The sequence below is a fragment of the Zeus faber genome, assembly GCF_960531495.2.
Source record: "Zeus faber genome assembly, chromosome: 9".
Classification (NCBI taxonomy): domain Eukaryota; kingdom Metazoa; phylum Chordata; class Actinopteri; order Zeiformes; family Zeidae; genus Zeus; species Zeus faber.
This window is the reverse complement of record NC_137197.1, coordinates 17,669,023-17,729,383: the sequence shown is the minus strand read 5'-3', so window position 1 is coordinate 17,729,383 and position 60,361 is coordinate 17,669,023. Positions and strand designations below refer to the sequence as shown.

Sequence of the window (60,361 nt, the reverse complement as noted above, 5' to 3'; positions counted from 1 at the left end):
CCTGCTCGGCGGTCCTGAGCCTCTGATCTTGAATCACTTTGACAACACGGCTCGTTGGTTCGACCGCTTGATTGCTGCAGGTGATTGCTGCATTAAGGTTGTTTTTGACTTTGTTGCATCTGTTTTCATGCCTTTGTGTCAACTCTGTGTTCCTGTGCTTCTTCTTAGAGAAGAGGCTCCATCGACAGGGCTTGCTGACCTCTCACCCCTCGGAGCAGACCTACTTTAGGAAGGATGTGTACCTAGGCCCAGTGCAGGACGACCACATCCCCTTCCTGCATAAAGGTGATATATTACAATGCAAAGGGCCAGTGCTTTGATTACTCCATTACATTGTGTATGTGCATACCAACACAACCTAAATATGTTGGCGTGTAACTGTTGATTAGTCTAGATAGGGTACTTAGTGTGTCAAAAACCTAGTTTGTATTTTCAATTCAAATATTACAGTTAACAACCTATGATCACTGCTCCATATTGTAAGAAAAGTTCCCACATACGCAGTAGAACAACAGATTTTAACATGATTTTTGCGTAGCATGGTTAGCAAAGCTTTTGTCATCCATGTATTTTCAAGTGTTTTTCCAGTCAATATTCTGACATCAGCTTTCATGTTAGCCTCATTATCAATTAATGTATTTATTTTTATTTTGGATTTATTTTATTTGTCTTCTACATCTGGCTCTTATGTACTGAAAATATATATTGCCATTTTTTTTTTTTTTTTTTTTTATTTCGTTCATCCAATACCTCACACACATTGTCTGACAATCCAAAAATAAATATACTTATTTGATAAAAATACATTATTTCCTTTCTAATAACCGCACACAGGTGTTCCCATCCTGCACGTCATTGCTACGCCCTTCCCGCAGTTCTGGCACACGTTGGACGACACAGAGGAGAACATGCATCGTCCCACGGTGGAGAACCTGACCAGGATCCTCGCCGTCTTCTTGGCTGAATACTTGGGGTTCTGAACAGGATGTGCGGTTCGCGAGCACAAACACTCAAGAGTCTTACTGGGCCAAGACCAGAAAACCTCACATTAGGACTTTACGTTCAATTGCTTTCAGTTTCATAATGAAATGAAATGAAATGGTGTTTTTTACACTCAAGTGGGAGGTTGGACAAAATTATAATATAATTATTATATCAAGCCATTACCCGCATGTAATGTATTTGAGTGCATTGGACACTCAGATTCTGATTCTAATGAACTGGGTTGATCTGGATCAGTGAACCGGATGATCTCTACCAAAGACTTGTACTACGGACCCTTCAACCTCCATCAGCACGTCTGCATTGTGAACCCCGCCATCGCCCCCCCCCTTTTTTTTTTTTTTAATTCTGTGCATTGTCATGCAAACAAATAGTCTTACTTTAAAGAGGTACTGCGCATTAGAACATGTTTTTATATCAATCCTGGTCATCGTTTCTATACAAATGCGATCAAATCGGAATAACACCGCTGCTAAGTTTCGCTCAGTAGCGTTGTCTACTGGTGGAAATCATCACAATGCGTGCAGGGAGACGCTGCAGGTTAGTGGTTTGAGTGGCTCTCTACTCCAAAAAGAAAAATAAGTGGTGGTCCAATCAGCCATCGTGCTGTTGCCGTGACTAAAATCACACCCAATTTCACATTTTTTGGAACGGACACACTTCTCGGCATTGTTTTAAATTGTACAGCGAGACAGCTCGATTCGTAGCGTCTCTTGCCTATAGGATGACTGTGAAAACAGGAGCTATGAATTCCGATGAGATGTTAGGAATTTAGTTTCATAAACCAAGCGGTTTAAACACATGGAAAAATCTCAGCCTTCTCCTTTCTTGACCCTGTCCATGATAATTCAGTGCACAAAAGGCCTGTGAATGACAGGAATTTAGTTTCATAAACCAAGCGGTTTAAACACATGGAAAAATCTCAGCCTTCTCCTTTCTTGACCCTGTCCATGATAATTCAGTGCACAAAAGGCCTGTGAATGACATCACCATTACTTGACTTAAAAGCAATACTTAAAGTACTGTAAATACTTTAAAGTATTGTAATTATTCAAATGTATATTACCGTGTGTATGAGCTATGACTGTTCTTTGGCATCACAAGAAAACATTACATTTGCATTAAAAACCAGACGAGTGCCAATCGTTTGGTTTGGTTTCTCTACACAAGTATCTTAATACAGTTCGTAATGTTAAGTCACAAGGTCCATTACAGCATTGTCAAAACAGATTTTGTTTTTAAATGTTTTATCTGTTGTCATTGGACGAGCCAAACGTGAACTTGGGATGAACCTCGTGTCATGTGGCTATAGTATGTTGTGTGTTACAACCAATACAGCGGAAATATCTGATTTTAGAGTCTGCACTTGTTACATTACATCTGTTGCACCCATCATGCTTCCCACTTGTCTGCCTTTTACACTCTTACCGCTATCTGTCAAAACAACGTCTGGTTAAAAAACTATATTAATAAATTGCAGAAGTTCAACAAAAAGATTGTTTATTTTCAGGTTGTTATCATGTACAAAATGTGAAAAAATTCAGGAATATGCTAACGTGGCTCCCAGTCATGTGGCTGAGAGCCGGTGCTGGAGGGGGGGAAGCAGTGAGGGGAATAGTCTGTGTCAAAAAAAACAGACGAGCTTCTCCTGCGGTTTATTTGGAGCCACGTCCCTGGAAACTGCATGAAGGAAGTAAGCGAGAACAAGTTATAATCACAGAGCTGTTGCCTAACATTCAACATTAAAATATTTCAGCATCTTGACCTCATATTTGGGTTGAAGACATTCCATTCTCAGTGAATTTGCTGCGTTTGTTCACTGCTTTTGTTGTCTGATGGCATTGCTTGTATGAAAAACCCTTATGTTAAAATAAAAGGTCCTTGCAGTTGTTGCCGATATTTTAGTGTATTAAAAAAAATAAAATTATTTGAAATGTATTGAAGTATAAGAAGAAAATGGATTTCTTCATGAAAATTACAAACACCTCAAAAGCTGAGTCACTCACCCGTGGATTGAGACAATAAGTGGTATTAAAGATAGTTCCTGATTTCCATCTCTTGATGTATGGTTGTCGAGGTGCACACACTATATTTGGCAAAATTAGATATCTTGCTCCATCGCGCATAAAATGGGTCCCCCAAATCATCGGTCGTAGCCGTCCTGTTCCAAACATGGCGTGTTTGGAACAAGTCACAACACGAGTCAATCCTCGTGACTTTAAATGTTCAAATCACTTCATATGTCGTGTGGTGTAACATCACTGGAACAGAACCATGGTCGGTGTCATGAACCACGCCTGTGTTGACTTGACTATGACACCTGTTTGAAGGGTCGATTTGCCACCAGATCCAAAATAAACCTTTATGATTCCACTTGGTTGTAGACTACTACCCAAATGAAGGAACACCAGCTCATGACACGGATTACCAAAATCTGTGCACGCGTACCTCTCAGCTGCCGACCCACCGGTAAGCTGCTCGGTCTCTTTGCTTTCGGTTCTTGAAGCAGTTGCTCACCTGCGTTGCCGTCAGACCGGTGGCAGCCGTGAGCTCCCGTTGAGGCGTTGAGGGATAAGGTTTATACTTATACCACTCACGGAGGATATTCCGTGATTTGTCCTGTCAGGGATTGTAAAAACCAAGTCATTCCAATTTTTATGGCATTACGAATGTAAAGTCCGCTGAGTTCAGACGGATCCAAATGTGATGGGCTGCGATCTAGCCCTAACCCTGAAGCAGTAGCTCATCTCGTCTCCGTCCCAGATGGTTTGTGGCAGGGGGAACTTCGTCCTCACGCGGTACTTCCCCATGGCCCCCAGTGCTCTCCTTCGCTGCCTCTCGGCTTCCGCATAGCAAGCCCTGAGCCAGAGCCGCTGCAGAAGCGGGTGGTTATGCTGGGAGAAGGGGAAGCCCTCCAGCAGCCTGTAGAGGTCGGAGAACCTCCCCCGGCAGAAGGCCACCGCCGCCCGGGCCTTCAGCACGCTCTCCCGCCCCCGGAGGCAGCTGGAGGAGGAAGAAGGCGGCGGAGTGCGGAGGAAGGCGTGGAGCCGCTCCATGGATCTGCTCCGCAGAAGAACCTCGCACACGCACGCCATCTGCTTGGCCGAGAAGGCCGGAGCCCGTGGGCCCGTGGGGGTACTGAGATGTAAGTTGCCTCCGACGTCCGTGTCTGGGGATCTGCGCGTGACCTCTGCTGCTGTCATTTAAAGCCAACGTTCAAAAGACCGGAGTGGAGCCGGGTCGACGAACCACACTCAGCCAATTTGCATCAGTGCTTATCGTTTTTCACCGCGTCTCTATCCTCTGTTCAGGAGGTGATCTAGAGGACGACGGTTGAGAAAACATTACCCCGTCATCCAGGGAGAGAGACTCAGCTGTGCAATGCAAAAAAAACAAAAACACATTTAGATGTTTTCTTATAAACAAATTGGGAGAAAAAAAACAGGCTAGCAATTGGCTTGAGTGCTTGACTTTGATTCACCATCCGATGAAGTGGTGCACAACTATAGAGGAAGAGAGAGAGAGAGAGAGATAGACTATGGCACTTCATTTTAGGTTGGCTCTTTTAAGGACTCAACCAACATAAAATACAATTCAGAAAAAAAATACACTGTAAATACAGTATAATTCACATCAAGATCTCTTCATTGATTTAGATAGTCATTTGAGAGACAGAGGTACCTCAATGTCGATGCGCTTGCATGAGTGTTCAATCGATTAATTGAGAAAAATCTTTGCAGATCAATAAAAATCTTTGCAGATCAATAAACCATAATGTGTTCTTATGAAAGTATCACATTTCCACGGCATATCAACAGCATCCACGTTAAAATCAAATATCTAATCAAACAGCTGGACATTGTAAGCAGTAAGCTGTCCTAAAATCACCATGTCACATCATTCAGCGTCACATTTTGGGCACCGAATGCTAGATCGCGTGAACGGAGACACATACATACAACAAAATAACTGTTTTGTAAATGTAGTTTATTACAATATCATGAACAAGAATATAAAAAATAGAATGCTTTTCGAGTACAAAAATGAGAATAAGAACGTTGAATGACGGACAGAAAAAAAAAATAATAATCCCTTTCATAACTATCACAAAAAAATCAATCAATCAATGCACATTATCTTTGGTTATTTCCAGAGGCGTACTGTATGTGTGTCAAGTGGAGGGAATACAGGCATTATATTCTAAGATAAAGAACAAACGTTTGGGCTATAGGTGTGCGTGAACACGTAGACACTGTAACAGCAACAGTAAAAACATCCACAATGGTTAAATATTACGCCACACATTGACGATAAATGGGCTCTTGATACATTTCCTCAAACAAACAAACTACTTACAAACATATTTCCCTTTCCTCCCAACTAAAGTATGGTAGTAACTGGTATCACCCAGATAAAACATAATTAGACTGAACCATTTTGCAAAGATACTCCATGGCCGCAAGGACAAAACTAGACGTTTGCCAAAAAAATTAATGTGCCGGGGAGGGACCCGTTTGCCAATTTAGTAAAACTGGTTTGTCATCTCCTGCGAAACGTTTTGATTTAAACGCTTGAAAGTCCGGTATAGTTAAAACCAAAGTTTTTCTTTTTCTTTTTAAACACTCGGGAGTAAAAAAAATATATATATTTATCTCCGATGTTAACTTTTCCATGTGGGCTTGATGTTTAATATTCAGTTAAAATAGAGACTAAATGATACATGCTTTAAATAGATTACGTGTACAAAAAGAGGAACTGACGGAAAACACACAAAAAAAAACCAATACATGAAAAAGGCCGTTATTGGAGCTAGTTGCGCTACACCCAAGTGTATGCGTACCATAAAAGGCCATGGACTGTTACACGTGTGTTATGACGCTGGAATACAGACGACCGTTTGCATTCTAGGTTTGAATGGATGGAGCTACTGTATGCGATTCCAAAATCCTCTCCTGTCGACTTCATCCCCCGCCCCACACCGCCCCCCGCCCCCCATTCCGACGTCTCCGTCCAGGAACCACAACGGAAATTTCACAACGGAATCCGAGCTCAACCATTTTCATAACGACACAGCAGAGCAGTGTAAACATCAAACGAATGAAATGTGCAAAATATACAAAAAAAAAAAAAGAAATTAGGGAACAACGGCGACGAACCAGAAGTGTCATTTCATTAGACGTCAGGTGGAAACAGATATTTGGGTTATTACGACAATCAAGGAAAAGTTCATTGGATTTGTCAGGTGTTGTGGAAAGAACATCTTTTTTTTTTCTAAATAAGGCACTTTAAGTAAAAAAAAAAAAAAAAAAAAAAAGAATATAGATGAACTTAACAGTAAATATTCCTTAGGTGGATCACAGCAAATCTTAGTGTAATGCATTTCATTCAGGAGCTCAGTGTAGAAAAGCTTCTCATCTCCCAAGTGTCATGGCTTTCAAACACAGCCACTGTAGTGTGTCCTGTACATTTGTTGCATAGCACAAAAACAAACAACAAAAAAAAACCCTTATTCAATATCCTATCTTTTTTGCACTGGACACAGCCCTTTCTGATGCAAAGTAACGTTCAGCTCGGACTCTGCGGTACGGGGCTTGTGCTTCGGAAAACGCCCGGCAAATAGAAATAATACAACACAGCCCTAGGAAACTTGTACGAAACGCATTCGCATTCAGAAAACCTTTCTTCTTTGTTGCCGCTGATTGCTTTTCCTCGTGAAGAACAATTTGCATCGCTTCTATAACTTAAAGTTATTTGGTTCGTTTTGAAAAGACCGTTCAGTTAAAGAGAGAACTTGCACATCGATATGACCCTAAGCCTCCCCTCCATTTTCCTCAAATTTGTGCCTTCCCCCCAGATAGTCTGGTGAAAATTATGTGGTGGGCCCACTCCTCTGCTTACTCCACTAAAGAAAAACCCTCGGCATCCGATGCCCAGTATATTAAATCTAATTGGTTGGACTTGGTCTGCACTCTGCAGAACATAAAACTGAATAGCAGACTTGGGAGAATAGGCCAAAAACGCCACACCCGGCATAACGTTTTGTTTTTTTCCTGACTGGATCCTGCCACGCGGTCGAAAAGACACCGTTTAGGAGGAACCCAGCGAGAGGCGCGTACGGAGCAGAGCGTGCGTTTTGCGGAGAGACCCATGCATGGTACCATCAGCGTGAGACACGGCAGACGAAGGAGGCAGAACCCGTCGGAGAGTCTTTGCGCTAAAACATTCTTGAGGTCGAGCGGAACGGCGTCCCACTGGCGAAGCGGACACGGCGTTCAACCCCGCCAATCTATATCAAATAGAATTTGAGATGACTTAACTCCGTTATGATCTAAGTGCCAGAATAGACTGCGGTGGCATCGGTCCAAACAAAGAGCACCATTGTCAAATGTGTTTTGTGTCCATAACCCTCATGCACATTGACAAAAGAGACATTTATGTCTTATACGGTTACTATTGGAAGAAGCATCGGATAGTTTGGGGAAAGAAAATGGTAAAGTCAGTAACATATCTCTGATCGAATTCGATTTTTTAAAAAGCGTTGGAGTGCATGTCAGGGAACGGAAAAGGGAACTACAAACCTAGCTCGTCGTCCACGGGAACGGACTGGAGCTGGGTGAGAATCTTCGAGTCCCCGTCCATCTCCTCCGAGTGCCCGAGCGGTGACCTCGCCTCCGCGTCCCGATCGTCGTGGGAGGGGCTCCCCAGGAGCAGCGACTCCCCTCCGGGTAGGCCGAGCAGAGCCGCGTCTTCCGGCATGTCGCCCTTCCCGCGGACGTCGAACAGAGTCAGGCCGGCCGAGGCGGAGAGGGGCACGGGGCTCCACGCAGACTGCGACAGCTGCGAGGTGGACGTCACCCCGCTGCACATGGGGCCGAACGACAGCATGCTCTCCGGGATGAGGAGGTTGGGTTGACTGGGCGCGGCCAGATGCTCCAGGGTGTGGAGTGAGGGCGCGGCGGAGGTCTGGCTGGTAGCGGTGCTCATGTCCGGGGCGCAGTAGAGAGGGGGCGAGTTGATGAAGCTGAGGGAGGACGACGCAAAGGTGTTGAAGGTTGAACCGGACGTCGGGGTCAGCGGGGAGGCCGCGGCCGGGGCGGCCGGGGCGAAGAGGAGGCCCGCGTTGCTGGCCGAAATGGGTGAGACCTCCGGGACCGGCTTGAGAGGCAGACTGGTGAGCTGGATGCCCGCTGGGATTGTCAGAATCAGTTTGCCTTGCTGGATACTCAGGTACGGACTTCCACCAAGTAGCAGGTTACCTGGAGGACAAAGAATTTGAGAAGAGAAAACCATTCAGGCTCTATAGTAGCTCTATAACCACACGCTGGCATTCAGGTAAAATTTGTTCAAGTTTTCTATAAAGATTGAGTAACGGCAACATTTCTGCATGACCATTGTACTTTTATGAACAGCCTTTTAAGTAAAGGTACCTGGGGGGGCGGAGGGCAGTTGAATGACCCCGGAGTTGAGGAGCTGGACGTTGGGGGCTACGCTGGTTGGGGGAACCACGCTCTGAATGGGCCCCATTTGATTGATTCTGAAGGGGGCCTGTGTGACCCCCCCTGCTGTCCCGGGGGCCGAAGTGAGGATCTGCAAAGGCAGCCCACCAGTGGGGATGGAGATGGAGGGAGCAGCGGGCACCACTTGAGGGAAAGAGAGAGTCGAAGAAGCGGAGATGGAGGAGACCGGGATGAGCTGGGGCATGGAGGGCGGTACTAGCTGTGCCGGAGCAGTGTCTTTGGATTGGAGGACCGGAGTCACCTGTGTCGGGGAGGAAATAGAAATAACTTTCGGACTCGGTGAGGCCTGAATTTGGGTCGGGGGGGCGTTGGCAGTTGTCTGGGCCTGAAGGTGAAGTGAGAGTCCCTGGGTGAGCTGGCCATTGGTGACCTGCGAGACAGAGACTATGCTCGGGGCGCCCTCACTCAGAGCCGTGGAGCCGTTCTGCTGCTGCGGGGTAACGGGTTGGGCCAGTTTGAGGCCTATGTTCATAGACTGGGGACTCTGAAACTGGGGAAGGGTGGCTTGTGGTAGAAGGAAAGGGAGAGGGGACACAGGTACCAACTGGGGGCATTGGGACACCTGGGCACCAGCAGTGTGCTGGACTACCTGGGATACCGGTATACCCTGGATTGAGGGTACAACCTGGGGCAGAGAGAAGACCTGCTGTGTGGAGGGACTGGAGGAGGACACCACCTGACAGATGGAGCTGGAAGAGATTAACTGGTGGCTAGTGCTGGCAAATGCCAAATACTCCCCTTGTTCGCTGGAGAGAGGAGCCACGCCACTGGAGATAACAACACCTGTAGGGGACATGGCAGATGGAAGGGTGAGGGGCTCCTGGGGCTGGCCATTCTGTCCAAAGACTAGCGAAGGGAGCGAGGTCGGGGAAGACAGAGCCGATGGAGAGGGTGATAAAGACGAGGAAGAGGGAGATACTGTCTGACCACCGCCCTCTGATTTGATTTCCATGCCCTCGGGGACATTGATGAAATCCAGAGCGGTGCTCGTTCCACTGACACTGTCTGTCTTTGTTTCCATTTTCTGAGGAGCAGAGATGGCTGACGGAGGATTGGTGATAGTCGTGGTGTCCGTGCTCAAAACTATTTGTGGGAAACTGTTTGGCTTAGCCTCTATGGCTGAAACCTCTTGCTGTGTCAAAGATATTCCTTGTGGTAGCTGCTGTTGCATGCCAATACTAGGCTTGGTTATCACCTGGGATCCTAAACGGAGCCCAGGCGACATCGGAGAACCAGCACCAACTGGACTCAGGGTGACTGTCTGGCAGTCACCGAGGGACAGCCCGTTGATAATGACACCAGCACCAGCACCCGGGATCAGGGAGCTCCCATTGAGTAACAATGGTTGGGAGGTAGTGAGGAATCCACTTGAACCATTCAGGATAAGTTGGCCTCCTGTGCTGCAAGGGACGCCAGAGAAGGAGATGATCTGAGCCGTGGAGCTGACAGGTTCCTTGGGCTTGTTGGAGATGTCCTCCATGTTTCTGGGCTTGTCAGGGGTGTCATCCATGTTGCTGTTCTCATCCTCTGTGCTGTGGTTGCCATCCGACTCACTAAAATAGATGACAAGAGAAAAAACAGTCGTAAAGTAGGTTTACATGGGTGTATCCAAGTGTGCTTGAATGTTTGTATAGGCGATTATCTATAATTATGTTAACTATAATTAAACACTATACCTAACAGTTATTTACAAAATAATTTAAGGTATTATACAAATGTTTTAAACTTTTGTAGGTTGAGCTTAGTTCTGAATTTCTTTTATGATTTTTTTTAGAAGTGTGGTGTATTGGGCATAATAAAGATGCTCATAATAAAGATGATTATGCTCATGATGCTCTTTGATTTTTGAAAAAGATCGCTCTCTATTGACACAGCAATGGGTTGTAAATGGGAAGCTTATTTAATGCTGACCAAAGCGTAAGATTTTGGGGGTTTCAAATAGGCTGTATTTAACATAGACATGGAATGAAGAAATACAGTCTTTCCTTTATTATGGGTCTAGACTTTAAATTAAACAAAAAAGTGACTCCCAATCTCATTTATTAAATATTTGACCAAGATGTATCCATTTAGGATACTGAAAAACAGTTTATTTATAAATAAAAGCAAATTTAGAAAATTTGCAACATATAATAAACTTTAAAAAATCAACAAAAAATAGAAAACATTTACAATATACAATAATCAAAAATGCTATAAACCTCAAAAATATGACAATTGTGCAAGTTTGTACACAATGCGTGCATTATGCATATGTTGTCCATGAAGGGAAATGAGCCGGCATTGTTTTAACAGTTATAACGACCAACGTTAATCCATAATAATTCGATTTAAGCATAGACGTTGGGGGCGCGCACGGGCCTTTGGTGAAACTTGAGACCGAGCGGCGGCGCGTCCGCGTCTCACATTTCATAACAAAGCAACACGCTCTGCTCCGTCACTGTCAGGAGTTCAATTTAACTTTCACACGCTCACCCCCTACAAATACTCTGCTTTCCTTCATTTGGACCATCGCTACTTCCACCATGAGCGTTACCCCCCGACTGACTTTGAAACTTTGCAACTCCCAATCATTTCCCCGAAGCACTGGCCCGTAAAAATCAGATATATCGTAATAAGACTGTATTAACTCAAACTCACTCGTGTCCATGTTGTTAATCCTGCACTGCAATGACTATCCACCGTGTACAGAAATATCCAACTGTATACATGTGTACACCCAGTCGATACCTGCACCCTTACTGCCACGTAGCCCCCCATAGCTTCGTAAAGTGTCTTTATCTGGTGCAGTATATTCCGTGTATGCGTGCATGTATTTTAGATGTAAATAACGTGAAGCATTACTTTCTATCTACTCGTCTCTCTGAACTACACAGGCACCAACCCATACCAAGACGAATCCCTTGTAGGTGAAAATGTACTTGACCAAATCAGGAGAAATTCCGATTTTGATTCTCATCAATGAAGGAAGGGTGTCTTGGGTAAAAAAAAGTCAGGAGATTTTGATCGCAAAATAAAGTGTGTTTTTACACCGGCGCTGTTCGGGTTTGCTGCGTTTCGATCCGCTACGATCCATGCATCGAACGGTGTCAGAATACAACAAACGGGTTGATCCATGATAATAAAAAACCTCCCCGTGCAGACGGGAGCCGCACCTCTTGCTGTGGGTCCCCGACGGCGTCCTGTCCCTCTGCCTGCGGTTCTTGAACCAGTTGCTGACCTGGGTGAGGGACAGTCCGGTGGCCCGGGCCAGGTTCTTCTTCTCGTCCGGGGTCGGGTACCTGTTGCTCTTGTAGCACTCCTTCAGCGCGTTGCGGGACTTCTCCTTGAAGCAGTACACGGTCTCCTCGCCGTCCCAGATGGTCTTGGGCAGGGGGAACTTCTTCCGCAGCCGGTACTTGTCCACAGCGCCCAGGCTGCGGCCCCGGGACCTCTCCGCCTCCTTGTAGCGCGCCCGCAGGTACAGGTCCTGAAGGAACCCGTGGTTCGCCTGGTGGAAGTGGTGGCTCTCCAGGATGGCGTACAGCTCCTGGAAGTCCTCCCGGTGGAAGGCCACCAGGGCGCGGGCCTTCAGCAGGGTCTCGTTGCCACGTAGCGGCTCGGAGGACGGGGGCATGATGGACAGGAACCTCCGCAGGCGCTCCGCGTCCCCCGCCTGTAGCAGGGCTTCGCACAGACACGCCACTTGGTCCGCCGAGAAGCTCGGCGCGGAGTTTTGGAAACTTTTCAGCAATCGTTCAGAAACTTGGTCCGGATCCGCGTCCTCTTGCGGCTCCGCGGGCTCCGTTTCGGTCGCCTTCTCCTCCGGGCTGTTCTCGGATTGTTCTGCAGACTCCAGAGACAAGGAAGCCATTTTTTACTTTAACTTTTTTTTTTTTTTTTCCCAACTAGTTCCTCCTCCCTCCCCCTCTCTCTCTGGCTCCCTCTTCCATTCTCAGATCGTTGACGAAATGCGGCCTGTTTGGATCCACGGCCCACGCCACGCCCCTACCGCGTCTGCGTGTGTGTGTTTACACACGCGCACGCGCACACACACGCACACACACACACACACACACACGCACACACACACACGCACACCCAAACACACAAGCAAGATCATCTAAAATAAAAATAGAAAACATTTTTGTCAAAATATATATACAGACAATTGAAGCTCGCCTAAAATAAAAATGGAATATCTTAAACATTGCTGACTCTATTATACTGTATTCTATGACTCTATTTTTTTTTATCAGTATGGTTTAGTTTTGATATATATATATATATTATTTTTTTTTTTAATCGTAGATTATCTTCAGTTGTCTCTCTATCATACAGATAGAAGTAATGTGGAGGCCACGGTAACATAGGCCTTATGGCAGCAAACAGAATCATGTTTTTATTAGAAGCAGAAAAGCTAAGAAGACAGACAGATCGTGTTTTTTTTATGTTAATCAATTTCAAAATTTGTTTTTTTCAAAAAAAAATTATATAATCAAACAAATCTTCCAAATAAATGTCTCTGGTCAAATATTATTATTATTATTATTATTATCATTATTATTATTATTATTATTATTATTTAATAATAATAATAATAATAATAGCTGCAGGCAGTAATACGCAGGGTCCAGGGTAGTCAGCCCTACATTAATGTTCAATGGACGAGACTACAGAAGTTCATTCTTCCAGTTTGGTTACAGTGTAATTCTATGACTGGGAGCTGTTTGCAGCTGTTGGTGGCGCAACTACGCCGCAACTTACGGTTCTGGAATGTCTATACATTTGGCAGTGATGTTATTGGATTTTTATTTTGTACAACTCTGGTAAGTGTCAGTTACCCCAGAAGCATATATATTTATGACATTTAATATGATGCTTTCTTTAATCCCATTGTCTTCTGGTAATACTTTGACTTAATTTTTTTCAAACATAATAAAGGTTAATAGTAATAGAATAATACCTGTCACTTTGTAACTTCGTATGGTTAAGTGTTTGTATATTATATTCCTTTAGTTAAAGTCCAGTTGCGACTATAGCTGTGCATGGCGTTGACTTGGTGAGGATAATATTGTTTATCACAAACTTCTTCTACAATACTGAACCGATCTGGATCAAACTTCGGTGACGCCATGTTGGAACTGCCCCGAATACACATCTTATTCATTCTGTTTGTGAGTGTGGCAGAGCCATGACATCTATAGAGCACTGACATCAAAATTTTCATTAAAAATCGCCCCTTGCGGGCTGGACCCCTAATAATAATAATAACGATAATAATAATAATAATAATAATAATATATTATTATATTATTATCATATTATGGCTTGAACGCAGAATAAATGGAGCGCCACCATGTGGTTGCTTCTACGATTGTTTCTGTAGGAGGAATTCTGGGTCACAATTCACAAAGATATGACATTTAAATACATATAAATATATATACATACATATAAATATATATAACATTTTCAACTGCAACAAACAGAAGCATGAGCCAACCCCCCAAAACAATATGTGTTATTTAACAAAATACAATTGCATACAGGTTCCAAACGTAAATCATTTGATTTGAATTTGAAAATCAATTCACATATAAATGATGCTATATTTTTTTTGTTACAAAATGGGTAATAGATTAGTTAACCCAAAAGTAATACTGTTTATTTGCATTTAAAAAAAATTATGCAGATTGGAGGATTGTAGTTTTTCATTCATCTTTTTCCATTTGTATTTGTATTTATTTTGTATTGTATTCTGAATTGTCCAAAGTTCCTCCGCAAGGGGCAGTTTCGCCCGCGTCGTAATGATTGGTCAATAATAGTGCCAATCTGATCAAAATGGGCGCGTCGAGGCAAACCCTCGTTTTCTATTGGTCCACCGCGGGCTGTGGGCGGAACGAACGTTCCAGGCTTGGGCGTTGTAGGAAGTCGGTGTCGCTTGACGTCGGAACAAAACAGCCAGAGTTTAAAACAAAGCATTCATCCCGTTCTCCCTGTTAACATTGGTCAACACTGCCGTTGATATCAAGCGTCCCATCCCTATTTTCTACAGTTCTTTGTCGCTCCGAAGAACATATCTGTAAGTTACGCGCTAGTAAGTATGTTACCCAAATAGCGTAAGCTAACTGCGACGACTGCATCCAGCATGACTGATTAGCTTTATGTGACCGACTAACATTAGCTAGCCAGCATCACCCCTTCCCATGTGTACATCCACCAGGCAGCTGGCAAACTCTGTCAGTTAATTTATTTACAAACTGGTTCGACTTGCAAACGCGATATACTTGGAAGAAATTCCTCGGTTTGTCGATGTAATTGTCTCGGGGAGGTGGCTGTTGGTGAATTCATACAAAATGGAAATCAAGGGTCTATCTATTTGATCCGTCTATCTGAGAGAAATAGTTCATTTTTTACATATATACTGCAATGCACCATTACTGTTAAGTAAAAGGTAACATTTAAACAACATTCTGCCTGTTATTCCTAAACAGTGGAATGATATATCAATTCTATATCGTCCAGAACTACTATAAACATTTTCGCCTCTTCTTATACAAACTGTTATTCACAGAATAATGGACGGTGGAGTGACAGTCGTCACCAATCCCACGGTGAATGTGCGCCTGACCAGCACCATCAGCACCTTTGAACACAGTCGCAGATTCAACAGAGGTATCAGCATTGCGGAATTCAAGGTGAGTTCCAGTGATACAACCTCCGAAGGAATTCTTCATTTGTCTTTGACGGGTGGTTCGGTCAGAGACCTTGCCCGCATAATGTATACTGTGTGTATATTGTAATTCCGCGGTACAGGGGAAGCTGGAGATGGTCGTCGGAACCCAGGCCCCTTTCATGGATCTTGAGCTGTTTAGTGTGAGCGATAAGTTCCTGCAGAAACTAGATGACGACAACGCCTTGCTTGGTTCCTATCCTGTTGATGACGACTGCAGAATACATGTACGTGGATGTTCACTGGTAGACACTGGGGATGCACAGGTGCTGATTCTGGGTCCTAAACCTGTAAAGTCTTGACAGGAATTAAATGCAGAAAACTTTACAGTAAATAAAAACCTTGCAGATGAAAGAAAAAAACATTCAATGCAAACAACTTTATTATAACAAAATAGTTTTATCCATGGTTAATATTGCGTTAGCCATGAGTTTTGTAATAAATAGCTACTTATGAAAATGATGTGATGGAGGAATATAATCTTTTTTTGCAGGTTACTGACCGCAGTGGAGCTCAGCAAGGGGAGTTCAGTGACGTGTCCAAAGTGGAGAAGTTTGAAATCTCAGACAATGCTTATGATCAGAGAAAAGGTACAATCTTACTACTTTTGTGTAAGCTCCATCAAGTGGTTAGGTTTTGTCTTATATTTAATAGGGATGCAACAGTATGTGTCACGGATTTGGGGCCACGGTATGGTTGCAGTATCTTTATATTTAAGAAAAATAATTAAAAAAATGTAAAAAGTGTAAAAAAAAAAATTGTTTTATAGTAGTCTGCTACAAATAATTAGTGTAATGGTAGGGTCACAATACCAATGACGGGGCGCTGCAAAGCAACAGGCTACAATGCATTTCAAACGGAGTGTGGCTTCATCCGGGTGCAGGGGTGGAGTGACGACCGGTGATAAGCTCACAGCTTTCCGGCGAGAAGGAAAGTTGAGCAGGTTTCAACTTTATACAAATGAGTAGCGCCGGGCAATAGGAGTGTGTGTGTGTGTGTGTGTGTGTGTGTGTGTGTGTGTGTGTGTGTGTGTGTGTGTGTGTGTGTGTGTGTGTGTGTGTGTGTGTGTGTGTTTTTATATTTAAAAAATGTTTAACAAAAAAAATTGTACTATAGTAAGTTATTTTTGTGTAGAACAGGCATAAGCAGTATTTTTCCACACATAAATAATAATAGTAAAATAACTTATTGAAGTAAAACCTCACAGTCAGACCAGTGCTTGTGTGCCTTCGCTTTGTGAACCTGACGTGACAGTGGGTGCGCTCCTTTTCAGCCAGGGCACCTCCTTGCGAGGGAGGAGCATGGGCAATCTCTTACATTGAGGGGGAAATATTTTCCGGGGGCAGGAGACGGCATCTTAAATAAACAACACAACATAAAACTGTAAAATTTGACAAAAAAAAAGAACGGCTCATCACCCAGCAAGAATCCCTTCATTCATACAAAAGAGCCGTTCAAAAGAACCAGATCGTTTGTGAACGACCCGACACTACTTAGTGTGAGTGGAGAAGTTTGTAATAAAGAGCGATACAGCCATATCAGGGGCTTATTTTCCGACTGGACACCTTGATTGATTGCACTCTTAAAAAAAACAAAAAACATTTCTATTTATTTTTATCTTGTGCTTTTATTGAAAAGGCTGGCATAGCCCCACGCAGTTGGGAAAATAAAATAAAATAGACCTCTCACGCAAAAATAGAGAAATGCTGCACGGCCCCGTGTGGCTGACGTGGCTGTTGGAACTGCAACAATGGATTAAATAGGAAGCAGCACTTCAAGCACGCCGCACCACACCCATACGCTGCGCCAACGCGTCCAGTGGACTTCTACCGTTCACGTGTGTGTATTGAACCGTAGGGGGCGTACCGAACGGTTCGATAACATACCCTGTACCGTTGCATCCATAATATTTCAACAAATTACATTTGATTCACATAATTTATTCATGTGTCACATATATCTGCTTTTTTTCGCTTTGCTCATTGTTATGAAGGTACCATCATTCCTTTTGGACATGGTTCCTGTTACTATTCTGTTTGTTTTCGTATGCCATGGGATGTGAAAGTAGGCTGTAGACAATATTCTGAATATAGGTCATGAAGCCACCTACTGACCAACCATCCATCCCTCAGATTCCATGAGGTCCTTCTTGAAAAAGCAGCGAGTTGGTCGCTTCAATGATGAAGAAATGGCAAAGAAATCAGCTCAGCTGGCGGCTCGAGAAGCTGAGGAAAAGGAAGCCGCTGGAGCCATTGCAGTCGGCAACCGTTGCCAAGTGCGAGTCCCAGAGCAACCTCCAAGGATTGGCACCGTCATGTTTGTTGGTAAGTGCGTTTGAAACGAGCCCAGCCTTACTGTACTTGTCTGGAATTTTGATTTAAGTTGTGTTCAGGAATAACTCCCATTAGATCACCTATTTTTGTTGATCACACAAGGAGAATATCATATGATCACTGGTCTAATTCTAACAAAACACCATTTTAATAATCGAAAATCTAACTCTGATCAATAACCTCTACTGAACTACATTCGTAAAATACTAATTATTTGATATTTATACAGATTTGGTGACGGTGAAATTCCCGCCTCGTCACGACTGTGTCTATTGTTAAAATCCAACTAAAAAATAAGTTTTATTTTGAAATAATCTAATCTAACTATAAAGGATGGAGTCTATCTGTATGTATTATTTATGTATGTATGTATGTCCTTTGATTATCTCGACGACCGTTCATCCGATTAACTTCACACTTGGCGGGTGTATTGCTATTAACAAGCTTTTACAGCGAGCCAGCGGGGGGCGGTGCTTCAGGGCTCTGCAATTGAGTCACAAATAGTGTCGTGCCCGGGTGTATGACTTTAACCGGCGGTTTCGTCTTCCATTGTGGAACATAGGACTGAACAATGCCATTAAAATGTCTTAGAAATTCTTACATATGAATGGGCACGTATGAGTAATTGAAATGCCCTTTTTTTTTTATTTTTTTTTTATTTTTTTTCTGAATTTGGAATATTTAAATATTTTTCTTATCTCTACTTCAGTCGCACACTTGAGACGGGTGCTCCTATATTTCTTTCGATGACCCCTAAGGGTCGCAGGGCCAAGTTTGGGAATCCCTTGCAGTAAAGATCTAGATCTCTTCTCTCATCATGGTTCCAGGTACAACAGATTTCAAGCCGGGCTTTTGGGTGGGAGTGAAGTACGATGAGCCCCTTGGAAAACACGACGGGAGGTAGGCGTGCTGTGTTGGTGCTGTGCATACTTTTCATGATTTTACTCTTGACTCTTGATTTGACTCCGGTTTTCTTTCTCCCTCTTTTTGTGCAGCGTCAATGGGAAGCAATACTTTGAATGCGAGAACAAATATGGCGCATTTGTGAAGCCCTTGAATGTCACAGTGGGAGACTTTCCCGAAGAGGATTATGGTCTGGATGAGATGTAAACTAGGATGCAGTTGATAAGGGTGGAGGGGATTATGCCTTAACATTTCAACAATCCAGAGAAATACAGAGATTAAAAGCGGATTCTGTAACTGCAACTAATGCTATTATTTTGGTTTTATGTTGGTCCAGAAGGTTTAACTGGTACCCTAAAAGCTCTTTGAAAAGTTCATTATGCTTTGATTTTTATTGTCAATGCTATCAGTGCGGTGTTGATGGTAGGTTTTTAGCTCTCTTAGGGTCTATTTGAGTCTAAATACAAAAAGATGAAGAGGTTAACAAAGGTTTGATGAAGAAGAGTTGGGAAATATTTAGCTTTTGTTGCATGTTGCGTTCAGTTGGCATACTGAGGCTCTGGAGTACGTCCGTTTCATGTCCCTTCTCAAAGCTCAAGTGATGACGCTCTACTGAAATATTGTTTTTCGTAAGCGTTCATTTGACACTTGACTCATTTAATCAAACTCTTAAAGATGGATAGATATTGCAAATCTGTCATGCTTGCATCCACAGGAAATGCAGTCGTCTGATGTTTAAGAAGGCCTTGGGTGATAATTGAAGTCCTATTTCCACTATTAAAATTAACATGTTAGAACAGGTTAAATGAACATTTGGCTATGCAATTATTGTCTGAAGTTTGTGATCGGAAGTCAAATTGAATGACTTAATAATGAAACCAAAACAAAATGAAAATAAAGGTTGAGTTTCCATGTAATTTCAGGCCCTCTGTGGAGCCAAGAGGTTAATGTTTTGGAACCACTCCTTGCATTCCATGTACCCTCTTGTAATCTAATTCAGTTTAGCCTAATTTTGTTTTTTTAAATGTCTGAGGTCAGTGTCTGCATGGATCCAGGCATCACAGATATACAGTTGTCTCTATATAGGTCCAAATTAGGCAAGCTTACCTCTGAGCTTACTTCCCATGAAATGTAAAACTTTTTATTTTTTCAAAAGTTATAGTTCTTTTGAAATTTAAGATGTTTTTGTCCTTTGTTACTTTCCATGCAATTGAATTTTCGGACTGTATAAAGCTGATTGTATATAACTGTTTAGGAACACAGCAAGCTCCACTTGCATTGTTTTTTGTTAAAAAAAGCAAAGCTGTAATTGTGTTAGAACGATAGTCCAAGAACAACAAACAAATGTTAACATGCTTACAACTTAATACTGTGATTGTTTATGATCCAAATCATTGTTTTGAATGATCACCACCACCGGTTGGGCTAGCATTCATTTTGATAATCTAGCATTGTAAATTGGAAATTTGCATCGTATTGAGTCACAATCCATCACATCCTATATAAAGTATGGTGTAATGTAATTGTTTCAACTGTCTCTACCACCATGCCTGGATTTGACAAGGCTCTGTTAAAATTGTTAATGTTCTTATTGGTTGCTGTGCCTATTAGCTGTTCAAAATCACCAACTTGTAAGTAAGGACATTCTGTGCGTCTACATCCTGGTATTGGAAGTTAATAGTTGAGTTGTAACAAAAAGAGTGAAAATTAAGTTTTGGCAGATTATATTTTTGTGAATACACAATAAATGTCACTATCAGAAGATGGTCATTCTTGGGAGTGTCTTGAATGCTGTATTAAAACGCAAAATGTATGCAAAGAAGGAATAATGCTGATTTGGAGACCCATTCAACCTCCAAGCTGGGGGATATAGATTGAAGATTTGATTTTGTCTTACATACAGTCATACCAGTACGGTGTAGTGAAATAATAAAGGGCAAACTCCAAAGACAGCGAAATGAAGCAGGCAAATATATGTACTAGAAAGCAAAAAATATGTGCAGGGTAATATCCATTACCAAAATGTATGTACCATGGGTTTTTCATGGGATAAGAATAAATAAATAGAATAGAAATTATATTCCAATTGTAAATCAATTCTTATTTATTATGGTCACGGTTCATTTTGTCTTTATACTAATAAATACAAAATATATACAAAATAACATCACGTAAACAAACCGCATGTATTTTTCCGGTCGATTCTTGGTGTTTCGTCAATGGGTTTGCATAGAGGGCCCCGGGGTCACAGCGTGCAGGGAAATCGAACCGTGAGAAACCCACGTCATTATTCCATTCCATTATAGTCCGCCGTAGTCCGCTCTCGCGAGAACGACTGAGATTTCCCAACCGGCCGTGTGCGCGACTGAGACGGGGAAGATGGCGACGCAGGAGAGCGAAGCGGCTCGGGCGACAGTGAGCAACGGCGAGGTAAAGGTGAATGACATCGCGCGGGACGCCAACGCGTACGGCGTTCGATCGAAATGGAGGCGCGGGTGTTTCGCCCTCGGCCCCCGGCGCGCGGTCGTGCGGAGGTCTCGGGCGTTTCACGGCTTTCCACGCCGTGTTTCCGCGCTTACGTAGCCGCTGCGGTGCGGATGTCACACACACGCACGGCCTCGCCGGCGCAGTCCGGATTAAAAAAAAAAAACCCAACAAAAAAACAACAACCCAAAAAACACAAACGCAACACGGATGTTGTCAAACAGTTCGGTTAAATTTCAGTATCTACGTCGCTAAATTAGTGTGGTATTAATGTCTCTTCAACGTTTGGCCGCTGTCACGGTTGGACCCTAGCGTCGCATCCGAAAAAGTGCCAGTTCACGATGGCAGTGTCGATTTAAACAACCGCCTCATACCGAGAGACCCAACGTTATTATTATTATTATTATTATTATTTCCCAATCGTGGGTCGAGGTGTCACCGTTATCACGCAACGGCCCCGTCGCGATTATTTGAGCTGATCTCGACCTTTTTGGACAATCGTCACATTCGACAATCACGTGTTTTCCACCCGAATTCAGGGGGAGTTTGAATCCAGATCCAAACCGTTTTGTTCGATGCCTCAAACACGGTTCGATTTCGGTTCGTTTACGTCGGTGGCGTTCGGGGGAAATGGGCCGTCTCCCTGTATTTCTTTACGTGCCTCACAAGTGTTCGTACGTTGTTATTAAACTGTTATAAGCGTCAACCATGTGGCGTGAATGGGACAGAAGACAAACTGATGCGTAATCGACATTTGTATGAATTTGACCGTCAACTAAAATGTCAACATCGTGACAGCCCTAGTGGTGGCTCCTCTTTTATCACACTGAGATGAATGCCTCTAGGTTCATCTAGAGCAGGCTACTAGCCCATTTATAATTGTATATGTACTTATCTTCAGGGAATGCGTGTGTAATATAATAATAATAATAATAGCTATATTTGTATAGCACCTTTTGAAAACACAGTTTACAAAGTGCTTTAACAGATAAAATGAAAGCAGAGTGCTCAGATCATGAATTCTAAAGGCAAAACGACATTAAACAGGAACTCAATGTATTCATTCAATTGGAAAAAGACGATAAAGAGACAATAAGAAGCAGATTTTAAAAACAAATGTGGCCTCCGGCGCCGACGTTTGTTCAGTACATGATACAGCGTTTCAGCGGGCCACAGAACAGGCTCCAGGCACCGAATATTGGCTCGTCTGTGGAATATTTTTTCTCAATAGTTCACATACATGGGATATACCGGTAAATTCACTTTACCGCATTTCTCTCAAAAAAAGGCACATTTCTTAATCTGTAACACACACTCAGTCGTCATTTAATTCAGATGAACAACATTGTGTGTGCGCGCAGTCTCCTCCAAGACAGATAAGGGCTGTTTGTCGTCGCCTTGCCAGAGAGATGCAACACTGACAATGCCTTGCATGGAACATTTGGGCTAATGAGCAACCTGTCAAGGAAGTTAATTGTTAATCCTTGCTGAATGAATATGAAAAAGTGAATCATTGCTGTAGGTGTGACCAAATAGCTGGTCCATTGCCTGTTGTGCAGTGGTTATTGGTTTGATGGCTCCAAAAACAACTCTTTGTCTGTGACGACAGAATGGAATCCTGACTCTTCCTATTTTCTACCATTCGTAGCCTTGACTTTGTTCCCGTTTTCTACCAGGTCTTTTAAAGTGTAATCATGTGCTCTGCTTTATAGGTCATTACGGGACTGCTTTAACTGGTAGAACCTATTTTTGTTCGACCTGAATGTGTACAACTAGGTAATTGAAATATTTCACATCTGTTGGCAAATAAATGGAGGCTGAAATGTTCTCCACTGCAAAGCAAATGCATTGATGAAATAAGAGTTTCAGCTTTCTAAGGCTGGGCTACAAATATGAAAACTATTGCTTTTTACAATTGTGAGGCAGTGCTATTATATTAATGTATTTAGATTTTGAGCTTTGTCTGTTTAGATCTCAGCGTACCACTGGCCTCCCTTGTATTGTGGTATAGAGAGAGATGTTAGGTCCAGATAATACAAAAGTCTCATGACTTAGCGTGTGCTTGCCTATTGTGTCACTTGAATACAATGTGGCCCTACCACATGGGGTGGTGGTGGGGGGGCTTGTGTCATGGAATGGCTAAAGATTACAATCGCCTGTACCCCATTGAATTGGCATTCTTAAAATTGCAAATTGGTTTAATAGTACAACTAAACTGCATAGTGTCTCCTTTAGACATTTTCCTATTAAAATGCCCTCAGTGATTACACACTTTATTTATATAACACTTTCCAAAATATTTAAAGACACTATACACGGTGGACAAAATACAGAGAATACTCAGGGATAATAACAATGTAAAAAAAAAACAAAGGGCGATTGAAAGCCCTGTAGTCCAGCTCTGATGCTAGTTTCTGACCGTAGGCTGTGGAGATGAAAGAGGCCGGTGAGGTAGGTGGGGGCCAGGCTGTGGGGGGTTTCATAAGTATGAAGGAGAAGTTTTGAATCTGTTTATATTTCGGCAGACAGGGAGTCTGAAGGTTTTGGATAAAGGGGGTGATGTGGTCTCTGCTGCTCTCTAATGCTGAGAGAGCTGACAGCCTTGTTATGGATGCTCTGAAGTGAATTGAGGATTTTTGTGGATGAGCTTTAAGGGAGGGAGGGAGAGAGAGAGAGAGATCAAAACGTGTGGCAAGTTGCGAATGTGAGGGGTGGTGAATTTGGTGGAAAATATTTGGCCTGTTTGCAGTGCAGGCATAACTTTATTCCCAAGGTCAGGGGGGACAGAGTCACATCGGCGAGAGATTTGGTGGAGATGAAGAGTTCGTTTTCATCAGCATAGCAGCGGCACTGAAGGTGCCCAAGGTGTTCACCTTGGGTGAAAGGTACCACTGGCAGTTTGCGGTTGTTAATGTTCATCTAATGGTAAGACTGGAAACAAAACTCCGTGCATAATTGGGTTTTGGTTTGGGAAAGAAGTTCTGATCTGGATCGGGATTCTCATTTGTATTTGTCAGTTGAGACTGTCTCAGGGGGACGCTACTACATCCGGATTCCACACACACACATGAAAACAAACAGCACTTAACTGTTAACGGTTCTTTTGTGTTGTTCCTAGGGGATTCTGTTTCTGCAGCTCTGTACTAAATAATTTGGTATGAAATACAAATGTGTGTCATGATACCCCTAATTAAAAGCTGTGGGTAAAATATTAAAGGGGGGGGGGATACATTTGGTAGTGGATAGAATGCTCAAACAACCGACTCCTTGACGGCGACCTCATGTTCATGTTTTTTAATATCTCTGCACAGTCATTGCTTGAACATTTGTGTTTATTTTTGGACATGGCATGGCTTGAAATTGTGTTAAACAATGGGCAGGCAGAATGGGATCTATAGTACTTGTCCCACTCTATTGAACCATCTATGAAGCTTTTACGACCAAATAAGGCCCCTAATTACATTTCATGTTTCCAGTACTACAATATTATTAGTTTTGCTGGGGGAGGGGGTTGTGGTTTTCTTCTACTGGTTAGTTTATTTGTTTGACGGTCTCTGTTTTAATATTTGTGAGAACTGTGTCTCAAATAGTTCTCGATGAACTTCTGTAATATTTGTCAATTGATTTCCTCCAGGTCACAAAAAACATTGATTTGATTTTGTTGGTGTTCTGGATATTGATTCACACCGTGAATATTATGTGTGCCTCCACTTATCAATGTGAAATGCAGCGTAACCTAAAGTCCTGGGACATGCGGTTGTTTGGTCCACAGGATGCCCTTGTTCCCCAAACAGGTTTTTAGAGGGGCCTTTTCCAGTTAGTGTAATAACAAACATTATTTAACGTGTGTGTGTGTGTGTGTGTGTGTGTGTGTGTGTGTGTGTGTGTGTGCAGGTAAGTAGCAATGGAACTGCCACCGCAACAGATGGCCAGGCACTGCAGACGGCTGGGAACGAACCAGACCCTCAACCACCGCAACAGCAAGCACCTAATGCATGGCAGGTTATCAAAGGAGTCCTCTTCAGGTGTGTATCCTGCTTCACAGCAGCATGTTAGGCCTGCAATTTTGATCAAAGTCTGTCGCCCTCCCTTTTCCTTCCTGCCTCAACAATTGAACGCTCAAAAAGAAGAATGGCTGTCACACTACAATGCCTTTTTTCATGTTTGTTGTCTTTTCTAGACATCACTGCGTATTTGTCCAACTCTTTTCACTGAAAAGTGGTTCTTTCTGCTTTTCTGAAATTTGGAAACCATTTTGTACCGAAACATCAGTTCTTGTGACACATCTCTCGAAAACAGTTGACACTGTACATAAGTCCTGGAGCAACCTGGAGCTTGGATGAAAACTACATACGCTTTGTACACTTTTCAGCACTCGTTTGCTTGGATGAAAAGATCACTGTGCTAGGCCTATCCTAAGGCAATGCAGATAGGTTTAAGACCGGATATACTACTGTAGTTTGAACAGTGTGGGCTCATTTTATATTTCATCACAGTCTAGGTGTTAGAAACCTCGCATTCAAAATATTGTTTGTTGATGAAGGAAGGAAGGAAGGAAGGCAGGAACCTTGAAAGGACTCCTGTGTCCAGATTGGCTAGGCATGCTACAGGTCAGACATATCAGGGCAATCAGAACTGTGAAGCAGACATTTGACTAAAAGCTACAAATTAACCTCAAAATGGTGTAGTGTCATTTAAACATAGAGACATAAAGGTTAAACCATGGTGCCGTGGCCTACGTAGTCCGAGTCGTGTATGTTGAGGTTATTTTTATTCAGAGCAATTCATTCAATTATCCAGGTGCTCAGTTTAAGTGCTCCAAACTATGTAAGTAAAACATTCTAGACCAGGTCATACCACGAGTACACTGACGTATACACCGATCAGCCACAACATTAAAACCACTGACGTGTCGTGAACAACATTGCTCATCTTGTTACCATGGCACCTGTCAAAGGGTGGGGCCGACCTGCCAACCTGCATGCATTTTGTGTACCAACTACGCAATTCTTAGTCAAAATCTGCAGGTATGAAATGCCAGCTGAAACTACGCAAAAAAATAAAAAATAAAATTATATATATATATATATATATATTATTGTAATTTAATGAAGGCAATCAATACAAATTAGTACCGTACATTTATTGGGTATTTAAACTACAGCAGTCGGATTGGACCAGATGCTATGACCTGTGGCTCTGTGAGCCCTCCCTCTCCTCTCACTCAACATCCACTGATACGCAGCAGCATTGAGCGCTGTTTTATTATCTACCGAGGTGTAACGCTGCATTGATGAGGTCAAAATGGGAAATGGGAGAGTTATAATAAAGCACAAACATGTGACCGTGATGTTAACATATAAAACGCGAGATGCACCGATCGATCGGCCGGTGGCCGGAATTCGTCGGTTTTCACCGGTCGATCAGTGTCAAGTATATTTTCAGATTCTGTGCCGGTGAAATTTACACACTGATACAGTGCTCATGTACTGCATTAGTAAAAATGCTCCAATACTCAAACTCGATACCAACTTAATGTAACGTAGTTGATGCTCAAAAAAGAGAGCGAAAGAAAGAAAATGTCGGTTGTTTGGAGGTACCTCCAGGTAAACAAAGAAGATCAGATAAATTATTTATTTATTGCCTGATAATATTGTAACATTGTACAGACTGTTTCAACGCTGTCACAGCGGAGCGCTACTCGTGATGAAAAGTTTGACTCTTTTCTGAGACTCTGTTCTTGATGAGTCACTCAGTAAAACGAGCCGCTCCATTTGATTCAGTTGGTTTAATGCACGGTGAGCGAAGGATGACTTCCAGTGAATGAGAGTGAGAAGAGTCGGCCATTTATTTAATTTGTTAATTTTTTTTGTAATGATTGCATTTTATTTAAAAAGTACGAAATAAATATAATATAAATGTATATTTGCACTTAAAGTGAAAGAGACTTTCATTTGAAGTTTGAACTGGACATTTCAATGTCAGTTATAGGTTGTGTCCGAATAAAATTCAGTGAGAGTTACAGGTTGAATTATACTGAAACTTGGTGACGGTCCCATATTCTATTTTATTCGAACTCAGTGGCAGTTTCATGTTCTATTATTGTTCCATTGTGAATAATGAACAATAATAAACTGTCACAATCAGCAATGTCACTAGTGTGATAACTGAAAATTGCAGAGTTAGTCCATATGTGCAGCTGTCCAATCATGTGAGTGTGATCAGATCACATGATGTATTCGTCATTGACGAACAGTAGATCAGAAATCTGAATCAGCAGGTCTGAAAAAAAAAAGAAAAAAAGAAAAGGGAATCGGCCAAGAATTGCTATTGGTGCATCTCTAGTTGGTAAACATGTTCGGTAACTTTACGAGATGATGCGTTTCAAATGGTATATCCTAATGAGATTAGTTTGTATACTGTATGTAGTGAGCTGTAGTAGCTTGCATACGATGGGATTAGCCTCGTCACGAGACGGCTATGGTGTGAATAACTGATGGAGTCATTTAGCTGCAGTAACTCAAACGCCACGGAGACTCCCTGTTACACTGTTGTGGTACTCAAAATGTTTTCCCAAGGTTGGCAAGTCGGGTGGGATATATTCTACAGCAAGTGAACAGTCAGTTCTTGAAGTTGATGGGTTGGAAGCAGGAAAAATGGGCAAGCGTAAGGATCTAAGCCACTTTGACAAGGGCCAAATTGTGATGGCTAGACGACTGGGTCAGAGCATCTCCAAAACAGCAGGTCTTGTGGGGTGTTTCTCGTTTGCAGTGGTTAGTACCGACCAACAGTTGCCCAAGGAAGGATAACCGATAAACCGGTTCCAGGGTCATGGACGCCCAAGGCTCATTGATGCGTGTGGGGAGGGAAGTCTCATCCTTCTGGTTCAATCCCACAGAAGAACTACTGTAGCACAAATTGCTAAAAAGGTTAATACTGCTCTGATAGAAAGGTGCCAGAACACACAGTGCATCACAGCTTGCTGTGTATGAGGCTGCCACAGACCTGTCAAGAGTGCCCGTGTTGACCCCCGTCCACCGCCAAAAGTGCCTACAACGGGCAGGTGAGCGTCAGAACTGGACATGGAGCAAAGGAAGAAGGTGTCCTGGTCTGATGAATCATGTTTTCTTCTACGTCGTGTGGATGGTTGGGGTTAGAGCACGATCCCATCGAGCATCTGTGGGATGTGCTGTAACAACAAGCCCTATCAAAGGGGCCCCACCTTGCAACTTACACAACTTAAAGGATCTGTTGCTAATGTCTTGGTGCCAGAAACCACAGGACACCATCAGAGGTCTTGTGGAGTCCATGCGTCCACGGGTCAGAGCTAAGGGGGAGCTACACAGTATTAGTGGTTATTCAAGATTCAAGAGGTTTATTCGTCACATACTTTCATACATATATGCAGTGAAATGTGAATGCAGTGATTACACACTATGTCCTAGACTGAACACAGTAGCTACCTAAGAATTTCTACTTCACCAACTAACTGATTCCTAAAACGTAATGCAGTAAGTCGAATACTGTAGAATAAAATAAAAATATATAGAATAAAATAAGAACTCAAGGGCAATGCAGGGTAGCACCGAACAACCCAGAACAGTGACACAGTGTGCGGTACAGTATGCTACATACAGTACAGCAAGGTAGTGGAGCCTATGTGTGTGGCTCAGCGAGGACCCCTGGTGAGGTCAGCACTGACAATTCTTACGGCTCTTGGGAAAAAACTGTCTCAGCCTCTCTGTTCTCGCTGTGTGACTGCGGAGGCGCTTGCCTGACCGCAGCAGCTGGAACAGTCCGTTGTTGGGGTGGTGAGGATCGGTGAGGATCCTTGATGATCCTGCGGGCTCTGCTACTACACCTCCTGGTGTATAACTCCTGCAGGGAGGGGAGTGTAGTTCCAGTGGTACGTTCAGCTGAACCCACCACCCTCTGCAGGGCCCGCCTGTCCTGAGCCAGGCAGTGATGTTGCCTGTCAGGATACTCTCCACTGCTCCACAGTAGAAGGACTTGAGGATCCTCACCTAGACCCGGAATTTCCTCAGTTGCCTGAGGTGGTAAAGACGCTGCCTCGCATTTCTCACCAGAGTGTCTGTTTGTAAAGTCCATGTTAAATCCTCTGTGATGTGGACTCCCAGGTACTTGAAGCTGCTCACCCTGTCGACAGAAGTCCCATTAATCACCAAGGGCGCGTGCGTCCTCGGTTGTAATCCACGCCTAAAGTCCAGCTCCTTAGTTTTGCTGACGTTCAGGTGGAGGCTGTTGTCCTGGCACCGGAGTGACAGGTCAGCCACCTCCTCGCGGTAGGCATTCTCATCGCCGTCGGTGATCAGGCCCACGACAACGGTGTCGTCAGCAAGCGATGATGTTGTTGGAGCTGGACCTGGCCACACAGTCATGTGTGTACAGGGAGTACACTAGGGGGCTGAGGACGCAGCCCTGGGGGGGATCCTGTGTTCAGAGTGAGGGAGCTTGACATGTGCTTCCCCACCCTAACCGGGCTGAGAGGAAGTCCAGGATCCAGGCACACATCGGAGTGTTCAGTCCAAGCTCCTTCAGCTTGACAGCCAGTCTGGTGGGGACTATGGTATTGAAAGCTTAACTATAATGGATGAACAGCAATCTCACATGGGCCCCCTTCCGGCCATCCAGGTGTGTGAGCATGGTGTGCAGTACCTGGGAGACGGCGTCATCCGTGGATCTGTTCTGCTGGTACGCGTACTGCAACGGGTCCCAGGTGCTGGGGAGGGAGGCGCAGATATAATCCTTAATCAGCCTCTCGAAACACTTCATGACCACCGAGGCAAGGGCCACTGGGCGGTAGTCATTCAGGCAGGCTGGAGAGGCGATCTTCGGGACAGGAACGACGGTGGACCTCTTGAAGCAGGGCGGGACCACTGATTCAGTCAGGGAGATGTTGAATATTGTTGTGAACACCGGGGCTAGCTGGTTAGCACAGGTCTTCAGTACTCGCCCAGATATGCCATCTGGGCCCGCAGCTTTCCTGGTGTTCACCCGCATCAGAGCCCCCCTGACGTCATGCTCTGACACTGAGAGTGCGCGCTCATCCCCAGCCGTGAAACTCCAATTCGCTGGCGAGCTAGTGGTGCTGTTGCCAGACTCAAACCGATTATAAAAGGAGTTCAGTTTTGGCGAAGCGAGGCGTCCACACTCGTGGCTGGGGAGGAGCTGCTCTTGTAGTTTGTTATAGTCTGCAGCCCCCTGCCACAAGCGAGCAGTGGTGGTTTTAATGTTGTGTCTTATCGGTGTATACCTCTGTTATATTTATTTTTTTATTGGTTTACTTGGTTACTTGGTTTACTCTACTTGGTTTACTTCACCAAAATGTTCTGTTTTCATTTTTTCTTTTAATTATTAGAAGTGCTTGATTTCAGCCATGTCTTTTCATGACTATATATAATTATCTCAGGTGAGCTGTCAGATTTGCTTTGGCTAATGTATTGTTGGAGGTTAATTAGTGCCAAGAGAGATAGTTACTAGCTAACCTGGATGCGAGGCTTAAAAGGATGAAGGCGAATGTTGTAACATACTACATAGTTCAATGAATTAAACAACAGAGGAATGAAAACTGAAGTAAAAAAAAAAAAGTCCGTAATTTGGTAAGTGCTACAAGTTTTAAGTTATTATTATTTTAGCTAATGTATAATGTTGAGAAAGTCCTCTGTCATCACTATCGATGCAAACTTTTTTCTTTCTTTCATCCATTCAACCTTTATTTGATCTCAAATAATTGAGGGCATGCCCTCATTTACAATGATGACGAGAATACATCAGAATAAATATCGGGATAAATGCACAAAAAAAACAAACCAAAACCACTCTACAGACCAAACAATGTTATTATGTTATTAAAAAAACAAACCAAACTACAAGTTGAAAGCTGAATAACACGGATCCTCTTGCGTGCTTCCTTGTCCAAAATGTATTTTAATACATGCCACTGGCTTTCTTATTCCTCTAACCTAAGACATCAGATGTTTCACAAGAGGCATTTGTGATTTAGCTCAGGTGTTAGCGTTTGATCAGATTAGGCTCATTCTATCGACCGACTACAACCGTTACACACACAGATCGCATCAAAACACTCAAAACAAACAAGATACTGTCTTGTGTTTTTATGTTTACCACTTTGTGTGTGTCAAGCAAGCAAAGTTCTATTTCTATATCTATCTTCTCTGTCCTCATATCCTGCTTGTTTCCTTCTCCAGGATCTTCATAATCTGGGCCATCAGTAGCTGGTTCCGTCGAGGGCCTTCCACTCCTGACCCCACCACCCCAGCAGGGGCCCCCAGGGTGCCCAGCCGAAACCTCTTCCCCAAAGACACCCTGATGGTACCATTGCCTTTTTATCTCATAATATTAAAACAAACATTTAGTTTTAGTCCTCAAGAGAATAGTATTCTGGGGTATTTCTCTGGTGGCCTGACTGATGTAGATAATACTGAAATAAACAAAGAGACCTCGGCGTCTTATTAGATTCGTCTTCCTTCCTTTTAATTTCAAATTTTAATCCTGTCCAGACCGCGTTTTTGTTTATTTCATTTGGCTCATTGCACTAACAAATATCATCTTGCTTGCAATAACTGTTAGGCCGGGTGTATTATACGGTTTTTGTTTTCTTTAATGCAAGAACTCAATGGACATGGAGCTCTAAAAGTATTTAAGACAGCAGCACAATGTCTGGCTTGCCTGCATTCCCTCTCTCTCTCTCTCTCTCTCTCTCTCTCTCTCTCTCTCTCTCTCTCTCTCCTGAGGCCATAATGCTTCTCCTCACTCTTCCTCCAGGACTTGTACGTGTACATATCACAGGAGGAGGTGTTCTCTGACTTCAACAACACCGAGTCCCTGTTCTGGTTCCACAGGGACCTGGTCTATGGAGACTGGAGCACCGGGGAGAGCGGGGATGGCTGCTACGAGCACTATAAGGAGATGGACATCCCACAGGTGGAGCATGCACCCATCCACAGTTTTTTTCCGTTGTGATCCTGATTGATTCCGATTCCAAGCTCTTTTTTCTTCTTATTGTTGTTGTTGGTATTATGTGTAAGGTTACATGAGGCTGTAGTGAACCACGCAGCACTTTTTATTAAAAGAGCAAAGAAAATCGAAACTAAAATCCATTACATTTTAATGTATTCCAAAATAATTTATTTGAACTGTGTGTTACATAGGATTCAGATACTTCATATTTCACCTTCACATACAAAAAGGTTTTCAAAGTTATTATTTGAGGGAAGAAAAAAAAAAAGAAAGATCAAAACCTGGACCTTTGGTTTGTACATCAGCGCCACCGTCATATTGGACCGGTTGTGGAGTAGGAAAACATGAACCGTTGAATAGAAAAACGACTCATTGAAGTCGATGTAAACGTTATAGTGGTTTTTTATCCAGGAAACCCGTGGCTCCCCCGTTGACTTTGGATGCAGCTTTTATTTATTTTTTATCGGACACAAATCTCTGGTCAAGGAGAGGGGGACATGATAAATATTAACTGGAGTAAAGTGTTTAGGAGGCAGCAGTCGGTGTGAAGTCCAAGTGAAGACAATTTCAATGGTCGTGATATTGACCAAATGATGTTGAAATTGTTGTGACTACTTTTCATATTTTAAAAAGGTGTAAAGCCTTTAGTTTGAGGGATTTATGTGAAAGTATGAACCAGGCCCATTTCCTGTAATGCTAATTTCTTATCCTAGGTCACTAGTAGAAATTAATCCCATTTTTTATTACCCATCAAGCCTAGATATCTGCCAATTTCCTGGTGAACTTGCAACCCCCACTACACCTTTCCTTATCTGGAATGAACAATCTGGAGGCTGAAAATAATCAGATTGGTTAATATTTAACTGATATGGTCATTATGACCCAAAGCGTGAGTTAGGAATGTACTCAAACTGGAAAATTCACACGAATTGCAGAAAACACGATCATTGCAGAAAGATCAAATGAATGTCAATGTATTTTTAGTAACGATGATTTGGACCAAAATGACGAGACAGCTGAGACCATATACAGAGCAGATGTATACAATGATTTTTATTTTTATTATTTTTATTTATTTATTTTTTTTACAAAAGTGCAATTTTTGCTCTGGGAAAGAGGATTTATAAAGACTCTCAAAAGCTTCTCCCTGGTTGTTGACTTTACAGAAGGTGCTGCAGAATGGCTCCCTCTACATACATGTCTATTTCACTAAAAGTGGATTTCACCCAGACCCCAAACGCAAAGGACAATATCGTAGACTGGCAACAGTTCACGCGTCTCGAAGTAAGTAAACAAAGGCTTGGCTCCGTGTTTTTACACGTGCACATCTGCTAGTGAAAAGTCAGTGTTGATGTTGACCTTCTGATTAATTACCTTTTTCAGTGCTGAACAAATTCAAACGCAGAAAGTTCCTGAAGACTAAGAATCTACTGACAGGAGAGACGGAAGCGGATCCAGAAATTATCAAAGTTAGTCTGTTTTTTGTTTTTTTTGGTATAGCATGTTTCTCCAACCAAAAACAATGACTTGGTGATTTTGGTTGGTCTTGGTTTTTTCTTTTCTTTTTTTTCTCCATTTTAAACTGAATCTCAACTTCTCTCCTGTGCTTTTAGCTCTGCTGTGCTTCTGTCTAATTGAGCTTCTCTCTTCATAGCGTGCCGAGAGCCACGGACCTGTAGAGATAATCTCCCACTGGCACCCAAACCTCACCATCAACATGGTGGACGACCACACGGCCTGGGTCAAGGGCTCCGTTCCCCCTCCATTGGATCAACGTACGATATCCAGACTCAAACCCCTCTACAATGAATAGGCTCCATTTCTTATTTCTTATTTATTTTTTACTTAACTCTCTGTATTGCTTGGCTCCTGCTGCCTCTCTATTCAGACTTTTTTTTTTTTCCTTTTTCCCCCCCAATTCTGTCCATAGATGTCAAATTTGATGCGGTCAGTGGCGACTACTACCCCATTGTGTACTTTAATGACTACTGGAACCTCCAGAAGGATTACTACGCCATCAACGACACCCTGGAGAACCTCGCCCTGCGCCTCTCCTTCTGCCCGCTGTCCCTGTGGCGCTGGCAGCTCTACGCCGCCCAGAACGCCCGCTCGCCGTGGAACTTCCTGCCAGAGGACACGTACGAGCAGTCCGACGAGGATCAGGACTCTGTGAAGGTCGGTCGGTTTGGGCTCAGATCACGGACGAGAGCTGGGAATTCAATTTTTAAGAAGACGCATTTAAATCGGAGATTGTTGCTGTCCCCCCCCCTTGTCTCTGTAGGTGGCCCTTCTGGAGACCAACCCCTACCTCCTGGGAGTGACCATCGTTGTGTCCATTGTTCACAGTATCTTTGAGTTCCTGGCCTTCAAGAATGGTAGGTTTACAACAGTATATGTACATGTATCACCTCACTATGCCTTCACTACACCTTCTTTCTGATCAACATAAGATTTTTTATTTTTTTAATACTGACATCTCTGCCTGCTTTGTCATAATATCCACATTACTAATGTTTCTCTTATGCGTAAATATCTTATGAAAGCATAATAGTCATCCTCAGAATAGCATCAAATTCTATCAATATCGTCCAGCCCTTGGTCCAGCTGCTCCTGGCCGATTACACTTTGAGTCAAAGTTTTGGAAGGCAGCTTCATGAAATGTTAAATGCACTGGGAGCGTTTGAAAAGACGCGCACCGCTCCGTGTGCGCCTCTCAGTCTGTATTTGGGTCAGCCCACCCCAACTTCCCGTCTACCTCCCCTTGTTCAGATATCCAGTTCTGGAACAGCCGCCAGTCGCTGGAAGGCTTGTCGGTGCGCTCCATCATCTTCGGGGTGTTTCAGTCTCTGATCGTCCTGCTCTACATCCTGGACAACGAGACCAACTTCGTGGTGCAGGTCAGCGTCTTCATCGGCCTTCTCATCGACTTCTGGAAGATCACCAAGGTCATGGACGTTCGAGTAAGTCACAGCACCCCCTGTTTTTTGTTTTTTTTATTAGTTTTATTGGCCTCCCTCCCCCCCTCATTCTTGTTTTATAACAGCTACACGTCCATTGGTTTATTGTGACAGTTTCCTAACTAATTTCTCTCCTACAGTTGGACAGAGAGAACAAAATCAGTGGGATATTTCCACGATTGGTTTTCAAGGACAAGTCCACATATGTTCAGTCCTCCACCAAAATCTACGACGACGTAAGTCAAAGCACCTGCAGCACGCCATTAAAGCCAAACGCAACAATGTTATTCAACTTACAACGTGAGTTTAGCAGCGTCTTCCATATTAGATCCGATCACCATTCTAGGGCACCAACTATTACTTTTTTATTGTAGTACAAAGTATTGTGATTTGATAGTACAATTTACTGGAATTTCTGTTAACAGTTCTCATAAGCCGACCTTTCAAAACCGTTAACTCACTCTTCCAAAGATTGATCAGCTTTTCCAAGTTGTACTTCAGGCTCAACACATTGTAGACACTTAGCTGCAACAATAAACACTTACACAAAGAAACAAATATCAATTCAGGAGTCAGTGAGACTTTTAGTCTGAAGTAGAATAGCAATATAAATGAACACTTTTTCTTCAAAATTTTGCAATAACGACAAATTCTAAAGGTGTCAATGACAATGTATTTTTGTTAGTCAAGAATTTCTGGTTAAAATTTGTCCTAAAAGCTGTAGGAGTATCTGTTCTGCGCAGGGATAGAATTTGAAGATTTTGTTTCTCTTCTGTGAATTACTATGTGCAAGAAACAAAATGCGGCTGTATGTATGAAAGAAATAATACAAGGATACCGCAAAAGACACACATTTTATTGTTAACTCATTTATTACCTTTGAATTGTATTAACATTTACTGATGAATGAAGACATTTGAACAGGTTTCCTTTTTTTTTTTTTTTTTTGGTCCTCTATTCAGATGGCGTTCAAGTACCTGTCCTGGTTGCTCTACCCTCTTTTCGGCTGCTATGCTGTGTACAGTTTATTGTATGTAGAGCACAAAGGATGGTACTCATGGGTGCTCAGCATGCTGTACGGCTTCTTGTTAACCTTTGGTAAGTAACACATGATTTATGGAGCTCTTGTTTTTAAATGTCTGTTTATTGGTTCTCATGTAATATACACTGTCGGATATACACTGAATACACAGGTGTCCTGGACATGCAGACCTGCTATCGCTGTCAGTTTAAAGTAAACGTCAGTGACTTTGGGGCTAGTTAGGCATGGACAGCAAATGGTTCAACTTTGCTGGTTATCCATCTTGTTGACAATAAACATTCCTATAGTGCCCCGTCACTACATGCACACTGAAGTTAACAACATATTTGTAATATCCGATTTGAATAAAGCCAAGAGCAAATTCCCATTTATAGACCCACAATTAATTGATTATATTCTACAAATAGTTACAGCAGCCACCCTTTGGAGCGATGATGATTGACATGCTGTTCACGCTAACCCAAATGAAAGAGGGGGGGGGGGGGGAGTTTTTTATATTCTCGGATGGGCAGAAAAAAAACCCAGGAATAGTGAAATTTCCAGGAAATTCTCTGCTAAATTACGCAATTTAAAGAATGTATACGTCACTTCTCAACCGGACTTTACTACTGTTGAATGTTTCAGAATTGAAATAATGCTTATTTGTGTAAATACATCACTCACAATATCATCTTGTTCTGGTTATTCACCTTATTCTGATTTAAGTGCATGTTATGCTGTGTTTTTTCTAAATTATTATTATTATTATCTTTTTTGTATTTTATCTGGTCCTCCCCTGCGTTTTAGGTTTCATCACAATGACGCCACAGCTGTTCATCAACTACAAGATGAAGTCTGTAGCGCACCTCCCATGGAGGATGCTCACCTACAAGGCGCTCAACACCTTCATTGATGACCTTTTCGCCTTTGTCATCAAGATGCCCATGATGTACAGAATAGGATGCCTTAGAGATGGTGCGTCTCCGCTACTTACCCGCTTCTGTTGAAATACAGTGAGATTTCCACAAAAGTAAATGCAATGGCTGATCATATAGGTTTTTACATCAGGCGATCTCTTGTTTTCTCGCACGCAGATGTGGTGTTCTTCATTTACCTGTATCAGCGCTGGATCTACCGGGTTGACCCAAACAGAGTCAACGAGTTTGGTACGAGCGGAGTGGACGTTTCCAAGGACAGCTCGGTGCAGGGAGACGCCGCTTCTAGCACAACGCCAGCCATCACAGACAAAGCAGAGGGGGAGAAGAAGAATGATTAACTGAGACCCCCACTGCCCCTATCTGCCTCGCTGCCCTCACTCCTGGGGCAGAGAGGACTTGTCCAAACCTGGCGGGGTCGACTGTCCGTTTTGCCGGGAAAGGGAGTCATTGTTTTTCTGTCATGGACGTTGCTACACAAAAAAAACAAAAAAAAAACCAACCAAAAAAAAAACCCATTTAAACTCTTATTTCTGTGTGGGGATCTGCAGCCAATCGTTCAAGGCTGACTTGGTTTAAAAAAAAAAAAAAAAAAAAAATGATGTTCCCAACCAAACTCCCTCATCCTCTCATTTTAACGGTTCAAGTGAAGTTAAATAAAACGTGATGTACTGTATTCTATATGATTTTGAGAGGGTTACAATAAAGCCTTGACGCATGGGTTGAGAGGGGAACACATCGCAGTACCACCACATTTTCTTTATTTTTTTCTTCTTTTTTTTAATAACAGGAAAAAAACTAAAGTCCAAGTGTAACCTTTCATTTGTAGATTTTATTTTATTTTTTGTGCAGTTTTCTCTTCATTCCATGTGCGCATCAAGTTTCAAGTGACTTGGAAACCGGAGAGAAGTGGCAGAAGAAACTGGGAAGGGCCATAATTGAGGTCTGTAAGAGGTGTGACTGGAACCAAGATGGACGACTCCGTCTAAACACTCCCCACAACAGTGACTGCTTCCCTCAATTTTAAACTAATGGTTGATGTTCCAAACTTGAACGTAAAAAAAGTAAATAGCCTTGTTGGTATTAATATAAATATATTAATATTGTCAATGGGTTTTTTGTTTGTTTCATTTTCGGTCACTTATGTGTGTCCCAAAAACTGTAGCGTCTCAGCTTGTCATGTTATTAATGATGTCAAAATGTCTAGCAATAGCTAAATTGGAGCCCCTCCCTCCTCCCTGGATTTCCAATATTTTTATTTTTCAGCTAATTCACATTCTGAACCGAAATGCATCGCGGACGCTCATTCTGGTTAGGGACGTTTTGGAAGAATAACATTGTCTATAGTTTTTATTTTGGGTGCGGTAACTTCTTGAAGTTAAGACGACTCCATGTTGGTACATATTAAAATTTAAACACTCATGTTTATAGTAAAACATAAGCGTGATTTAAAATGTCTGTGCTTCCTTTTTTGGAGGGGGGTGGGGGGGAGATTGTTCGAGGGTCCTGGATGGTTTAGTTCTTATTTCCAACTGATGAGATTCTTGTGTTACCGCTAGATGGCAGTGTTTCCTTGATCACTAGCAACAACGCATTTATTAAGTGGCGACCCAAATAGAACACTCGTGAACTCGTTAATACTACGTAATAAATAAATATACACTTTACTGATGAAACTACAATTAACTTGGTCGTGCACTGGAATTGTCTAACGAAACACAGGAAGTTTCTGGAGATGTGGCGAGAGTCCGGGCATGACGCAACCCGAAGAAACAACACAGTTACGTTTCCACTTGAGGATATTTTAACCTTTTTTTTATACTTGGACACTGACACGGTAATAACAATCTTAACGTGTTTATTTAATATATTTATATATACACGGAAATTGTTTTTGGCATAAAAAAATGTGTAAAATAAAAATAAGGAAAATATAAGCGAAATTTGGCTGCTGGAGTTGGATGTCTGTTGGCATTGTATATGATCTAATATTCATAATTATATTAACAAAATGTATACATATTTATACGCTAATTGCATGTATAAAAAATGATGAGTAACTTTATGATTACGATGTATTACCAAACTATATAAGATTTTAGTTTTGGAATACAATCCTAATTTGCCTGACAAAACAACCGAAAGTAAGAACAAACACAAGTGACAATCTGAGAAGATGAAAACATAAAAATGTCAACCTTACTATTTATTATTGTCACGTTTGTCATCGACAGGTGTCAAGGTACTCGACCCTCCGGTGGTGACGTCATGGGGAATGCCACACGCCGTCCAATCCTTCAACCTGGTGATGAAAGGTTCGAGTCCCTTTTTGAGACTCGCTTCCTGGCGAGTGACTCGGTGAAACGAGTCGTACGTTTATTTTTTTGTTTACTTCCCACTCTTCGTTCGCTTCGCGTGAACGGCGGACAAATGTCCCAACTTCGGCTCTGGGCCGTGAACGGAATCACACGGAGGGAATCATTTCACCGTGTCAAAGGTTCTCGCGGCCGATTCCCTCAGAAACGCCGACCGCCGGGTCGTGGACGAGACGAGTCGTTCGCGAGGCTCGGCTCACCGAAAGGCCGCGGAGCGCCCGACGGGTCCTCGCGAGGACACCGCGCGCGTCGAGAAACGTAACGTGACGTAACGTGACGTGACGTAACGTAACGTGACTCTCCGCCGCAGCTACTCCGTCTCCCGGCGGCGACTGCGACCAGTGAGGGACGCGCTCCCCGGAGGCCGACCACGGTAAGGGGGAAGAAGAAAGAAAGAAAGAAAGAAAGAAAGAAAGAAAGAAAGAAAGAGAGAGACGGGGCTTTTTTTTTTTTTTTTTTTTTTTTTTTAGAAAAAGTTGGTGTTTCGTCCGAATGAAGTGCGATGAGAAGCATGGATGTTTTCAGCGGATCTCCAGGTAGGAGCAGCCGGAGAGCCAACACCCACAACCCCGCGATGAGTCAACAGCAAACCATCCGTCGCGTTCGTCTAAATAATGACACAATCACACGGTTTAAGATCCCGACGGCGTGGAAATAAAAGCACAGAAAGACTTTATTTCCTTGTTTTACTCTTATTAGTGTTGTTCGTTCATCTGCCGGGTCTGCTGGTTTTCTACTGTCACAAGTCGTGCGTTGTGCGGTAGTCGTTCCGTATGATAATAGTTTTCAGCGAAACTTAAGTCCTAAAAAGGAGGAAACAGACCTTATACTAATATACTAATATACATTCAATATACTAATATACATACAATAATCGGAATCGGAATGGTTTTTATTTTCACCACCTTTACTTGTATGAGGAATTTCTTCTGGTGAGGTTTTGTGCGCTCCAGTACAGACCATAAGCATAAAAAAACCTTAACAGTCAAAAAAAATACATATAATTATATGTTAGATATATACAAATAGCCAAAAATACAAAACAGAAAATTCTGATATTTGAGACGTAAAAATATACAAATAATATACTATGCACAGGATAAAATACTGTTATGGTATAAAGGTAAAACCTTTATAAATAAAAAGATGATAATGTAGTATGCATTACTTTGTGCTAACTGTCTTACTACTGTATGTGCAGTGTAACTAACACCAGTGTTATTGCACTATAACCCTTTGTATCAACAGTTCCCATTCAAAGTGTAACAGCTGAAAAGTCAGCATATATATTTGTCTCTTTATTATTACTATTATTATAATGATTATTATTGTTTTTATTTTAATACTGTATGAACATTGTGTTAATAATTGCATTGTTTTTTGATGAAATTACAGTTGTAAATCACCATCAATCTACGAACAAATCTGTCCGATTCATTTTTCTCTCTAATACCTTCTCCTCCCACAGCTGTCGAGTTCACAGATCTGGGTGAGTTCACCTGCTTTAAGTGATGTAAAACAATATTCCCATTTCCTCCCAGCTTGAATCCCGGCCTGTTATATACTGTTACAAACACATATTCCTCTCCAGACATCATCCAAGAAGTGATAACGGAGGACAGGGAGCGGCTCCAGCTGCCCGCTCCTCCTCCACCCCCAGCAGATCTGCTCTGTGAGCCCCAGAACCACAGGATGCTTGGGCCTGACTCCTACTCCTCCAAGCCAGTGCTGGTGCCCCGGTGCACGGCTCCCAAGGTAAGGATGACATTTGGTGATTTAAATTGACAATATCGCAGTGCTCTGATAAAAATGATCGTCCAAGTTTCGTGTGGTCTACGGTGTAAATACAACTTTTACGCCTAAGATGTCTTTTTATGACAATTTGTCCATACAAGTTAGTCGTATGTATTTTAGGATATGGAGGATATACACCTATTGGCGAGGTGAGTCTTTACTCAAAATAACAATGGACAATGTGTCGCTTGTGTTGTTTCCACTTTAATGCGAGAAATAAGAGCTTCCCGATGAGGAACTGCAATGAGAGGGGAAGCGTTCACCACAACAACTCCGTTGCTGAGTTACTGAGTTCTTACCTTTCATTCTAAAAGGTATTTGTGTGCACGGTGGTGATGGAGGCTGCTGTGGAAGGCCAGCGCTCGTGTTGCGTCCTGTTACCTCAGCGATGTCAGGTCTGTGTGGTGTTGTAATGGATGGCTGGGACCGTCACCAGGCCAGGCTCTTACTGTAAACCACGTGGTGTCGAGAAACCCGGGAGATTAGACGGTGTAATCGGAGTAGAGCACGGGGGTTGGGGAGACCAACAAAAAACTAACTTTTCTTCAGGCAAATGTTGGCGCTGTCATGTAAAATAGCTTCTTTGTTCGTCATTGATTATGGACGCCCTCATTAAATTGACCCTTGTGTTTCGATTTGCCGGTGAAACTCTGGAGACGCGACTTGTTTTGGTTTTGGCACAAACAAAGGGCAGAGGCGTGACTGCACGACTACACACACTGTAATCCGAGCCCTACTTTCGGTTTTGCCGTCATCCCCGTCGGTTGGCCAAACCCCCGCCTCCAGTGCGGGTGAAAGGTCACATTCCTCGATCCTATTGGCCGATCCGCGTTACGAGTTTACTTCCTGTTTCCTGTTCTTTATCTCAACCCTTTAGGTTTTGTTGCCCAGCTGTTCCTTAAACAATCAGGTATGCCAACAACACACACACATGTACGCATAGAGCTCCTCTCACCACACCTCGGTTCTGCCTTGAAACGTGAGATTGAGCACTCCATCACACCCGCAGCGCTCTTTTGTTTTGGCTCTCGGTGATGTAGTAAACTCTGCTTTTTTTTTTTTTTTTTTTTTTTTTTTTTCCCTCCTCAAATCAATGACCGAAACACTTATCCTCTTTTAAGGAAGCCGTGGATCGGAGGTACAGTAGAGTTTTGTGTTAAGCAATGTGATGGTACGATTTGCTCAATGTTGTGATTCCATACGGGGTCCCATTGCACTGAAAGTGAGAAGAAGAGGAGGAAAGTTAGGGCGAGAGAGAGAGAGAGAGAGAGAGAGAGAGAGAGAGAGAGAGAGAGAGAGAGAGAGAGAGAGAGAGAGAGAGAGAGAGAGAGAGAGAGTTTGAGAAATCACTGTTTAACTGTTGCGTCTGGGTGTCAAACGGAAAAAGGTGGTAGTCTGTCGTGTAACGTCAAATTCAGAAGGAGTCTGTCATGGTGGTGGGCAGAAAGAAAGCAGCTCCTGTGTCAAGCCTATTTCTTCCGTCGCACCCTCGGCACCCGCAAGGTCACACTTTGTACCTTAAAACAAGAGTTTGTGTCTGACTTTTTTTTTTTTTTTTTCTTACGCAGATTCCCGCCTCCTTCCCGGTGTCCTCGCTGCAGTCGTGTTCCAGGGAAATGGCGTCCGCTCATCCCTGTCGAGGAGGAGCCCCTCACCTGACCCCGCCGCGTGGCCGCGTGGTCCCCCCATGCCACGTGACCTCCAAGAGCCGCGTGGGCCCGTCCCCTCGAGCCCCGACCGATGCCGATCTCCTGGAGCGGATCCTGGAGAAGCCCAAGCTGGTGGTGGTGGAGGAGCCCAAGGAGAGGGGGATGAGGTTCCGCTACGAGTGCGAGGGGCGCTCGGCCGGCAGCATCCTGGGAACGTCCAGCACCACCACCACCAAGACCCAGCCGACCGTGGAGGTGAGGCCCCCGGCTGCCCCCGCCCTGGAGGAACCAGCACACGGGGCCCCGGCGCCACAATTGAATGCATCATGTTGATCCCTTTCGATTGTGTCAATCATTTATTGGGACCCTGGACGGGGAATCCAAACCCCTTTTTAGACGCCTTCTCTTCTCGTGCTGTGTGTGTGTGTGTGTGTGTGTGTGTGTGTAGGTGATGAACTTGTGTGTTTTGGGGCTCTCGTATACGGGTGATTCCCCCTGGTTGGAGTTTAGTCCAGTTCTCTGCCGTTAGTGATGTCTGTGGGTGGATAGAGATGCTAGATAGAGATTGGGTCTTCACACTTCAATGTATTTGTAACCGATGCAGAAAGTCCCTAAAAAAATCCATGCCAAATCTGGTCTGTTCCCCAATGCCTCAACTCAACCCAACGCAGCAGCTCACCACACATTCACAAACCACACACTTGTTTCTTTCTTTTTGTTTTTTCTTTCCTTCTCTCTCGCTTTCAAACGTTGTCTCAGAGTGAGCTAAGCAGGTGGAATCACGTCCATACCCCCAAGACCAAGTAGAATATTATTTCAACATCTAGAGATGTTGAGACCCGGTGCTTAATTGCAATTTCTATCCTTCTATCTAAACAAGGGAGAAGTCATGATTGTGATTTTTAAGTATGTGTTCATTTTGTATTTGTTTGAAAGGAATTAAATGATACAGTATACTGATTTATATATATATTTTTTCTCTGTTGCTTTCTTTAAGATTCAAGGGCCCATCGAACGCATGAAGAAAGTGACATTAACGGTTTCCTTGGTGACCAAAGACATTCCGTACCGGCCTCACCCGCACTGCCTTGTGGGTAAAGACTGTCCTGAAGGTTCTGGAATCTGCGTGGTTTCTTTCAACCCACACAGCAACAGGCGGCACAGGTAGGCGCTGTTTGTCTTTTGAAAATGCCTCAATTCCCATCACATTATTATTATTATTATTATTATTATTATTATTATTATTAGGGGTGCAGTCCAAGTCCAGCGATAGGACTTTAATTAAAGGACTATAAGATACAAGCTCTTAACCACACAAAGTTACAAAGTGACAGGTATTATTTTATTGCTATAAACCTTTATGTTTGAAGAAAATTAAGTTAAAGTTATACTGGAAGACAATTGGATTAAACAAAGCACAGCGTATTAAACATCATAAATGTATACACTTGGACACTACTCCGAGGAGAACTGACATGCACCACAGTAAGTTCTACAAAATAAAAACCCAATAATGTCACTGTCAGAATTTATAGACATTCCAGGGATATAAATGTATACAATCTTCCTGAGTGATAGTTACTGGTAACAGTAACTATAAGCAATTACATAATATAAGGAACATGTATTTATTGTGTATGTGTTTTGAAATATTTTCTTTCTTTTTGTGTTTTTAGAAACACTTTTCTTACACTAGTTGTCATGCGTTTTCCTCCATTTGGACTTCTCCTACCCTTTCCCCATGAATCCTCCTACAAATTTGGTACACATAACGTCCATAACAATGATTTATAGCACATTGTGACATACTCAGCACCCCACTCAAAAACAGCATTAAAAACACAACCCCACAAGAAACCTCGCAATAAGGACAATAACCAACAACATCAGATTTGTTACAATTACAACAAAAATGTAATTTCATAATATAGCCTCTCAAATTGAAGCCAGTTAAACCAGTTTACAAAGTTCCATAGAATAATTCTGTTCCCCAAAATGGATGAATAATTGTGATAAATAATCGTGATGACAATATTGACTTAAAAAAAATCGTGGTTATCATTTCAGCCATAATCATTCAGTCCTACTTCAGATGGTGTAGGAAACCCACCCACAGCCACAAACAACGCCTGATCATAGAATTACACATAACCAGGCTGGAACAAATGAGCTTCTGCAGTCACACAACCCACCGCAACAGAGAGTCAAAGCACACTTGTCCAATGAACTTTAACGAAGGGACAACAACCCAGGACCCCGCGTGTTGCTGTCTGAAGCTTTATTTATTATTATTATTATTATTATTATTATTATTATTATTATTATTATTAATAATAATAATAATAATAATAATAATAATAACAATAATAATAATAATAATAATAATAATAATAACAACAATAATAATTATAATAATTATAATAATTATAATAATAATAATATTTTTTATTATTATTATTTTACGGGAGGCTTTTTATCCAAAACTATTTAGAAAATATATGTTTTTCAGTTGTAGTCCAAAGAGGTTAGGTTAGAGGCAGATGTATTCAGCATTTCGGTCAGCTACCCAAGGGTGCAAAAGATAACAACAATGTAAAGCCTTGGAAGATGTATATATGTGTATATATGGATGGATGGATGGATAGGAACATTATTCATCTTCAGAGGCAAGGAAATAGAACAACAATAGAGAAAATAAAAGGGAATACATAGTAAACCTCAAAATTCGGGGAAGGACAAACTGAAAATATACAACAAACCTCACAATGAACAGTAAACAAAATATTGCAGTATAGAATAAACCTGTTGATAAACTATAAATATAAGCCTCAAAGTGACAAAAACAATAAAAATGACCTGAAAGATAATGGAGGAAAAATTGGCAATGTACCTGAACACTGAACACTAAACTAGAAGATGGATACATTTTCCATATGCGATAAAACAGTTAACAATAAGACAAACCCAACAATAAACCAGAAACATTTACTTAAATATAAACGCTGAACAGTAAAGATTTGGTTATGGACAAAAAAAACCCTCGCATAATATTAAATATGAACCGGATGAGACCGAGAAACCGTATGCGATGAAAACTGGGGGGAAGGCCCAGGTGCAAAAGAGGAAGAACATGATGTGATGTCTACTGGAGTGAAGTGAGGGTCTGACGGGTCGCAGCTTGTCTTCCCCTGTAACCCAATATCTCAGAGAGAGGGTGTGAGATGGTGGAGGAAATCAAAATATGTGCATATGTGCAGCATATGCGGCTTCTGCTTTTCTCAGGGGCCTCAGGCAGTTCCAACTGCCGCCACTCCATTTCCTTTCATCAGGTTAAAACTGTCCAGCGCTATTCTCCTTTTTTAAACTCTAAAGATAATTATTTCTTGCGGTTTCTTCATGCCACGTGTCCAGGAAGGTTCCGTTGAGTTACTAGGTGTCTGTGCCCCCCTTCCTAGCTTTGCCAACCTCGGCATCCAGTGTGTGAGAAGGAAAGAGATGGACGCCTCACTACAGAAGAGGAGAAGCCAAAATATCGACCCCTTTAGAAGTAAGATGGGTCCTGGAACAGAGCACGCATGCACACACACACACACACACACACGCACGCACACCATATTGGAGCTTGACTATTGTTTCTTTATATATGTGTGTGTGTGCGTGTGTGTGTGTGTGTGTGTGTGTGTGTGTGTGTGTGTGTGTGTGTGTGTGTGTGTATGAAATGTATTAATTGTAGTTTCCTGTTGTCCCTCAGCCGGCGAGTCAAAGAGCATTGAAGATATGGACATGAACGTAGTGCGTCTGTGTTTTCAGTGTGAGCTAGAGTGGGAGGACGGCAGAAAGGACTCCCTGAACCCAGTGGTGTCTAACCCCATCTACGACAAAAGTAAGGACACGTTGAACAGAGAGACACACCCACACACACACACACACACACACACACACATACACACACACACACACGCCAGCATGTTGAGCACGGTTGTGATGCACCAATGCTACGCAAATGTATTTCCTTCCTGAAAAACAAATATCATACTAATCCATTTGTGTTTCTGATGTGATGTGTTTTCTGCAGAGGCCACCACCACGTCCCAGCTGAAGATCAGCTGTCTGAACCTCCACAAAGGCCCGTGCACTGGAAAGACGGAGATCTACATGCTGTGTGACAAAGTACAGAAAGGTGAGCGAACGTTTGAGTCGGCGGTAAAGTAAAGTGCGGCTCAAGTCCGCTGCCCCAAAATATAAAACCGGATCAAAACGTGATCTTGATCCGCTTGGGGGTACGGGGGTTTCCCCCCGCTCTGGTTTTTGCAGACGACATCGAGATCATCTTCCGCCACGGGCTGTGGGAGGCCAAGGGGGAGTTTGCCCAGACGGACGTGCACAGGCAGATCGCCATTGTGTTCAAGACCCCGTCGTACCAGGAGCAGGACATCACGGAGGAGACGGAGGTGGAGATCCTCCTGCGCCGCATCTCCGACCGCATGGACAGCGAGCCCGTCACCTTCACCTACCTGCCACACAACCCAGGTCAGCCCGCTCACTCAACGGAGATCCTCCTCTTTATTGACGTGCAATGCCGGACGGAGGGTGACGCTTGTGTCGATTCCGTTTCAGATCCGTACGAGGTGAAGAGGAAGAGGAAGATAAAGACGGACATCAGCATCACGGAGAGACCGTGCGAATCAGGTCGGACATCGACCTTTCACTCTCCTTAGTAAAAATTCTTTCCTTGATTTCCTCTGCTCTAAACTGTGCGTCAAGCTGACGGGGGTGTCTAATCTGTCTCTTTACCCCATACAGCCCATAGTCCGTTCGTGATGGAGACTTCGTCCCCTCAGCCCTGCCAGTTCCTCGCTGCCGAAACCGCGATGGAGCCCCTCCCCCCACCCGGAGACTTGAGTTACAACAACCACCAGGAGACGAACCCGTCGACCCAAAGCTACGACGCCAACGACGACCTCTCCATCTTCAACCAGCTGCTGGAGATGCCGTCGTTTCGGGAGATGCTGTCCGACCCGGCGCTCAGCTCGTCGCTGCCGAGCTTCGAGCAGGCGCCCGAGGGCGGCTCCTTCGCCGGCGTGGACGTGAACTTCAATCCGGCCCTCGGGACTTACAGCCAGGACTTCTCGCAGTACAACGACTTGCACTTTAACCACATGGTCAACGAGAGCCACACCTCCCAGGCGGAGGAGAGTCCGTCCCTCAAGGTCCAGGTGAAGACCGAAGACGACCTCTGAGGGCGTGGCCGACTCTCGACGAAGCAAGTTTTTATAAAAAGCCGCGGTGTGTGTGTGTATGTATGTGTGTGTGTGTGTGTGTGTGTGTGTGTGTGTGTGCGTGCATGCACGCACACACACACACCCTCTCACTCATCCCATCTGTTCATCCTTCAACGGCCGCCGACCGCCCTGTGAACGTCCGCCCTGACCTGCGTGGTCCCGTCGCGCTGCTGGAATTGGACAAAAAGGGCCCGAGAGCCTCGGAGGTTCACACACCGTCGCCCCAGCTGGCAGACGAGCCACGGACACAAAACCTGAGAACGGTGACGTTTTACGAAACCCGAGAAGAGTCTCGGAAGGTTATTTTTCTTTCCTGATCTTAGTAAGTCGTTGTTTTATCTGAGTCTTAGGATATTATTGTGACATGTATTTTGTGCTGAATGTTCAAATTTACTTTGGTAAAAGGACAGGAGTTTCCACAATCACTCACATTCAATGATGAAGGGATGCAAAAACTGTTTGATAATTAATAATAATACCTTAAATATACTTCATCACGTCAATATCACAGACACAACTGTTCGTATTCTCCTCTTAAATGTGGTCCAATTACACAGAATACGTACGACAGCAACTCACTCCTCACACATTCCTCTTTAATCGAGTTTGTTCTGTAAATATCAGCGTCAGTGTTTTGAGGCGCTCACTCGTTTTAGCGCTGTGAATTATGTCTTTGCAATTTTAAAGAGAAATAAATATCAGTCGCCTGGATTTTTTTTCTTTTGGTTTGATAAAAGCGGAAGGTGGGGCAGGAAAGATGAGCAACCGGAGCGAAGGTGGCGTTGCAAATATTCTGCTCCAGAGAAGAAACGGTTCCTTTTTAACTTGTTCTAACCACGGAGTTCAATGTTTCTTGTTTTTGACTTCCTGCATTTGTTTGAGGTCATCCGGGAAAACCTCGCATTCACTGGAAATTGTGAAATTTATTTACATTTTGTCTGGGCGAAAAAAAAAAAAAAAAAAGACCTAAAACAAAACCCATATCTGTATCTTGATCTCATTCTTATGTGACTTTGTCGTTTGGTAAATATGGAAAACGAGTAATGTTCCCAGGAAAAACGCGTCCTTATTTATTGTGATTCCACACCGTGGCGGCGGCTTTATTCTCGACGTAATCTTTCTCAAATTCTCGGTTGTGGCGTCTCAAAACGAAGGTGTCGTATTTCTCTTATGTTTTGCATTTGTCTCTGCTGAGTCGTACGATGAAAGGACAATATGAAACGGAAAACTCCTCCGAGAGGTTCAGAACGACGCGCTTCTACAAAATAATTCCCTCGTCCCCCATTTATTGTAATTGATAAAGACTTGGGAACCGAAAACGTTACAATTATTAGACATTTTTTACACAAAAATACACCAACAACACACACACACAAAAAAAAGTATTTTCAAACCTAATAAACGAAGTAAATTAATGTGTCTGAAGAGGACGGAAGGGAATGGTTTTGTCTTTGAGGACATGTAGAATCAAGTCTTAGATTTTTAAAAAGTCTTCTTCTGATTCTTCTACTCAGCCAGTTTGGGAATAGGAAGGTAAAATCCGGTGTGTGCCTGGCACGCCGCCAACCTTTGAGGCAAGGTGTTCCATCTCCGACTTGGACTTTCGCCTTTTGTTGGCCAACAATATAAATGTGTTTTCTCAAGGCCGCTGGGAAACCCCGCGCTGGGCGGGTTTCCAAGAGTTCTGCTCTGTTGCACACGCACCGCTCAGCAGCGACTTCCTGTAAATCAATGTGTTTCCCATTATCCCAGCACTCGCGTGGACATGTATGGACCACATTTTCAGTTTGCGGCATCCTCGGGTTAACTGACTTGTAATCCGGTACTATATTATTCTACTATACTATACACTTCTACTTAAATATAATCTCTCAATACTCATTCCAGCCTCTGCTCCGCCTTTGCTCAGCATTGTTCGGTTATTACTCATTAGTACTTTCTTCACCAAGTGTTTGTTGTGGAGTACAACCGCCACGCCTACTCACTCAAAATGCCTGCTCATGAAATCTACCAATACCAAAAGTAACTGTCCCGAAACAGGAACGGTAGTTGAGTGTGCAGCCCTAAGGGAACCTTTCCTCTTGGGCGAGGTTAGCGTCACTTTGAACCGCAGCAGTGTGTCTCACAGAGGTGTTTGTTAAATATTGATAGGACGAGGGAGTCCGGCGGCAGCGGAACCGTGATTCAAACGACGTTCACCTTGACCGAAAGGAAAGGTCGACCTTAATGGGGGACGTCCGCCCGTGAGCCAACACAGTCACCCTCAACTACTTTTCCTGCTTCGGGGACAGTTTGCCCGTTAGAAAGTGACTTGTTGGTGGGAAGCAAACGGGTCAACTTTCTCTCTTATTAAATGTTAACGTCCCTTTGGTTTGTAATTAACACAGCTGTTTATCATTAAACATGCAAATATTATATGAATATGAATTATTAACATAGCAGAAAGACCTTGACTCATAATTGCGGAAACGTACAAGGCACACAATTTCTCCATTCCTCAGCTTGTTAGATGACTATATTAAAATCAGTGTAAAGTGAATTCAGTGGTTTGTTTCTAAACACATTATACATGTCGGAAAGTAATTGCTGAAAACGTGAAAAACTGGACGTGTAAGTACCGAATTGGGAGTAAGGCCGTTAAACCGTTTCTCACCGTGGATCTTTTTGGGTTGGGCTAAATCATGACTCGATGATGTAGAGCGGTCATACTTGGCGTGGCCCCTCCCCCTAACACTATATAAACACCGGTCGGAATCGGAGCATCGGCGGTGAAATACGCTTAGCTAGAAGCCCGGAGTGCGGGATAGAACGCCTTTTTGGGAATAAACACCTGGATTGAAAAGCGGCTTTGTGACCGTGCACTCATGACACGGACGCCCCGGAACAAAAAGGAACCGTCTCGTTTGTTTGACCGCTTGGAGTTTGGTTCCATGAGCATTAGCTTTACGCTAGCAGGCCATGGAGCCCCGGGGTCCACAGTGAGAGGCCACACGGGTGTAAATAAAAGCCTTTTTCAGCGTAGTGGAAGATGTTCCTTTTATAAATACTTGTTAAAGAGAAGGGGGGGGGGGGGGGGGGGTTCTTTATTTCAGACCCTACAGTACATGTTAGAGTTTCAATCTAAACGCCGTCTGTAAGAGAATCAGAGTAAGATGATGGACACATACAGACGATTTGTGCAGTCACTTAGGAATATTCTTCATGAATTAACCTCATACAGATATAAAACTTCTCTTGCGGTACAGAATTTTTTTATTTTTTATTTACATCCACGGGAGTCCCCAGAGGAGTAGGGACTCTCCGTCCAACCGTTATCTGGCCATAATCCAAGACCACAGAAATACATACGTGGCCCCCAGCGCACTGAAAGTAAAAGCAAAGCTGTGAAAGAAGATCCCCCGCCCAGGGGTTTCCCACTGGTACGTTGTTTGCCAATCAGAACATAAACGAATGGAACGCCTTTTGATTGTGAAAATGAGTGCGAGGGCATAAATGATATTGTGACAACGTCCTGCAAAGAATGAAGCCATGTCAAAAAGCCAAGTTGCAGAGAAACTAGTAGGACAGGGTTACTTTGATACACTGCCCCCAAATGTATTACAATTACCAAAGCTGCTTCTACTGTATATAGAGAGCTTGATTTAAATACTGAGATTTAGGAAATCATAGGCTTAATGTTCGCTATCATTCAAAATAACCTTTCCTTGATCGGAAACTACCTGTTCACATGTCTCATTGTTCAACTCAACAGCTGATCAATCGCTGATACAAATTACAATTATCAGTCAATCGGATAATTGTAAATGTGTTGAATTTGCTGCATTTCGGTAGCAGAACAGGATTGGCAGGATCATTAAAACGTAACCATTTACTGATATTTTTTGCAGGTCCTCCCCTTCAGTCAATTCTATATCTGAGAACACTTTTTACTAAAATGTCATCAAGACTACCAGTGATTTTATGGAAGGAAAAAAAAACAAACGAAAAAAAAAACAATGCTCAGTGATGGATGAGCAGAAAGAGTGTTTTCAAAAAAAGTTTGATTTTATTAATTTAATATTCATTCAATATTCATACAAATTTTCAAGGAATATGTACACAGACTGGTTGAAATGGGTCACAAGGAGGCCTTGCAAATGAAGGAGACAATACTACAAAAAATAAATAAACAAAAGTACAACGTGGTCTCGTCTTCTGTACCACCTGCCAGTGTTGCTGCCCAGTGGCTGGAACTCAAATTGATTCCGGCGGTTTTACCAGAAACGCACTGTCACTGAACATCATCTCCTCTGTGTGTGTGTGTGTGTGTGTGTGTGTGTGTGTGTGTGTGTGTGTGTGTGTGTGTGTGTGTGTGTGTGTGTGTGTGTGTGTGTGTGTGTGTGTGTGTGTGTGTGTGTGTGTGTGTGTGTGTGTGTGTGTGTGTGTGTGTGTGTGTGTGTGTGTGTGTGAGAGAAAGCTGCAGCTCACTCAGTTGGGCCGTCACTTCTTCTCCACGAGCTGTGGCTCAGAAAGCTTTTGGATGGTCAGCTCCTTCACCAGCTCGTCCACTAAGCTCTTGAATAAAGGCTCTGGCTCCTGCAACACAACGGCAAAAACCAAACGTATTCAAATACACATGTATTTTTGTATTTCATGATAGATACAATGACAGCATTACGGTCTCGATAGCGGATTCCACCGACTGTTCCACATTGGCGGCCGCCATCTTGGTTGTACAGCGCCTCACCCGCTTCTAGGCCGCACCGTCATCGTATTAGACCCGCCACATACTGTAGTAGATAACGGGTTGTGATTGGCCCGACCCTGGTAAGGTCGGGTGGAAATGTGTTTGAACGGGAGGGTGGCCAGACATACTCTGCAGCGCAAATAAAACATGAGCTGCAGATTCGTCTGGTTCCCAGGCTACTGTTTCTCAACTTGGAAGTCAATATACTGTAGTTATTATTTTCCCGGAGTGATTGGTAGACGGAGATTAAATAAGTGTTCCTTTTACACAGTGATGTTTTAAACTTTTTAAATATGATTTATTTGTGAAATATAAATGCTGATTATTTACAGCTTCTATAGATTAACTAACCAGAAAAGTATGTTTAAGTAGTATATATTATCTTTCGTATGTGGGCATCTTTACGTTGCTGAAGGGACTTAGAAGCGTTGAACTTGTCGAAGGTTTACCTTGTGTTCAAGCAGTCTCTGTTTCTCAACGGCCTCCTCCAGACTCAGACCCACCCACTCTGCCTCCTCCTCGGGGATCTGAAACTGCTGCTCACGTCCAACAGAGGGAGGAAAAAAGAAAGACACACACACACACACACACACAGTATATATAAATAAATGATATTATATATTTGGTTCAGGGATGACCTGCGATGACCTGTGAAGACTCTGCCTTCAGATCTAAAATATGATAAATAATGGTTATTTTAAATTAGACGTTATACTATTCGTACAGTATAGATTTGTTTTGACGCTTTGTGAATTGTATTGAATTGTAACAATATATTTTAACATTGTTCATCTCGTTCCAATGAAGCTGCAAAGGGGTGGGATATATTAGGCAACAAGTGAACAGTCAGTTCTTGAAGTTGATGTGTTGGAAGCAGGAAAATTGGGCAAGCGTAAGGACCTGAGCCACTTTGACAAGGGCCAAATTGTGATGGCTAGACGACTGGGTCAGAGCATCTCCAAAACAGCAGGTCTTGTGGGGTGTTCCCAGTATGCAGTGCTTAGAAACTACCAAAAGTGGTCCAAGGAAGGACAAGCGATGAAACGGCGACAGGGTCATGGACGCCCAAGGCTCATTGATGCACGTGGAGAGTGAAGTCTAGCCCGTCTGGTCCGATCCCACAGTAGAGCTACTGTAGCACAAATTGCTGAAAAACTTAATTATTCTATTATCATAGAAGAATATAGATATAGATATAGATAGAAAGGTGTCAGAACACACAGTGCATCGCAGCTTGCTGTGTGTGGGGCTCTGTAGCCGCAGACCGGTCAGAATCTCCATGCTAACCCCTGTCATCGACCATTATAAGAGCCTATTTCCAACCATGCTGGATTAAATTTAGAATATATCACAGGTTTTCAATTATTGTGTTTCTTTTCAGGGACTTTTCAAGCACTTCAGCACAAAAGGGGCTATTTTCAAGGTATTCCAGTGCTTGCATTTCTGAGGATGGAATTTAAGCGCCTCAAGGGCCTGGTAATAACCCTGTTCACAAAAAGTTACTTTGTACTTGATAAAGCTCACACACGCACGCACGCAAGCACACACCTTATATTTGTTGTAGACCTTCTCTCTCTTGACAGGGTCCTGAGGGTAGAGCTCCGTGTCCCAGCGAACCAGGCGCAGCAGCATCGCTCGTTTCAGCTCCATTCCTAGCTTGGAGTTCAGGTCTTCTTTTGGCGTCTGATGGAGTAGACAGAGGACATGGTCTTTTGGAAACAATCGTGAAGGAAGTGAAAAGGTATAACTCACGGATGCCTTCCCTTACTTTCAAGATGTAGAAGTCCAATCCGTAGGCGGCGTCGATGAGGTCCAGGGTGCGAGCTGTGACCATGATGCTGAGCTTGTGGTCGAGGATCTCGCTGTAGAGCTCTCTGTTAAACAACTGTGGTTTCCACACTTTTTTCAGGCGCGGACACAGCTAAAGAAAAATAAACAAACAGTTGAACCAGGTTTAAGATCAAACAAAAACAACAACTTAATTTATTAATAAGGAGCTGCGATGTCGCTAGTGACAATACTCTTATAACATAAAATGGAAGAGAACTGATAAGGCTTGAGGATAAGTTCAGCGCATTTGCTGAGAAGCTTCTGTGATTCCTTGATTATCAGACCTAAACTAGAATGAGATGTCATTGACGCAGCATTCAAGTCACATTTAGCATCGTACTTGTGAAATGAATAACACTGATCGAAGGATACAAATACTAGTGATAGTGACCCTCATGTAGAACTTGATGCAGTTTCATAATATAGGAATATTCTGAACCAGGTCCAAACAGTGTCAAACAATGTACTTTCGCTTAAGACAGTGCCTTTAAGATTTGTACCAGGGTATTTTTTTGGCTCACAATTTTGTTGGTTTATCAACCGACAATAATTTTAAAAGGACAGCTACATTTCTGGATCCTCACTTTGTCATTGTTTGCATATCTGAATCCTGACACCCATCCCTCTCCTCCCCAGAGACCATCCTGGGACTGTGGAGGGTAAAAGATGGGAATGGGCACGTCCTGGACCCTCTCCTTGTGACCCGTCTTGGCGTTGGCCCTGTACTTGACCCCCAAGGCCCTCCAGTGGACCGGGCTGGGCTCCTTCTGCTCAAGGGACTTGAGGTAGTGTTCGGGAAGACGGGCATAAATGCCCTGCTTGAGTTTCAGGGCTTCCCAGATCTTTGGGGGGTACTTATGAAGAGGCATGATTATTGCTTCTTGTTGGGAAGACGCCTACCTGCTGGAAAGAATCAAACCGACCTGTTAGAATTTTTTTTTATTACTACTACTACTAGTACTCCTACTACTACTACTAATAATAATAATTGTAGTAACGTCTTAACACGCTGATACAGAATATGAACAGGCGACCACTCTCACACGACCACATAGGCAAACCCCAGTAGTTAAGATCATGCATTATACAACGTCATGTTATTTAAATATAATATCTATGTACACGCCGAAACAAAGAATTCGCAAAGTAGTTATTTATTAGTATTTATTAAACACACGTTGTTCTCCCCGTTACCTCGCAATCAAGGACATGCTCCAACACTCCACACTTCCGGGTTTATAGGGCACGCCCCGGCTTTTTCGCGAAGTGTGATTGGCTGGAGAGGATTTGTTATTTCTGATTGGCGCTGGTAAACGCCAGTCAAGGCTTTGCGTTTCCGGGTCCGTCGCGTCGACAATTTCTAAAAGAAACGTTCGTCATTTAACCCCCGGGAGGGAAACTACGGCTTTGCTGCGTCTCACCTGAAAACAATTGGTAATAACGTAAGATGATAAGAGTGAAAATTGGAATAACGGCGAAATAATCTGTGAACATATCTGTACATATATCGTCTGCACCAGGGTAGAGAATACAACGTTCATAACTTCATATATACAGTATTACAAAACATAAACGAAGACGGCAAAGACGAGAAGCGCTATGACAGGTAGACGATGCATTGGAACGTTTTGTGGGAAAAGAACATGCACTTAGAACCACAAAGCGTCGCCCGAAAGGTGGAATTGAACCACTCTGCCGCTAGGCAGCTACAGGTTTGAAGCCTGCACACCGGACCACCGAAGCTCATCCGGGCAGATGTTCAAGGAAGTTGACTGATATATAAAGGTGCAGGTCTTGCATGGGTGTACGGTCATGGTTCACATTTTTGTGACCGTTTCGTTTTTTTTTTTAAACACAAAATGTATTAAATTCCACAAAGCGTCAAAACAAATCTGGACTGTGCAAATAGTAGAACGTCCAGTTTAAAATAACCACCGAATAAAACCACTGGAAGCGGGAATTTCCCCAACATGCAAGATAACATTTTGTTACTGGCTATTTGAGAACTGAAGGCGGAGTCTTCACAGGTCATCCCTGAACCAAATATATAATGTCATTTATTTACATATACAGCACGTGTGTGTGTGTGTGTGTGTGTGTATAAATAAATATATATATATGGTGTAGAAATAATTTGAAGTCCTTTGGACAAGTGTCTCCTAAAATATTACATAATGTAAAATCGAAGGCATCAAACACTCCAGCGGTAGTTGTATTTATATCTATAACATGTTCTATTCTTATCTAAAGATCACTTTAACAAGGCTATAACATGACAAGGTACTTTTTTCCATTGCTCGTAGCAGAGAACAGCGGAATGACTGTAGTAAACATGAGGAATAATAATTGAAACTTTTTACATTCATGAAAACAATAATCATCTTGAGGTAGTGCACTTGTTCAAAAGCCTCTGAGATGTCACACATTCACATCTACTTTAATAAAAATATTATATATTATTGTCTGATAGAATCAGATACTTACGTATGTTTTTTGTTGTTTTTTTTTAAATATCTGATCTTGTCATCTCTGGTCATATCGCAATTATTAGATTTTAAATAAGAAAATACCTATAATATTAAATGAACTTTTTTTTTTGATAATCGTAATTTAATAATATGTATGCAATTTGAACGTTAAACAAATATGAATTTCCACGTGAACGTTTCAGTTAGACTAGAGGGCTAACGAGCTAGCATTAGCTTTGGCATGGGTTTCCTATTGTTCCCAATGCGCTGGACGGTTAGCACGGCCAGCCAATTACTCCTGGTTACTACCACTAGGGGCGCTGAAGATAGTGGTCCGGACCAGTCACCGAGCTGTCCGTGGAGCGGTCCTTGTGGTCCGGACCGGATGCTCAGCCAATGGTCCGTCCATGCTCCTAAGGTACCAGATGTGTTCGGCTGCCAGATCGTCACAGACAAACCCCGCTGCAGCCTGCGGACTGGACCCTTAATAATTACAACATAATAATAATAATAATAATAATAATAATAATAATAATAATAATAATAACAACAACAATAATAATAATAATAATAATAATAACGTCTTAACATGGAAAAATAATAAAGAGTACAATTAAAATTAATAACAGCAAAATAATAACAGTAAAAATTGGAAGAAATTGCAATGCACAATAAATAAACAATAATCTGTGAATATATCTGTACACATATCCCTTGTACCAGGGTGGAGAATAATACATTTATAACATAATATATACAGTATTGCAAAGCACAAATTAATAGTAAAGACAGTAAAGACAAAAAGTGTCAAGACAGTTAAAAATGGTATTCGATTTTTTTTGTGGAATAATCATCGCCCGAAAGGTGGAATTGAACCACTCTGCCGCTAGGCAGCTACAGGTTTGAAGCCTGCACACCGGACCACCGAAGCTCATCCGGGCAGATTATCAAGGAAGTTGACTGATATATAAAGGTGCAGGTCTTGCATGCGTGTACGGTCATGGTTCACATTTTTGTCATCATTTCGTTTTTTAACACAAAATATATTGAATTCACAAAGCGTCAAAACAAATCTATACTGTACAAATAGTATAACGTCCAGTTTAAAATAACCACCGAATAAAACCACTGGAAGCGAGAATTTCCCCAACATGCAAGATAACATTTTGTTATTGGCTATTTGAGAACTGAAGGCGGAGTCTTCACAGGTCATCGCAGGTCATCCGTGAACTGTGTGCGTGTGTGTGTGTGTTTGTGTGCGTGCGCGCGTGCGTGTGAATATATAAAATGTATGAAATCATATATATAATATGTATGAAATTATATATATATATATATATATATATATATATATATATATATATATATATATATATATATATATATATATATATGGTGTATGAATAATCTTTTCTTTTTTCTATTGGGACAAGTTTCTACTAAATAATAACAATGTAAAATCGAAGGCATCAAACACTCCAGCGGTAGAGTGTGTTTTATGAGAAGGATAAAATGTTATATTGTTATTTTTAAATATTTCAATAATATTCATGAAGTTTAAAATGTATTTTAATATAAAAAAAAAATAATAATAAAAAAATCCACGTAAACGTTTCAGTTGGACTAGAGGCTCCTAGGTACCAGATGTGTTCGCCGCAGACACATCCCCCTGCAGCCTGCGGCCTGGACCCTGAATAATAATAATAATAATGATAATAATAATAATAATAATAATAATAATAATAATAATAATAATAATAATAATAATAATAATAATAATAATAATGTCTTAACACGCTGATACAGAATATGAACAGGCGACCACGATCACACAGGCAAATCCCAGTAGTTAAGATCGTGCATTATACAACCTCCTGTTATTTAAATATAATATCTAAGTACACGCCGAAACAAAGAGTTTGTAAAGTAATTATTTATTGGTATTTATTAAATACATGTTGTTCTCCCCACGTTACCTCGCAATCAAGGACGCGCTCCAAAACTCCACACTTCCGGATTTATAGGGCACGCCCCCCTTCTTCCGCGTAGTGTGATTGGCTGCGGAGAATCTCTTATTTCTGATTGGTGCTGTTAAACGCCAGTCAAGGCTTTGCGTTTCCGAGTCCGTCGCGTCGACAATCGCTACAAAAATATAAAACTAAAATAAATCAACACTTTCATTCAACCCCGGGAGGGAAATGACGGCTTTGCTGCAGCTCACATTAAAACAATGGGCGACAATAATACAATAAAAATAGTTAAAATTGGAAGAAATGGCAATGCACAATAAATGAAAAATAATCTGTAAATATATCGTTTGTACCGGGGTAGGGAATAAAATATGTATAACGTAACAATATATACTGTATTGCAAAGCAAATAGTAAATACAGTAAAGACAAAAAAATGTCATGACAGTTAAAAAATGTACTCGATTATTTTCCGTGGAATAAGAATAATGCACTGAACCAACCGCATAATAACAAAACATCGCCCGAAAGGTGGAATTGAACCACTCTGCCGCTAGGCAGCTACAGGTTTGAAGCCTGCACACCGGACCACCGAAGCTCATCCGGGCACCACCACCAGGAAGTTGACTGATATATAAAGGTGCAGGTCTTGCATGCTTATCGCGGTCATGGTTTATATTTTTGTCGTCAATTTTTTTTTTTTTTTTTTTACATAACATACACTGAGTTCACGAAGCGTCAAAACAAAACAATGTTGTACAAACAGTATGACGTCTAGTTTGAAATAACAATTGAACGAAACAACTAGAAGCGAGAATATCCCGAACATGATAACATTTTTTTATTGGCTATTCGAAAACTGAAGGCGGAGTCTTCACAGGTCATCGCAGGTCATCCCTGAACCAAATATATATCATTTATAATTTATAAATATATATATATATATATATATATAATGTATGAAATCATACATATATATATTATATTCATGAAATTATATATATATATATATATAATATTATATTAATGAAATTATATATTCAATATATATATGGTGTATGAATAATAGGAAGTCTTTTTGGACAAGTGTCTACTAAATAATAACAATGTAAAATCTAAGGCATCAAACACTCCAGCGGTAGAGTTTATAAGATAAGGATACAATGTTATATAGTTATTTTTAAATATTTTAATAATATTCATGAAGTTTAAAATGTATTTTAATATAAAAAAATTAACCGTATTTGCCTCTGTGTCTTTTATTATTTATTCGCTCTTTTATTCCATTCTCCATTTTATTCTCTATTCTTGTGTTCTCAGTCTATTCTTTCTCTATTCCCTCTCATTCCCTTCTCGTCTTATCTTCTATTTTAAAAACACACTACATGTCAGCAGCCTCA

At 42.4% G+C, this 60,361-nt stretch overlaps 7 protein-coding genes across 10 annotated transcripts in view; 4 read left to right on the top strand and 3 right to left on the bottom strand.

The window, feature by feature from the left end:
* The window catches only part of qpctla (glutaminyl-peptide cyclotransferase-like a), a 4,968-nt gene extending 3,648 nt beyond the window's left edge, over positions 1 to 1,320 (top strand). The window contains exons 5-7 of the mRNA XM_088845570.1: positions 1 to 80; positions 169 to 285; positions 835 to 1,320. The exon at positions 1 to 80 is cut by the window's left edge and continues 20 nt beyond it. Of these exons, the coding sequence (XP_088701696.1) occupies positions 1 to 80; positions 169 to 285; positions 835 to 980 (343 nt within the window). The 3' untranslated portion in view covers positions 981 to 1,320. The remainder of the gene's footprint in view (positions 81 to 168; positions 286 to 834) is intronic.
* Positions 1,321 to 3,453: 2,133 nt separating this feature from the next.
* Positions 3,454 to 4,205, bottom strand: six9 (SIX homeobox 9; the record flags this gene model as incomplete). The annotated part of the gene is made up of 2 exons (XM_080006651.1): positions 3,454 to 3,621; positions 3,732 to 4,205. The coding sequence occupies 2 exons, from the start codon at positions 4,203 to 4,205 to the stop codon at positions 3,454 to 3,456; spliced, it is 642 nt and encodes a 213-aa protein (XP_079862777.1).
* A 3,138-nt stretch (positions 4,206 to 7,343) lies between these two features.
* Positions 7,344 to 12,372, bottom strand: six5 (SIX homeobox 5; the record flags this gene model as incomplete). Its single annotated transcript, XM_080006650.1, has 3 exons — positions 7,344 to 8,258; positions 8,430 to 10,072; positions 11,675 to 12,372. The coding sequence occupies 3 exons, from the start codon at positions 12,370 to 12,372 to the stop codon at positions 7,573 to 7,575; spliced, it is 3,027 nt and encodes a 1,008-aa protein (XP_079862776.1). The 3' UTR covers positions 7,344 to 7,572.
* A 2,060-nt stretch (positions 12,373 to 14,432) lies between these two features.
* Positions 14,433 to 20,236, top strand: tbcb (tubulin folding cofactor B). 2 transcript variants are annotated; one of them, XM_080006876.1, is made up of 7 exons: positions 14,433 to 14,583; positions 15,076 to 15,199; positions 15,318 to 15,461; positions 15,728 to 15,824; positions 17,367 to 17,558; positions 18,395 to 18,467; positions 18,563 to 20,236. In XM_080006876.1, exons 2-7 carry the CDS (start codon positions 15,080 to 15,082, stop codon positions 18,675 to 18,677), a joined length of 741 nt encoding a protein of 246 aa, XP_079863002.1. In that variant the 5' UTR covers positions 14,433 to 14,583; positions 15,076 to 15,079; the 3' UTR covers positions 18,678 to 20,236. The 2 variants fall into 2 exon arrangements, with proteins under 2 accessions (XP_079863002.1, XP_079863003.1); XM_080006877.1 differs by having other exon boundaries at positions 14,433 to 14,598.
* A 603-nt stretch (positions 20,237 to 20,839) lies between these two features.
* clptm1 (CLPTM1 regulator of GABA type A receptor forward trafficking) lies at positions 20,840 to 38,309 on the top strand. Of its 2 annotated transcripts, none has more exons than XM_080006964.1 (14): positions 20,840 to 20,900; positions 24,849 to 24,979; positions 31,184 to 31,307; positions 31,761 to 31,919; positions 33,122 to 33,239; positions 33,339 to 33,424; positions 33,610 to 33,730; positions 33,886 to 34,130; positions 34,237 to 34,330; positions 34,725 to 34,915; positions 35,053 to 35,148; positions 35,875 to 36,010; positions 36,741 to 36,908; positions 37,028 to 38,309. In XM_080006964.1, exons 1-14 carry the CDS (start codon positions 20,850 to 20,852, stop codon positions 37,207 to 37,209), a joined length of 1,902 nt encoding a protein of 633 aa, XP_079863090.1. In that variant the 5' UTR covers positions 20,840 to 20,849; the 3' UTR covers positions 37,210 to 38,309. The 2 variants fall into 2 exon arrangements, with proteins under 2 accessions (XP_079863090.1, XP_079863089.1); XM_080006963.1 differs by having other exon boundaries at positions 20,849 to 20,906.
* Positions 38,310 to 39,583: 1,274 nt separating this feature from the next.
* Positions 39,584 to 48,863, top strand: relb (v-rel avian reticuloendotheliosis viral oncogene homolog B). The gene is made up of 11 exons (XM_080007500.1): positions 39,584 to 39,779; positions 40,712 to 40,732; positions 40,835 to 40,998; positions 42,606 to 42,941; positions 43,684 to 43,850; positions 46,142 to 46,233; positions 46,438 to 46,569; positions 46,762 to 46,866; positions 47,001 to 47,216; positions 47,304 to 47,375; positions 47,490 to 48,863. Exons 1-11 carry the CDS (start codon positions 39,746 to 39,748, stop codon positions 47,924 to 47,926), a joined length of 1,776 nt encoding a protein of 591 aa, XP_079863626.1. The 5' UTR covers positions 39,584 to 39,745; the 3' UTR covers positions 47,927 to 48,863.
* A 3,130-nt stretch (positions 48,864 to 51,993) lies between these two features.
* mrpl28 (mitochondrial ribosomal protein L28) lies at positions 51,994 to 55,858 on the bottom strand. Of its 2 annotated transcripts, none has more exons than XM_080007543.1 (6): positions 55,719 to 55,858; positions 55,109 to 55,427; positions 54,463 to 54,615; positions 54,243 to 54,377; positions 53,144 to 53,230; positions 51,994 to 52,543 (listed from the first exon to the last, which is right to left on the bottom strand). In XM_080007543.1, the coding sequence occupies exons 2-6, from the start codon at positions 55,391 to 55,393 to the stop codon at positions 52,448 to 52,450; spliced, it is 756 nt and encodes a 251-aa protein (XP_079863669.1). In that variant the 5' UTR covers positions 55,394 to 55,427; positions 55,719 to 55,858; the 3' UTR covers positions 51,994 to 52,447. The 2 variants fall into 2 exon arrangements, with proteins under 2 accessions (XP_079863669.1, XP_079863670.1); XM_080007544.1 differs by having other exon boundaries at positions 55,109 to 55,424; positions 55,719 to 55,765.
* Positions 55,859 to 60,361: the final 4,503 nt, after the last annotated feature.

Bases quoted from the DNA above. Each gene is read 5' to 3' on its own strand.
- tbcb (XM_080006876.1), top strand. From the start codon at position 15,080: ATGGACGGTGGAGTGACAGTCGTCACCAATCCCACGGTGAATGTGCGC. The intron at 15,462-15,727 runs GTACGTGGATGT...CTTTTTTTGCAG, and splicing joins ATGACGACTGCAGAATACAT to GTTACTGACCGCAGTGGAGC. The intron at 15,825-17,366 runs GTACAATCTTAC...TCCATCCCTCAG, and splicing joins TGCTTATGATCAGAGAAAAG to ATTCCATGAGGTCCTTCTTG.
- clptm1 (XM_080006963.1), top strand. From the start codon at position 20,850: ATGGCGACGCAGGAGAGCGAAGCGGCTCGGGCGACAGTGAGCAACGGC. The intron at 33,240-33,338 runs GTAAGTAAACAA...TACCTTTTTCAG, and splicing joins AACAGTTCACGCGTCTCGAA to TGCTGAACAAATTCAAACGC. The intron at 33,731-33,885 runs GTACGATATCCA...TTCTGTCCATAG, and splicing joins TCCCCCTCCATTGGATCAAC to ATGTCAAATTTGATGCGGTC.
- relb (XM_080007500.1), top strand. From the start codon at position 39,746: ATGAGAAGCATGGATGTTTTCAGCGGATCTCCAG. The intron at 46,570-46,761 runs GTAAGGACACGT...TGTTTTCTGCAG, and splicing joins TAACCCCATCTACGACAAAA to AGGCCACCACCACGTCCCAG. The intron at 47,217-47,303 runs GTCAGCCCGCTC...ATTCCGTTTCAG, and splicing joins CTACCTGCCACACAACCCAG to ATCCGTACGAGGTGAAGAGG.
- mrpl28 (XM_080007543.1), bottom strand. From the start codon at position 55,393: ATGCCTCTTCATAAGTACCCCCCAAAGATCTGGGAAGCCCTGAAACTC. The intron at 54,616-55,108 runs GTGAGGATCCAG...ATTTTTCTTTAG, and splicing joins GATATGCAAACAATGACAAA to CTGTGTCCGCGCCTGAAAAA. The intron at 53,231-54,242 runs GTGTGTGCTTGC...GGACGTGAGCAG, and splicing joins AGGTCTACAACAAATATAAG to CAGTTTCAGATCCCCGAGGA.